Consider the following 72,089-nt stretch of genomic DNA (forward strand, 5'->3'; position numbering starts at 1 on the left):
CATAATTTGAATAATGCCATTCATGGAAATGTGCAAGGGTGATGAAATTTTAATGGAGCTTGGGATAACACAACTGCTCCTCAATTACAATAGCTTTCTGCAAGACTCTGAGGCCTCAATCGTAACAGAGCTTATTTCATTACTGTACTATCAATGTTTTTATTGGACTTACTTAATTACTATGGATATCTCTATTGTTGCAGAGTAAGAAAAATCTGCAAAGCCTCTTTTTCTCCTCACTAAGAGCCAGTTCTGCAAGCTCACCCTGTTTGCTCACACTGCACAGTGAGGGATGCTGTTGTCTTATACTGCTGTTTGTAAAACCTGGAAATAATTTCTGCCCTTGACAGTTACATGGATGAGCTTCATATTTAATAAGAAAAGTTTTTACACCATAAAAGTAGGGTTGTGCAAGTCAGGACCAAAACAGAGGGCACATAAAAAGAAGTTGCTCTCATTCGACACAAAAAGTTGCATTCTAATATCAATCAATGCAACAAATTACAGAACTAATTTATATTGAGATGGCCTCACCCATTTGTAGAACATTTTCAATGACCATCAACCATGTTTTAAATATGTCTTTGTATAGAAGTGAATGTCTTGCAGACCACGCCTACACTATCTTTTGCAGATGTGGGATTATGGTTGAATTACATAACAAAGTACTTTGAGCCAAGACATTTTATTGGTCTGAAACATTTTCCAGCAGTGCAGATGATACCCATAAAGCAGAACAAGCTGTACTTTATCACTGTCTCTTGTCGTAACCAGAGATGTAGTCAGTGATATTTCCTATTTGCTTTTGAGATGTTATGTGTGTGTGACACTCGTTGCCTTTCTCATTCACTGCAAGCTTGGAAGAAGTCCCTCAAAAAGACTGATGGACACAAACATGTTTATGGAGGCCACAATTATTATTATTATTAGATTCCAGCAGTTGTTTCAGATGTCCTTTTTGACTTTAACTCTCCAACCTTGCCTGTGGGTGTGGGCAGTGAAAGTGCAATGCGAAATGTTTGGTATCTAGCTCATACATACTTTAACCCCATCATCTGTCCAATCAGGGGACGCAGGCCACAAAGCTTCTCGTTTCCCTTTGCCCTCGCTTCCACAGAGATTACGACACCAATTAGACTGCTGTTTCCTGACATTCTTCCATCAAAGCTGCGAAGCTGTTGGTTTTATTTTACACATCAAAGGGTATTTTTCTTTTGTTTCTCCTTTCAAATCAACATCTACCCTGAGGATGTGTGAGTTTTTCTCTTTTCATTTTCTCTTTTCTACCCAGAGTCAAAATCTTCCCACAACCCAACCATAATGGAAATGGCAATGCAGACCAAAGACAACATGGAAAGCGTTCCCGTTCCCGGTAGCACTCCAGAGATATCAAATTGTTTATTGTCTTTCCGTCATCCTTCTTTCTTTTTCTTTTCTGTATCACTGCTTATTATTTCGAACAAAATGTGTCAGAAGGGGGGAACCTAAAGGCAGCACCTAGTAGTTTTATATGGGGAGCGCATTGCTACACAGCACCGTAGCCATGTATTGGCAGTGAAGGTTTAAAAATGTATGTTCCGTGTGCATTATGTATAATAATGTTTTAAATATCAGATCTTTTTCGCTCTTTGGAGACTTTTTGTTGTTTTGTTGTTTATTGGGAATGACTGATCTCTGCTGGATTTTGCATTAAAATACATGTAGAGAAAATAAGGAGGAGAGAGGAGAAAACAATCCAAGCTTGACACTAAATAAGTGCCCGATCATAAAATGGCTGTTATGAGAACAGCGACTCTGCAGACTTCCTGGCACAAAGACAATTAAACTGTGATCACAACTACAGCGCAATATATGCGAAAGACATCAAAACAACTCAGATACACATGATCTATTCATACTGTGTAATAAGAAGAGTTTCCACGAGACAGGGAACTGTAAAGCTCACCCAGCTATCCCTTCATGTGCTTTGGTCCTGCTTTTTTATTTGAAAGCAAACATGTCATCTTAAAAGGATGTACACAGTATTTGATTGATCTTCTTGTGTGTGTGTGGGTGTGTGGGAACATACACATACAGTATGTGTGTATGCTGTATTTCCTATATGTCCTCAGGAGGAAAAGAAAAATGAAATAAATCCCTCCGGAGGAACGTTTTGCTGGATCTCACATCTTTAAAGTATCAACCTGTGAGATTCATTTTTTTCCTGATTTGGGTGAAAACTCTGGGTGATAAATCATCTTTAACACATTTCCGTTGTTGCCAATTTCTGTGAAAGCCTTCACCTCTTTCAAATGCGAGCCTCCCCCAAATGTTGAAGGTAGAATAAACAGCTATGATATTTGTACCACGAATGAGATGACCAATTGCACCATATAAGCATAAAGGAAAGTCAAACTACTGTATTTGCTTTAGTTTAATAAGAATGTTTATGCCTTACAAAAAGCTATTTAACAACCTGCTGCTAAGCTTTGGCTAGCAGTGTTCTCATCTCCCCTGATCTCAGCAATGAAGTTGGTGAGTAAAATGCTTTCATAATCAGTAAGGATGACAGAACTACAAAAATAAGACCCATGTTGTAACAAAGAATAACTAATTTATGATGGAACAGCTTGAAAGTTAAAAATGCCAATAGCCTTTGAACCATAACATCTATTGGAAAACTTTAATCAAAAGGTACTTTGCAAACAGTATTGAAGCAATTACCCTCATTCCCAGAGTCCTGTTCAAAGTGCTTGATTATGCCATAGATGCATTTTTTTTTACATTGATTCTTCCCAAGAGAAATATAACAAAACAAAGGAGATCTCACTCCTTCCACTGATTTATCACTTTACAAAGGCAATGACTGCTTATCTGAAAGGGTTCTCTCCACATCAGTGCAGTCAGAAATCACCACAATTTAAATGAAATCACCACCTGTACTCTTGTAATTCATTTCCCTGGTGTATTCATTAAAGCCTCAATCTGTGGCTGTACCACCCCTCACGACTCCATCACATCAAGTTTACATGATTCTCATTTCAATAAAAGCCATACAGTTAAGTCCACATGGCTTCCAGCGCTACTTTGAATGTCCATCCATCCACCCCACCTTTTATACGAACATCATACTACTTGCTGCATCTGCAGTGAAAGTGAACTTATGTTACTGTCAGCTGAAACAAACAAGCAAATTCTGTTGATTTTCAGCAAAGAATAGTCACCACTTTTGCTTAAGCCCATAGTGAATCCCATTTTCAGCCCATCTTGGCAGCATCTGTTGGAGTGATCAAAACATGCCTCAGCCACACAGCAGCCAGCTTCATTCAATTTACCTAACATGGCTGTAAAGTAAAACTCTAGGTTAAATGAAGAGGCTGTGCAGGCTGTACCATCCATCCTTGACACCCAACTAGTAGAGGGTGTCACTGTTGACAGCTCCCATACTACATGACAGAATGATGAGCCAGTGGTGCAGAGGTGAAAAACTGAGCAGAGCGTGTGCTATGTTGCTATATGACCTCTGGGATGAAAATACTTCATCACATAGAACATGATTTCTTTCTTTCTGTGTCAGCTACATGCTTAAAATGTAAATGTAAGTACATGAAAAATGTGTATTCAGCTCACTCACTTTTATTTCAGTCAATCTGAAATGTAATTAGAATGCTGTCAATGCTTTAATGGTAATAAATTAAAAGATACAGTGGGACTATGTAATGTTTGCAAGTAGCTTTCTGTGGACAGAGAACCTCATGCTTCGGAATTTCAAGTGGCAATAGAGGTTTTCTGTATCTAGTCCCAGAAGGCTAATTAATCAGGCAACCGTCCACTATACATTAACAGATGCACACACCAGTGGATTCAAAGATCATTACAATCAGTGCACAGAATCTACACAGGATTAACACGCATGCACAAATTCTCCTGCTGAGACTGATTCTTAGGTCACAGGTTTGTAGACAAAACCTCATTGCCTTATGACTGTTAGTACTGGTACTGGTATAATCTAATAAAAAAATCCATCCAAACAACTGCTAACATTTACCCACTAGATTCCATCAGAAAGAGATCTGGCTTTTCTTCTCTTCCATCACAAACCTCGACCTTCCTCTTAATTTTCATAAAAGACCTGACCTTTATGGAAACAGCTTCAAAACTGAACCTCAATTTCAAAATATACATAATAATAGCAATCTTAAGGTCAAAAACGGATAATGTTTCAGCAGAAAAGCTGCAGTGAAGTTAAAATAAAACTCTTGGGGCATTTGTGATCTTGGGGGACAGGATTTTAGCTAATGGAAGTCAAAAGGTTAGAGAATGTTGTCCTGGATTTGAATACCAAATATTCAGCGGGGCTGGTTTACACTTTTTTTTAAAGTGTACATTATGAGGTATGTTAGAGCGGAGGGAACCTGCTCCAACAAACAAACAGAGTTAACATGTTATAATGAAATAACAAGCATATTTGGCAGCATATGCTAACAAATTAAGTAGAAGTTATGTATCTCTTGCACATTAAGCTCTTCATCATGTGATCTGCATTACTGCACCATGAATTATTCTTAAAACAATTAACAATAACAAGGAGGCCTCTGACAATACAGAATGATATAAGAGCAACTCACTGCAAAATAGATTTCTCACGTAATTAGTATGATCTTGGGTAGTCCAATCTTAATTTGTGAACATGAACAGGAAATTGCTTTCAAAGCAAAGCAGCCAAGGCTGTCTAATTAATGTCAGTGAGTAACAAATACTAGAGCTGAGGATTCAAGAATTACTCAGTGAGACATGGGAAGTACACAAAGTCGATTTCTTATGGGTGTCGGCACGTATATATCAAGATTTTGTATGTTGGCATTACAGTAATGCTTTTCATTGTATGGAAAGCCATATGTATGGAATGTGTAACATTTTCTCAATCTACCTGTATATTGACAACCTATTCTGTTAATTTTTTTTATGAGTTGTGAGATAAACATGGCTTGTTTCCATTCAATTTGTCACTCATCTAAATGTGTTTTAGGGTTAGGATTTGCAAGCACTACAGACATTCTTTAATACCAATTCTGATAAGTAAGAACAGACTTCCCAGCTACAGGGACCAGGGGTTTAAATGAGCTTCAGTTATCTTCCTTTAACTCTTTTTTATTAATGTTTGGACCTGCGGTATTAGTTGTTTACACACATATCTGAATACCTTCTGACTGTGTTATTATTCTGCTTCCTAGTGCTTTAGCAATTAATGAACAATGTATCTCTAAATCTATCAGATTTGAAATTCCTATTAAGTATTTTATGTAGCACCATATCAGAGAGACTTTTGAGCCAGTTTTGATCTTTTGAAAGGCAACAACATCTCACTCAAATTAAACCGATAAGATAAAGCAAATAATATCAATAATTAACTGAAATCTGGTGATTTGTCTACTTATCTATAAAAGTTTGATCATAGATCTAAAGCATTAAAAGGGCTGTTATATCTATGGTACCCAATTATAGATAAAAACAGATGAAATCATTTACAATGATGAAAACCTGCTGCACTGTTACACATTGTTGTCAATTACAGTTTTTGCTACAGCTCAACCAATCATATCTGTTAGTAGTATTCAGCTGGAAATACTTCTGCAGCTATCAGTTCTGAAAAAGGTGTGCTCGAGGGATTTTGAAGGGTTGAGTCCTGCTCAGCGCTGAGAGAGTCCCCCTTGTTAAGTAAATGGAAGGGTCCCGGGTCCCTCTCCCTAATGGTGTGGCGTCACTACTGGGAGCACAAAGCAGTACCCTGAATACCAATGGGAGGCTGCTTGGTCCTTGAAGGAACACAACCATCAGCAGACAAACACTGCCAATTAGCAGAGGGCCACTACTCATCAGCCATGTGTTCACATCTGATTAACAGAACACATTCACTGCATCAGGTCCAGGCAAACACAAAACCTTTCCCTTGGGCACTTGGTTTTCTCCTCATATCCTTATCTATGTCAATTAAAAAGGCTTTATTATGATGCTAACTGTGAGACCAGTCTGAGGAGTGTTGTGGAAAGGGGGGTGGGGGTGAGCAAACCGGTTACTGTATTGGGCCTTTGTTTCCTTCCATAGGAGATCTCTACCAAAGGCCTGAACAAAAATCATGCGCTTGGTTTGGCCTTCTTGAACACACTCTGAAGAGGCCAGGAACTGAGAATCGACCAGTTTTTAATGACTGCATACTTCTTTTTTGCTTGTCTTGAGTGGCTTGTGTAAAGTGTGTGGATGAATAAAAGTCTCTTGTGCTGTCCAAAGGTGTGGCATTGTACTGCTGGTGGCACAGCTGCCTCTCTTAGGAAACATCACCTGGCAAGCAGGTCAACACAGGATCCTTCTTTCAGAACATATTTCATGTCATTTAACATTGTTGCTAGTTTTCATTTACACCTTTTTGTAAGCGCAATTCAGTTTATGCTCCTGCTACTTTAGTTGTGTTTAACATCTTTTACTTTACGCTTTACTTACATTTTACAGTACATAATTATTCCAGTAATGCCTGTGATCTAACCAAGCTTTAGTTAATGAAAATCAACCATCATGGAAATTACATCTTAACTAAAAAGCATTCTATTTTTAAAAATATAATATATGCCTAATTCATACACCAGCTAATGCTATGAAATTGTCCTACCAGTTCCATGAAAATTATTTTCTTCAGTAGATGATCAGGATGCACAGGGTTTTCTGTCTCGACTGTCTGTTCGCTGCATATTAAAAACATGTATTGACTGTCCATGCAACCAAGAAGAATTTGGTGTTCCAGCACTTGGAGTGGTGGAGGGTGTGGCATCATTTACAGTTTAGCAATAATCACCCTGTCCAACCCTGATGTCCACTGAACATATATATTTACACATGCTATTTGTATTCACTGGACACCTGATGTTAGTAGGTGTTCTTGTTATCTCCATTCTACCCCCCATTGTGGTCAGATCAGATCAAATTTGTTAGGCGGCGCTGGCAACCTGTCCACAAGTATGACATGTTCTAGGTCGAGGGAAACTGTCCACAAAGCCATGGTTGGGTGTCATTTATCTTTAAATCACTTTTTGTTATGGAAAACCTGCTAGCTACTGCGACTATTCACTAACAGGAAGATATAACCTTTCAACTAGCTGGATGCAGTTTTGTCTTAAAAATGTGGTTACACTCACAATCCAATGACAATGCATTCTGCTTGCATTTACACCTGGCATTAACGTGTGATCTTCTTTCCTATCCAGATAGAATATCCAGATATAAACTGCATGTCAATGCCGGGTATAAATGGAGTTGACCACACACGTGTTTTTACTTATTCTGTCTAGTTAGACTTTCGGCAGAAATTCGGCAGAGCTGTGCTGGAATGATGTGAACCAATAAAAATGACAAAGACGTGACCTCTTCAACTTCTGTAAGTGTAACAAAACTAAAAGGAAGGTCAGATAGATGTCAGTCAAGCACCGTCTGTAAATGCCCACACTAATCAGTTGGACGATGGCTGTGTAGAGCCTTTATGTTATGCCTTTAATGGGAAACGGGTGACATGGTCAGTTACTATTGATAACCAACGTATAATAGATGTACTGACAAACAACCTTCATTTATCTATAATTTTTTAAATATAAAAACATATGTTTACCTGAATAAAAGACTGATTGAGCTTAATACAGCTTAATGGCGCTACAGAAAGTTTACAGAGCTAAATTTTGTTCTGAAGATTACATAGCTGTGGTTGCAGCTCAACACTTGATGAATACTCTCTGTTGTCTTTACAGTCACAGGAACCGTTTTGCAATATGTACCAAAGGTCTCAGCTGAAATAGGCTAAAGAGGATTCTACAGCCCTGTGTTCTTGAAGTTAATTACTAAATGATTTTAAAATGAAAAGAGCTGGCCACTTTTGAATTGTTTTGAAAAATCATGAGCAAGACTCAATATAAAGCTGTCAATGCTCTGTTTAGCTAAGACCTTGATCCTACTGGACTGCTACTGGCTCTTTTCAGCATTGGTTTAATAAATTAGCACTCTGCTCTTACATGCTCTGTGATTCTATAGTTGTTGCTTGTATACATTTGTTTCATATTATTTGACCAAAATGTTTTTCAAGATACAGTTTTTCTGTGTTGTCAAAAAAGGTTAAATACGTTTAATAAACATATTACAGCAAAACACTGACACATTTCATGTTAATAATTCTTCACATCTTCTTTGTGGCATAGTAAATTAATTCCAAAGCCATTTAACTGTGGTCATAATTATCCATTTGTGTGGAAGTGAGAGATGATGTTGTTGGAAGAGGGGGTGGGGGGGCAAGTCGTGTAGTTCATAAAGAGCAATTAGCCCAATCTGACTCTGGCTAATTACAGAAGAAGAATGATGACAATGGGTGGAAAGATATTAGATTGAATACATACATACTTATGTATGAAAATACATGTTGAAAACCAGACCGCAGTACTAAAGTATTTAATTAATATAATGGGATAAAAGATTAAGAGAAATGCATGTTGGGATATGATGTGTTTGTTTTTGTTATTCATCTAAAAAACATTACTAATAACTTCACATGTTTTTACAGAACACAAATCTGAACAAAACACATTTAACCTGTTTCTGCACTGACACTATGGTCTTTGTTTCCAATGGACTTTGTGAGTGCTTATATGGAAAACATCATAATAGTTTCTTGTGGAAAACTACCAGTAACTTGTAATTAACTAAGTCATACTTAAAGCTGGTATTCAATTATTTTGTAGGGCTGCAACTGGTTGACATCCAATATGATGTCGTGATTACAAAATGTGAATGCTTCTGATTAAAGAAGTGTCAAGTTTTGGTTACCTAATAAGTGGTGTCATCACCTTATTTACTTATAAATACTGTTTCTTGGGATCATCTGAAGGTACATACAGGCAGCACAATGGCAGGTGACATTCTGTCACATATCTTGTTTTTAATGATCCGGATGCCTGCAGCACAATGATGCAAATCTATCGTCACACAATGAGCTCTGTAGCTCACTTGACCCCATTGTTTTGTATTAAAAGGTGTTCCTACTGCATTGCACTAATCTGATTAAATGTGTTAAATATTGTTTGTACACTTTTCAAAGGTAGTGGCTTTATTGCAGGCGAAGCCAACAGAAGGCCTGGCATAAGAGTGCTGACAGGAATATTAAGTGAGGCAGTCTGAGCAATATAGAATATAAATGAGGTTATTTTACACTGCAGAGCTCTGCAAACCGACGCACAGACTTCTCTCTTTGTAATAAATCATTCCCATTCAGACAGCCTCTACTCTTAGGGCATTGTTTAATACTATCTGCAATAGAGGGGAGAAATAAATTGGTTTACATTGCAAAAAAAGGTGCTGTGGTTGGAATGCATGATATGATGATGAAAGATAGAATATACTTGACTTATTGATGATAATGAACTTGCAGATAGGAGAATGTTGCATGGAGGGTGTCATATGGGAGTAATATTAAGAGGCGGAACTGGAGAGAAATCCCAAGTAAGCAGTAAATGTAGCAGAGTAAGATTTTCTGAAATAGCATTTTAGTCTCTACCCACCCCTTTCAATAGAACAACATAAAAATGCAATTTATGTCTATACCCCAGCCCACAATACTGCTTGTGCCACGGTGAGATAAATATTTTGTCAGAGTTGCCGAGGGCTAAAGATGAAGTGACAATTACTCCCCACACTTCTTGCTTCTTTTCTTGTAGCAGAAACAACCGTCAGTGGATCACTTTTTCTCTGATTTGCAGATACAACAGCACTGCTGCCGTGTGATATACGTTGGCTTTTACACAAAGCGTTCTGGTTATTTTACTCAGATTGAGAGCTGTGATTGAGAGGAGTAAACCTTTTACTGTGGCTTGTCTGCAGCAAAGGACCAAGATCTACAATGAAGGGAGCGCAACAGGGGAAAGAAAACAGCATTTTTGCTCGACTGCCTGTGCTCATCAGAACACTGAGAACTCAGTGACACTGAGAATTATACCTTCACGTCAAATGTGTTGCAGCAATCCCAAAATGAGAGCAACGTGCCAAAGCTACTCCCAGTAGAATGGTTACATAAGTGAGACAGCTACTAAGCACAAAGATGTGAACACTTCAAAGGTGAATTTAAGAACTGTTCACTTTTATTGCATTACCCATATATGACAGTGGTTTGATGAATAGAGCTGTGTAGAATATCGTCTTACTTTCTCTACTGACGTGGTGTGGATGGCTGAACATGCATATTCTGGAATATGACATTTGAGACTACTTATCAAATGAAGGTGGCAAATTTGATTTTATCTACGTTATTACCAGCCTTTTTTTCCCAGGGCACACTACCCACTCTCTTGAGTTTAATGCAGGTGCTGTTTCTTGCTGCATTTTGACTGACAGAGAAGATGTGTAAGGCGATCAGTGGAGAGTGTGATACCTGTAATTTTTTTAGGCAATGAGATTCACACCATTCTATAGTGGGAAATGAAAGTTGGCTTCAAGTGGGCCTTTTTCCTTTGAATTGGAGCCAGAATCATTAGGATTTACAAAACTCAGGCATCAGGGTTTGGTGGCTCATTATTCTCCTGTTGTTGCCTCTTCCCATATCTGCTCATGCACAGTGTTGCCCTCCAACACCTCCATGTTCAAAGATAAGAAGGCACTGCGGTCCTCTCTGATTAGATACACCATCAGGATACTTGGTTAAAGATTGGACTATATTCAGCACTGTACCTGCTCAGTGGATGAAATATGATTTTGGAGGCTGGGGTGATTCTAGCTTGTTTTATTACATCATTATCTCTCCGGTGATCCTTAAACATTTATCATATAGGACCAAATAGTATAAAAAAAGGATAACACACTCCCTTGGGAACATCCCATACTATTGTTGAAAAGACTTAGGGAGTTGTACGCTATTATTGTGATGAATTGTTTCAACAAAATGTGGCATGGAAAACTGAAAATACACTTTATGTTGTTTGTCTTTTTTTTTACATAATTAGTAATACTGAAAATAAAATTCATTAAAAAATTCAGTCCTGTAAATACCTCATTGGTGTTTTTACTTAGCTACTAAAAATTGTTCAATATAGCACTTAAATGCTAACAGCCCCATGGGCTGTCAACCAGCTAGGAGTGCAAAGTTGTTAGTTATTATTCCCATGTGTGATTTGTGCACTCCCTATGTTACTCTGTATTGTGATTCAAGTCACTGAGTAATGTCTAAAGCGCTTTCCTGTATTAAGCAGTATATCAGGCAGGCGAAAAATACCAACTTTCTCTGAGTGTATGACTGCTATTTACGTTGTCTAAAATCTCTATGGACTGGTGACTGAATTTAAAACGTCTACAGTGCATGTGTGATTCTGTGATACATACATTGAAAAATAAAAGAGCAGATGCACAAAATACTAAGGAACAGAACAATGACATACTGTATTGTGAAATCTAATTCCCCACCATATGAAACAGCACATCTTTAAAATCTTCCTTTTGAGGGCTGTTTCTCTCAATTTAAAATTCCCTTATAATCAATATGAAATTGCTCCATTTCTCATGACAGGCAAAGCTCTGGTGCAATATATGGCTAGATCTTTTGCTAAGGGAGTAAAACCCCTAATTTAGTCTGCAATAAAGCGGCTTAGAGAAACTGATTCTTTCCAGAACATTAATCATAAAAATTTAATGGATATCAAATATTTAATACAGTAGAATGTACAACTTGTATTACTATGGCTTTCTCCAAATCGATCATGTAGAGGAAAATCCATAATTAAAATTATGCTAGCAAGGGCAAATCATTAAGATTTCTATTCGCCTTCATGCTTCAGGAAAATGAAATATACACCCTGCCAGTGATGTATAGGCTATTAGAGGCAGAAATAAATTATTACTGTCTCTTATAAAAATGAGAGCTTGATTATATTAGAAAAATAAAAGTATGTGATAATTCTTGTGTAACTGAATCTCAGATGCAGCCTCTGTTCTTTTGCAAATAGAGAAATAAAATTAAAAATGGTATAATGTCAAATGTCTCGACCAGTGGAATACGGTGTTCAATAGAACATTTATATCTCTAACCTTATTAACATTAACATTTTTATTGTTCATGTAGCAAGTTTCGGATGAAGGTGTAATTTATGTAATGTAATGTCAGGCAGAGCGGCATCCAGCAGCACACTGGAATGAGATATTATGTGAAAGAATGAATAGAAAGAATTCACACTATCATACAATAGGAGATAATAGACAGCAAACCATTTAATGGGTTTTTTTTGCTTTTATATCTCGTATATCGGAACTAGGTTATTTGACAAGGTGGTGGTTAATATTTTAATGTAGAGAAAAAAGACTCAATACAGTACATATAATCTAATATAACTAATCCTTGTTAGGTTCAAATAAGGAGAAGGCCCTTGGCTAATGATTTCCAACCAGGGATATACTACAGTTCTACCTTTTAGCTCAGCTCAAAGCAGCATTATGCAAGACTTGGTATTTTTTGCAATTTGTTTCAGTTTCAGAGCAATTCGCTGTCATAAAAACTGACCGATTACATTACTTAGGATCAAAAACAAGTAAATAGACAACTTTTGATAACAGCCAAACATCAAAGAAGTGCAACAACACAAGACATAGCTAATATCACTTGCTAGTCCAACAGCACGAGGGCCGGCTTGCCGTCTGTCTTACAGCCTTTTATTTCACAAGGCTCTCAACAATGACTAAAGGGCACTCCAGGAGTGCCGCACCGCTGCTGCAAAATTATGAGCGCCACCGCCACCATCATTAATATCAACGGACTACTATTGATTTTCACGTGCACACTATGCGAGCACTATAACACCCTACTGTTGACTAACTCCCTCTCCTCATTCTTCAAAGGACATCGGAAAGGTACTGTTCTAAGAGTAGCGTGACTCCTTTAAGGAATAGGGCAGGACGTAATGTGTGTGAGCAGCAAGTGTGTGGGAGAAAAGAAAAAAGAAAGGTCAACTGTGACAGAGAGAACGCTGTTTTGAGTTGTACCTACATTCCATGCTCTACTCCCAGCGAGTTGGAAGTATGTTACGTTAGGAATGCATTACTTTTTTGGGTAGGGACACCGGTTGGCACCCAGCAGAGATGATGAAGGGCAGATATTGTCATTACTCCATGATCACTTGATTGATTAACTGGTCTTTCTCACATCCTAACAGTTGGAAAAAACACAGCTGAACCTTTTAACATTAATTAATTCACCTGTGGAGATTTTAAGCAGTGACTGCAGTATAGGTCAAAAAGCCCACTGCCTCCATGATAGTAGATGGGAAAGACTTCCCAGAGACGGCTTCTGGCATTTTAGGTAGTTCTGATTAAAACTGAAGTTTGGTTTAAGTTCTAAATGGCGAATAGTGGAGCTTTATGTCAATGGCTTCAATCCGCAAAGAATATCCCAACTATTGAGAGAATACAATTTGCCCAATCAGTTAGGACTGGGAACTTAAAAGGGTTAGAAACCACTAATAGTACAGACATTGTGCCTGGGTTAAGGTGGTTGTCTGTTTTTTGTTTAATCCTTGAAATGCTAAAATTCTTACACGTGGTTTATATTCTGCTGCAACTCAGCTATACCATCTCTGATACGCCTGCCACCAAAATCACTTCTCATGAGTATATTTCATGTCTTAAGGTGTGTAGCAAGCAATTCTGGGCTCCCTAAGAGAATATTGCTTGGGCCCCTCCTTTTTAATTGGCCCCCTAATCCTGCTGGATTTTTGTGGATTCCCTGCAGCTCTGAACTGCCACCATGCGCCTTTCAGGAAACAAACACTTATGAACCCATTGCTGTATACAGTAACTCAAACTGTGACAGCCTGCTCAAATTTAACATTTGGGTGACAACAAGAGAGCCCGTTATTGCCAATGAGCAAAGGTGTTTGCACGCATATCAGAAGAGGACTGTTAGATGAGAAGGGAGTACAGTGAGCTTCTACACATCTTCCCCCTCTGGCACTATGATATGGACTGAGGCCATTCCCTTTTGGAGGAATTCCTCCATTCACCCACACATACCTCCCCCTCTATCTTAGCAGCTCTGGTTACTCTTTGATCTGCTTATGTTCTCTTGAAAGCCTGAAACACTTCAAACAGAAAGGGCCATGAGCTGAGCGTGACTTTCATACGAGCTATTTTTTTTCTTGCTATCTCATCGATTTGATAAAAGTGATCAATACTCTTAAATAATGTATCATATCTTGTTCCCCTGTTTTGGGATCTGAGCATCAGTTGCCTCTTAATGATTTGAGAGGAGAGGTGCTTTTCACTTTAATGAGTGTGGACAGTTCTCTCAGAACATATACTACAGCATTGAAGGTATGAATTATGGATTAGGACTACAAAGGGTTCATATAGAAAGCACCTGATCAGATTATCAGACATTTACCATTGGATGCATGTTTGCCCTGAACTCAGAGGAGGCCATAAGTCTTTCTATACCTAATGGCTTAGAAAGTACAATTACATTTCAAGATTCCCTCAAAATGAACACAGTGCCGTAAAAATACTTGTTACCCAGTGTAGGTGTATGCCCCTTTCACATACATATGCTCTATTTATGCAGAACTTTAAGCTTTGATATAATTTGAAAAGGGTGAGTTTTTTGTAAACAATTTCTGAAGTGAAGTTGGGCATGTTAATATGGGGCCTTATGCAGATTGACTAACTTCTCTAGCTAGCCTCAAGGAACTGTTTTTGTTACTTCTGTGTTTGTTTTATTTTCCCAGCCATGGATGTAGCCCCTTGGTCCCAGTCAAGTATTTTTGGCCACCCAATACCCATTCAGAGTATTTTAATGACTGATGAATGAATGATTAATAGTTTACACCGGTCCTTAACCCGATCCAATACTATATTTATCTTAATTACACACATACCCAGTGCAAACATGAGCTACAATCTGAAAAGGAGATAAGAAAGAATCATATTCATCCAGAAAGATTTTTTATGCTAAAGATGTAAAAAATAATTCTATACTTAATATACAGTAAAATAAAACAGTAAAAAAGGATATGTAATGTTGATCAATGTGTTTCTTACACTGAAATAACAGCTATACCTTGCTAAATTTGGCACACCATATTGTTCACAAGCCACTAAATAACGGAGGTCCTTAAACTTATCAGCTCAAATTACTGAAATAAACTCCTGAAATTTACATTAAGTGATCAGAAAGATAGAGGATTTTGGGACTATAAAAAACATTCAATCCACTCGCAACTAAACTATTTCAAAGTTTCAAAATTGACATTTTTCCAAGTACAAACACCAGCTTGTAGAGAGACAAATTTAATTTTGGTCTGCCATCAAGTTACTCACAGAATTAACATTAATTAGCAACTCCTGATATGACCTACTGCGGAGAAGTTTGTCATTTTAATTGTTGAAAGTGACGAACAACAATCCGCAAGCTGAATGTTTGCTACACTGCTCTTTGCTAACAAAAAAGAGAGAGGAGAGATACATAATGATAGAGCTTTGAGAATCTGCATATTTTCTCAATCTGGATGTCAGAACCCAGAGTCAGTCACACTGAAACACTCTAATTTACATTCGTATTTGCTGTGAAATGCTCATGCTGTAGGCTGTCCTGAAGGATTGCAGATTTGCAACAGATGGCTTGGAAGAGGTTAACATTTAAGGTTAAACCCAGTTCAATTCTGTAATATCTCCGTGACTCAAATTAGTGAGGGCACACCTACATAGATCTCTCAAAAGTCCCATCTCCTTTCATCGTATTTTACTTTTTTGACTATAACACACATGTACTTGCACAGAAAAAAGCTAACAAAACTTATTCCCACAGCAATAACAACAAGGCAGAATCACCTCAATAACCTCATCCACAACAGCTTGCATGTATTAGGGTCTAACAGCTGATCAGCTCCATTTACAGTCTTAAACTACAATTACACACAGTAGATCATCTGTGGTCAACCCAACTTAAACATGCAAAATTATCACCATAGTATAGAAAAAAGCTAAAAAAAAAAATCCAGTCTCAAACTAATTCATCTTAGAAGTCTGCATAATAACAATACATGTTAACACAATGTAAAAGAGGTAAAAAGAACTAGAGACAAAGTGCATACAACAATGTCAACCAAGTGCAGGTGATATGATGTTGTGCAGTGCAATAACCAAAGCCAAAGACAATCTTAATTACAATAACCTGGCCAGCAAGTCTATGCACATTTATCTGTTTAAGGAAATGTGTTTTTATTGCACAAAATCAAGTTAATGACCACTAAGCCTGATGACTATGTTGCTGAAATTAAATGAGTACAAAATAAGAAAATAACACAACAAAACAAATGCATCATTTTGTCGTGTGATGTTATTTTAATTATCAGTATTGCTCTGCTCCAACGTGAACACAAGAAAAATCCTTGTAATTAACAGATTACTGTTTATTGCATTTTCACGCTGCCCTCTCATTTGGAGAACTACTGTAGAATACCCCTCAACCATGAAAATATTATCTCTGCTATATTAACACAGATGGACACAGGCAGTCCGACACAGAGTAATGCTTACTGAGGTTTCTTTAAAGACCCCCTGAAGCGCAAATCAGAGCTGAGGTCATAAGCTGTGGTTGTGATAAAAAGGAAATATGAGAGTGAGCTGTGAGCCAAACTGTGGAAAGGTCCATCTCATAAGTGGCAAAGCAACAGCAGTATTTCTGGAGGTAGCAATAAAAACAAACACATTGATGAAATATAGTTGTATTTAAACACTTTTTATCAAAATATTACACTCATATACCACAATTACTGCCCCTTACTAAGATCAGGCTTGTGGCATGGCTTGTATGTAAACTTTTAGGGCAGATGGATGAGTATTATAATGACTTTTGACACATATAGTTCATTTTATCTTCTCTGCTGAGGTTGTGCGAAGGCATTCTGTGGCCACGGCTGTTTGAAAACTATTTGAATGCGAGTATTTTGAAGGCACGTCATATTTTGAAAGTGCTCTCTGTTCCGATGAGACACATTAACAATGAATTTCACAGAAACCCCCTTTTTTTACTATTCTTTTTCATCTCATATGTGCGTACTTTCCTTTTTTGCCTAATTCTTGCTTATTGAGAGAGAGACATAGGCGATTGATGCAGAGCTACAGCTGCATGCACCGTGCATAGCTCATAAGGGTTCGCCATAGTTTATTTTCTCTGCACACTACACCCAGATGTCTTGGATAGATGGTTGTATCACCACAGAAGCAAGTAGTATATTTAATAAGAAACTTGCTTGCACACCAGTGTCACTTTTACTGCAGGCTGATCCAGATTTACAGTAAGTCATCATGTTGCATTATAAATAGATTTTTGATCAAAGAAATAAACTGGGTGAAAAAGCTGTCTATGTTAGCCTACAAATTCAGCGAATTAAAAAAAAAAAAGTTTTAATTCTATACAGCTGTAGGAGCTGCAATGGTTAACTGGTTTTCCATGTATTTACATTAAGGGAAGTGGCAGATATTTCACTTAAGTGATATTTCAGCTGTTGTTTCCAGGTACTTCTGGGTATAAACAGAGTCATATACAATGGATGGAGTGTATAACACGTGTGTAAACTCTAATCATTCTAGTCCAAACCACACGTTTTAGACCACACGTCGTCATCCAACACCATGAAAATGTTGCCCTACATCTCCCTGACTTCCAGGAGATGTACAGGATAGTCATTTATCAAGGCATTCGGTATTTGACAAACAACCTATCTGTGGTCTCGATGAACATGGCGATTGAACATGACAAAGTGACGATGATGGAGTGCCGTCCTGTCTAACAAATGGAGAATTGTAGGAACTGTAATTATTTCAAATAGACAGACCTGCACCAGCGTGACATCAGCACAGGATGGCAACATTTGGATTCAACCGGAGTAGCGGGCCTTCACATATACTGGATTTCACAATGTATTGATCTCATGTCTGGCACCGTCAGTAAGTGTAAAGAGAGCTGTGTGAGGTGCACCAACCATCTGTCAGTCAGATGAACGTGATGATGACAGCAGATCACAAGTATACTGTATGTGTAAAAACCCTGTAACCAGAGTGTAAGAGATAAATAAGATTTTTTTATTAAGCTGCATATTTTTGGACAGATAATTCAGACAAGGCAATTTTATCATATTGCATTTGCATTTATTGTTTTCTCTGTGTATTCGCATTGCATTCTCATTAGAGTTGCAATACAAACCTACAATCTTTATTTGTTAACGTCAGTTATATCTGTTCTCGTAGTGGAATATAAATGGAAACTGGAAGCTTGAATGAATGAGAAGTGATTAAAAATAACAGAAAGGTTGCCAGTAGTTTCTTCAATCTATTGATTTAAAAAGTCATACGAAATACTCACTAAAATAGAGAGCCATTTAATCAGAATAAACACAGTGGACCATGTGGTATCGAAAATGTACATGTAATGTTGCGTTAAGGGGCTGCTAGGACAGCTCTCTCTGGCATTGATATTGATATTGATATAGTATTTATAATTTATGTCACATATCTGAGCCCTGAGGCTTAACAGTGACTGTAGATTAAAGCAATATTTATTAATCAAAAATTGGTTGTTAATTATTAATTTTACAAACAGCATGGAATAATTCAGCTGAAACTGTGTACACCGGTATGTTGTAAACTGATTGGCTCTTCAGTAAAGCAACAGTACTTGAGCCAAATGAGTACTAATTTATTGATGTGTTAGCCCTAAATAGCACTCTCCCAACCAAATATAAAAACATTCTTAACTGTACTTATTAGACATTAAATTAAACATTTAAGATATGGTGCCAACACTGCTTTTTAAAGCGCTTCTTAAATGTGTTTTAGAATGGCTAATGTACTTTTAGAAGGAAAATATGAACATGGAGTCCTGTTATAGCACCCTTTCATGATTTTTTAGCCTCCAGGCAATTCTTTCCTGAATATTGTTCAGTCAGATCAAATTAGTAGAGTGTGAAAGCAAACTCGGTTGTCTCTCAATCAGCCAGTTACCAGACCTCTTTTCCATGTGCCTTCCAGCAGTTAAAACAAGAGCAGAACCTTTTTTGGAACATTTCCCTTATGGGCACACAGCTGAAGTGCATCAGTCATTATGCTAAATGTAGAAAAAGTCAGATCTGTGTAGTGACTGCATCACCATAATTATCAACTTGCTCTCAGCCATCATCACCTAGAAAAACTGCTTCACAGTTATAGTAAAAGATTTTCACAGTATCACAATGTATTTTTAACGGATCATATAATACACAGTTGCAAAAATAATACAGGTAATATTTGGGGATACCAAGACACCTAATTCAGCTTAGAGGTCTATAGAGGGCTCTCAGAACTCATTGAAGTGGCATGTTTATCTAGTGCTCATTGTGAAGAATAGTGCTGAGGTGTAACGGTGTCCAGAGAACAGCTGGGAGCTCCACGATGCAGCTGCAGTGCTTTACAGATTCACCCTGCATTCTTAAATCATTCATAAATGTTTACCCAGTACTATATACAGCCAATGTGCTCTGGCATCGCCGTTTACATGCCTAAAATTCTCCGAGTCAGATCAGAGCTCATAATGCGTGTCCATACTTCAATGCTACATTAATAATGAAAAGCTACAAACAGGAGGTTAAGGACCTTCTGATGCATGGGCAACAAACTGGCTCCAGTACTGAGTGCTTCATAAAGATTGCCCCCCCCCGCATCCCCATCTGTTTGGCCTCTTGCACAACCTTTAGACGTGGCAACAAACATCTCGGGTGCCGGAATCATCAACAGAGATTCTGCAATGATCACTCATAGGTGACATGCCTAATAGTGCCTTCAGTCTACCACTTTAACCTGACGTGTTCAATAAATTCCCATACAGGTACTGATGATATATCTGATATCAGAATAACCCCAATGTGTGCATCGTATTTTGGTAGCTTCAAGTACACTCGCACTGTACAGACTGCAGGAAAAAGACTTAAGACAAATGGAATAAGCTACCTGCAGTCTTTCAGGACGGCTTTCCCTAGTGACCAGATTTCATCGCCTTAAAAGGAGCCATTAACTCCTAGTGACAGAGAAATGAATTCCCTCTGTGGTGAGAACAGCTTCTCATCGGCAATCATTAGTTTAGCTCTCCATAATCACCCCTTTGTGCTGTGCGTTCATCAGTAGGCCTGCTCTGCTGGTGCTAACAGAGACTGAGGCCACTATCATCAAGGGCAGGATGTGAAAATTGCTCCATAAAACAAAAGTAATACCCAATAAAATAGGAAAGCAACTGGCACTTACGACATAAAACTGAAAGATTGCCATGGAAGTACATGGTAAACACGTTGTTATTCCTCAGATGTAATCCAAATTGCAACCTTGTGGTGCTGCTCTACCTTAAGACTTAGAGGTCTCATCTGTATATTAAGATGAGGAATGGGGTTGAAATCCTATTCAATAAAGCACATTTTCCTGTTAAGGGTTCATGATAGCAGTAGGAGAATAATTCAAAAAGGATGCTAAGATTAGAGAAAGAGCCATGTGGTGTTTGTGGCTTTAAAGGTTCTGCGGGAACAGGAACAATCTGTCTTCATTGAAGCTCTGACTTGATGAGGCAACCTGAAAGGTAATTAAGTTTGATATGTTGCCTGTGCTCCTCAGCCCACGCTTTGAGAGAGTAACAAGCTCCAACAGCAAAAAGCAATGTTAAAGTTATGGCCTGTCATTTTATATTTTCTGCCCCTTATGAATCCTCACTATCCCATGTACTAACTTATAAATTCTATCTGAACCAGAAGTAATCTAACATTAAGGCTTCTTTACACTCCCAAGTTGACTACTGATGAATGCTGAAATGTTTTTTAATCTAGGAAGGCGTACAACAAATATAAACAAATCTTTGTATAAAAAGACATGAATCACTGAGCACTGTGATTCATTATGATTTGTGAACAGCATTTATATCAGCATTAATATTGTGCTGGTCAGAATATGAGAAAATGTTTATTTTTTCTTCCTATAAGTTATGTTTAAGTATAGATTGTCTTATATTCAAGGAGTCTCAAGGACATTTTCACGACAGTGCACGGAGATTCTGAGTAAATACTTAGCTACGTACTCCCCTGACACTCATTTAAAGATGAGTGACACAGTACGCATGTTAGAGCTTGATTGAAACTGTATGTAGAGGCTAATACCAAAAGTAAGATTTGAGTAAAACAGTTCTCAAGTTTTTTGATGAGAATCCTTTAAATTACAAATTAATTAATTACATATATATTTTACACATAGAACTGGTGTAAATAATAAAATTAATGATGGCTAAATTGCATTTAGCTGCTTCAGTTTCCGATGTTAATGAATGTTAATTCACTGTCACACTTGCTTACTGGGACACTTGAGAAGAACACAGGCATCGTTAATGTTATTAGTAACATATGTGCTTTTCATTCTTTCCTAATGCGGCCTTCTAATGGGGTTGTGTTTACCATGTTCCTGAGAAGAGACCTTATGAACTCTTGTGTTATTCACAACCTATGAAGTGGAATTTTTTTTGAAAGCTCTAAGTTCACAAGTTCAATTATATGACTTCTCATGTCTGACTACGAGCACTGGTTTCACAAAATTAATATATTCAGATATTTAAAACAAACAGTGCACATATCAAATATACAAAACTTACAAATGTCTCTAATTTATATTTTAAAAATGAAATATACAGCATATCACACAAAGAATACACAGTGAAGATCAGTAGTGTAATATAAAAATGCAACTGGAACATGCAAATGCATGACTTACATGCCCTCACAGCAGTATGCTTCGAATATAAACAACAACAGTATGGGCATACAGTAACCTTTAAGCTGCTTTATCATTATAGACAGCACAGCTTAATGGTAAAACAAGGACAGAAAAAATCTATCAAGCAGCCACCAGACCTTCTGCTGAGGCTATAATCATAAATCTCACACAAAACAAGTAACTTGACTACAACAAATGTGAAGTGGGAAATTCCAAATTGCTTCAGTGTCCTAACAGGCCCCTATCTCAGATCACAACAGCTTCAGTATCCAGACAAACAAGGAACTGTGCTCTGCATTTAAACAGTAAAACCTCCATAAGCCGCCAGTAAAGCCACAAGCAGTGAAGAAGAAGGAGACCAAAGAGAGTGGGTTTGACTTACAGAATTTGAGGATGAGGGCCGCATTTTCTTGTCCTTCGGGAAGGCAAAGTGGTCCATTCATGTCATGGAATTCCTCAATGTAATTTTCAACTCCTATGAGCTTTAGCTACATTTTCACACAAAGGCACAGAAGCATATAGCTAACAGTTGCTGGAAAGCTAGTTAACCTTAAAATAAACGTGTTGTTTTCACTGTCTGGCAGCAGCAGGCCACACATCTGAATGGATAATGCTGACTTACTTTCTTATTAAAGCATGCCAACTTCACCTGGCTTCCCTTCAGTTGCCTTGATATGACTGCCAGAGAAGCATGTACCTGCAGTATAGGAGGCTGCACCCAATGGCTGCACCGTAGGGCTGCTAACCTGTTCCAAAAACATTTACCAATAGTTGCAAGCTAGAGGTGCGCTGTTTCACTAATTTGAATAGAATAAATTAAAACTGGTAAAGAGACGGACATAACAGCAACGGATGTCTATCTAGAGACATTAGATCTACACTGGACCCACCCCATCAAACTTCATAGCAGGCCCTGTCTATATGTACATGCATCAGGCGCTGTGCATAGGGCACCACCAAAACAACATTATCATTAATAATCACAATGTTACACACATGGCGCAACGCCTAGTGTGTAACATTTGGCCACATTTGGCCGTCATTTATTATTTATTATTTATTCTTTGTCTTTTCCTTTGCGGGACAAACAGCATTGCACACACACACACACACACACACAGACAGAGAGAGAGAGAGAGAGAGAGAGAGAGAGAGAGAGAGAGAGAGAGAGAGAGAGCAGACACACACAGACAGCAAGGAGGTCAGGTGGAGTTTAGGCTGCTAGAGTTGAGGACACTCAAGTACAAAGTAGAACAAATAGAGAAGCAATATTTCACCTGCTTTGTCTGCAGTTGTTGTTACAACCACTCCGCACTTGTTAATCTAGAATAAAGCTGTCCGTAGTTTAAGTGTTTATTTTAGTTTGTCACAAATCTGAGAGGACAGGAGGAACGACTGATACTGACCGATGTCTGTGTTTTTTATTTCAGAAATATGATTTATTTTACTGACATTTTGTTTCCAGGGTATGTTATTTAGTTATATAAATAAATTCTAATCCAGTTCAGGATTTTTCTTTTACTATTGTCCGAGTATAATGTGAAAACTACAATCAACAAGAAGATATATGTTATATGAACATATATTTTAATACATAAATGCAGGTTATATTTTAAACTGCATCTAAATTAAGTTTGCAGGAGACTGTAGTAGACTATTCCATGAAAGGGAATGATACATTCTTAGAAATTTGGCTTTGGCTGTGAGCAGATAGTTTAAATACATGAAAGATATTGCAATGGGACAAACACTATATCTACACATGTCAAAATATTCATTATAAATTCATTAAAATGTCATGTCAGCAGAGTGCAAAATGAAATGCGTAATTATACAGTTGGATTCATTCTGCTTGTCTTTATCAGTTGTTTCTCTATAAAGAGAATCTGTTAATCTAAAAATCTCCAATAATAACAAAGGGCATGGGCTTAATACAAAACTCCATGAATGTACAGTTTCTTGTACACATCAGTAGGTCATCAGTAACTTACCCAGTTAAATGTACTTGTGCCATTTATTTGTTAGACTATAATGATTTTGGTTTGCCTCTAAAACATCCTGTTTTTTAAGTGCTTTGAATGAAATGGAATAGCATTGTGTTGTGTGTGTGTGACATGAGTGATGCTGTATTAAAGTCGGGGCCTCAATCTATTCAAGAGCCTTTCGCTGCACTATCTTCACAATTGAGTTAGCTCGGTGCAATTGCTGTCTATTCAATGGCTGAGGAATTGAGTTTCAAGCCTGAAGCGCTGCCAAAATCATGGAATGAGAAAAGAGAGAGAGAGAGAGAGAGAGAGAGAGAAGGGGAGAAAATACTGAAAAGTAAATGAGTGTATCTTCATCCTCCTGTGCCCGCATTGCAATGAGTGCACATATACTTATTTTAAATGTGACACTTGAGAAAGTTTTTGACAACCATGTCAAAACCCAGAGGTTCTTCATCTGTCCAGCACTGGTTAACAGTCATTAAGTCCCAGCATCATAACCAAAGGCTTATACAGCCCATCCCTCCTCTATATGCAAAGCAGTGATTACTGAACAGGTTATAAATTGTGTTATTTTCTCCATCTCACCAAGAACTGCTCATTCGTGGAAAGGTGATTTGAGCAGCCCACAATTACATAGCTTGAGAGAGAAAATTGCGCACTTGACTCTGCCAGGGTCCAATTGGTTCCAACTTCTAGATGATGGGCAATCAAGGCTGTATTTATTTGGTCATGTTTGGGTCCAGGAGTTGATTGAATTTTGGTACCAATCCCTATCACTATTTTGTACTTGATTGTGTATGCAAAGTATTTTGATGAGTACTTGTGTTGTTTATTTGCCTTACTCAGAACATGCCAAGCATCCCTACTGTATGGCACTGCTCCCCTCTGTGGCTCACGCTTGTCATTGTTCTGTCGCTTTGATCAGCCTGAGTCAATCTTCTTTGCTTTTGCTGCCAGCCATCACAGATTGGCTAGACTATGTGACACAGAGCCAAATTCAGAGCCTGCCTCTCCTTCAGAAGCAAATACACTCAGAAATGACCCTAAATTTGGTTGTGTTGTCATTATGTCTGGAATGACGACCATATGGGTCCATATGGCAGTGCTTGTCTGAAGCACCATATGTTATCAGTGCAAGCAGGCTGTAGTACTCATTTGAATAATATTGGTATCCCAAACCAAGCCTTATGTTGCGGAATTCCATCACGCCGCTTAGAAAAAAAGGCCTCTTCATTCCTGTGGAATTAGAGGAAGTAACCGAGCTTAAGGATTTCATGATTAGGCCTGATTTGAATAAGAATCAATCTTGCTAAACATTAACCGTTCTCCATTTAGTTAATTTTGTATTTCAAAACAGCCATATGTGGCATACTTCAGCTGATTGGTTTATGGCATGGATTTGTAGCCGAATATGCAGCATGCATTCAGACAAAGAATGTAATAAAACATTCCACCATATGCCACTATAGAATACATCAAAAACAGCAGCTCCCCTCAGTTGCTTTCACATTGTTTATTTGACTGAGTGGACACACAAGTTCTGTTTAAACAGTACAAGTTGATGAAAATTGCTTGCAGATCTGGCTTCTCCTCAGCTGTACCCCACCCTTCCTATCCTGTCTCTGCCCACTGGGGTTAAGGATAGCTACCAGCAGCTTCACAGCCCCCCATCAGAAAACAAGACTCCATCTTAAAGCAAAACACTGGGATGCTTTCAACTCCCTCCAGGCAATAAAGGGACACAGAGTGCATTTTATATAGAGGTTGCAAGGTTGCACTTCATTACAGTGTGGACAGGTAGACATGCCAATGGTGTGTCTGCAGTTTATTTGCCTGTGCAGAGCCTCTGGGATGGTAATAATAAAAAAGGAATGTATGCAGGATGTTTGATTCAAAGCTTGTAAGATTCTGTTTTTACACAGAGGGGCAATGTACTTTGATAAAACATTTCCCCCATAGGTGTTGTAAGTTACTCCAGGCTTGGGCTAAGTCATGGTACATGAAGCAGGGAATCCACATGTATGGTATCACACTGCATCAGAAGGAAGTTACCATATACAGTACATGCAATGGTCATTTTATTAGTGTCATTTTATTACCAGTGGCTCTAGGGATGACAATGTTGATCTGTCAGTGATCCCGACTTTTCATCTGTAGCACCATCATCAGGTCAAAATTTCTGTTCCAAAACAAAAACAAATCCCATCAGCCTCAGCTGCACTTTACATTTAGTGCTAATTAGCAAATGCTAGCATATGTTAACACACAAAACCAAACATTGTTTCATAGTAAAGTTATACCTGCTAAACATGAGCATATTAGCATTGTGAGCTGACATTAGCATTTGGCTAAAAGCACTGCTGTGCTTAACTACAGCCTCACAGAGCTGCTTGCATGTCTGTAGACTCTGAGCATGCATTCAGAACATGAGGCAAATTATATAGGTGGCTCGAATGCATGCAAAGTAAATGAAAAGGCTGAACTGGGCGTGAATCCACCTGAGGTGGCGTGAATTGAGGCAAAGACGTGACAGTGTGCGAAAAGGTTTAAACTTGACCAAAAAATGTATGCTTATCCCAGGAATCTGAATCTGCTTCATAACCTTAAAGAACACCTTTAGTCTCATTATTTTGTAAAATACTTCTGGCACTGACACACTTTTTTTCAGAGACTGCATTCAATCTTCTGCAGAAAATACAGACTTTGTTTTTTATAATTGTACAATCCTGAACAAAGCACATGAGGAATTGTCTTCCTGCCAACAAAGTGATGCTGAGGCTTATCTGAAACAGACAACATAAACAATTCAGCCTGAATAAATCCACCTTTTGTCTACAAACTTTGCCTTTGAAAAAATGTCATTGGTTTTTCTGACAAAGTTGTCACAGGTCAAGTTGTATTTCTTATGGGTACTGAGACAGACTCTCACTAGAGGTGAAATTAAAGGGCAAACCAGCAGAGCATTAAAGAAGAGCTGTGAAAACCAAACTTGGTGTATTGCTTTACAGCTGTCATGTGAGGGGACATACGGTATACTCTCAGCCTCCTTCAAAGGGGCTGCCACAGGTAAATAATTCAGAAAGCATGGCCAGATATACATTGCTGGGAGTTTTGCTCTATCTGACTCTCTCTGTATTTTTTGTTCCTGCCATGCCTCAAATAATATATGAAGGGGGGGGGGGTGTACCACTCCTCTGTGGAGAATTGGATTTTTCTGTCTCCTAACAGAATTTGTAAACAGGGCTGCAGAGTTTGATGAGGTCTTGTTGAGGTAAGTCCAGAGGCCTTGAGGTAAAATGGGAGAGAATGAGAACATGGAAGCAGCACAACAGTGACTTTTCTTCCTCTCACAGGGTGGAAATGACTGAATGGAAGTGTTTTTTGTTGAGACCTTGGTTCAATAATGATAGGTCTCGCTCAGTTATGATACAAACTGCAATGAGTTTCAATCTTGTCACCATTTTTCACACTTGATTCTTTTTTTTTTTTTAGAATCAGCAGCTGTGGTTTTCTCCATTCACATTTTCTTTTGAAATAGAATTCTTTAATAAAATCTTCAAGAACTGGAGTTTATAAAAAAAAATGTATGTAGCCTTCTGGGCTTTTGTAAGTGTGATAGATCAACAATGGTCTTAACCCAAGACCAGTTTCCCCAGTATATCATGTCATATCATATGAGTATATTTTTTAACCATAACAATATATGTAGCGATAACTAATTAGCTTGGCAAGCAGCATGGCTAAAGAGATCAATAGGATCTCCAACAAGTACTGGGTGTATTGTCATGAAATGTGGTACATTTCCCCGCCAGATGAATTGTTACAACTAAAGGTTATTGCATTACTTTAATATAATTCCTTAAGTCTTTACATGAATAACATCTGGATTACCACTATTTTACTACCAGTCCAGGGATATCAGAAGTATATTTTTAACACAACTAAATGATAAGATCTGACCTGAGAAAACACAACAGACATTGAAGCACTTTTCAAAATGGCATCATGGTTGTTAAACAGCAGAGAAAGCTGCTGGGTCTATATGTACAAGTAGGTTGAAAACACAAAACAAATCCCATCCAGGAGATCATGATTGCAGCCAACAGAAGAAAAAAGCCAGCCCAGGGTGACCTCTGTATGCAACAACTCTCCTGTTCCATTAAACCAAAAACACTTGAAACTACTCTGCTGAATCAAAATTGAATTTTCTCCACTCTCATACTCTCCATATCAGCAACAATGCATTATCCTGGCAAGGTCAGCTGTGTCATGTAGCTCAGGCCAGCTACGATTTACTTCACACTACCTTTATTTTGGCAGAGCTGATTGGGTGATTGCAGTGACTGTTAAACACTAAATGCTATTAAACTCTTGTTAGTGGGAACTCTGCTTGTCCATCACTTTTTCCATTCCATTTGCTGGATATTTAGCTGAATATACAGTTTTGCTCAGCTAAATTTAAAGCCTGATTGGTTTCAAAAACAAAAATAGTGCAATATATTTTCACAGTCTGCTTAAGAAGTGTGTTCTGCTGTTGATCACCTTCTATTCATCTGGGTAAAGTGACATTACACCAACATGGTGGCGGGTAATGATGGTTGTAAAGGCATCAAAATTAAATTAAATTTGTAGTTGACATCAAGTGAAGGAATTGTATTTCCACTTTTCAGGAACAAAAATGTATGACATGAAATGACAAGGCATTTTTAGTCATTTGATCTGTGGGTCCATAGTGAAATTTTCTGGATGGGTGTATATATTCATGGTGCACAGAGAATGCATTGTAATACCTGCTGCTTCACAGGCTCATGTTTGAGAAGCATCAACTGTTCTGCTGTTTAAGTGCCACAGAATAATAATGAAAAAACCTCAACATTCAGTTTATTGTCAAAAAGAGGACATCAACTTAAGTCTATTGCTACTCCTAAAGTCCTCAATGTCATTAGCCTAAATGTTTCCTTGGTATTGCCCAGACATAAACATTACACAAATCCTGTACTTACAATTGCTCAAACCCAGCATAATGAAAATATTTCACAGTAAAACATTTTACCACATAATGGTTCACATAGTTGCAGTTTTTGTAATTACATGACTGCATAATTTATGCAAATCTCATGTATCAATATCTAATTTGTGGCTCAATTCAACAACATAAAATATGCAGTCCTAATATCATTGTACTTTGATGTGAAGTAATTTTAAAAGACACTTAAGGGAAATCCTTCTTAAATAAATAATGACAAAATAAACAGAATGATAAATGGCAGAATAATGGATTCCCCTGTGTGTGGGGGGAAGGAGGGTCCTTGTCATGCTTGACCATGTGTTGACTGTGTGTCTTTAATTAGGGGAGGGTGGATTTAACCGATAATGGCCAGAGTGGGGAAAGACATTGGTGTCATTAGAATAATCAGAGCTCTAAATGAGGTTTTGATGCAGTGTGTCCGACAGGTGTAGTTGCAAGATAGGGGAGGGAAAGGTTCCTCCAGCATGCTCCAGCTGTGTTTACACTCTTTGTTCAGAACAAAGGGGCCTTGTCATATCCACCATGATTGATGCGGCTGCAGAAGAATAGTTAGAGCATATTTACATGAAATACCGGTGGGAGGACCAACACGAGCAGACCGTTTTTGTGTCGCCATTATTTGTCCTGCACACTCCGCGGCAGAGTGCTTGCCAAGCCGGCACGCTGCAACACAACAGACCACCTTTAACAGTTCCCTATGTGATGAAATCAGTTTACATTTCTGGGAATGATTCACTACGTTGCCCGGCCTCCCGGACACTGCTCCCAACGTATCCTTTGCTATCACACGTCATCTCCAAGCAACCTCTCAGCTCCGCCTCGGGGAGATCATACTGCTCAAAACATCTCAGCACAAGACATCTCCCCCTCATGTTTGTGTCATCCTTGTCATCATTTTGAATTGCTAATGACAAATGATGTTCCGAGGAGAAATCATATCATCGTACTTGACAATGAAGAGCATTAAAAAAAGGCAATAACAGCACTCTTGACTGATCATTCTGGAGATCTCATCTGCAGCTCCTTTTAAAACATAAAGCAGCTCTGTTCTATTCTAAGGGCTTCGGATGAGCCCAGTGAGTTTGGGCTGATTTGAAGAACAATGAAGTGGATGTGCTGTTCTATAGACTGAATAATGAGGTTGTGTGCTTCAGAGAGCACCCCCCCTCCTCCCTCTTTCTCACAAAGACACCATCCCCCATCCTCCCCTCCTCTTTGATGGAGCTGATATATGCATAAGCAACACTTTCATGGGGTGCCAAGTATTTCTGGGTTAGGAGCTTTGTGCCCTATCTATGTCTAATGCTGCGATTACTTTTATTATTTCCACCTGAAATGAAAGTAGCATGAAACCTATTGGTTTAAAATTAGTTTGCTATAATTACTGGTGAAATAGCCTCTGAGCTGTTTCTGTTTTAGTCTACCTGATTTGTGTGCTTTTAGTATGTTGCCACACTCTGTGTTGATCACTCAGGCATTGTCCAAAAAAAAAATGTTAACCTTTCTGGTACAACAGAGGTACACTAGCCCATGGCTTCTGACTGAGAAAGGGCATTCTTTCTGTTTTAATGGTTGCCAAACCACATAGGGAATATGATTCATGTAGAGCGAGCATAGTTATTGCAGAATGTTGTCTCTCTCCAGCCCTGAAATACCACGGCCTTGACTAGATTCCCATGGCTATAATTAGATACTGTGGTTCTGAACCCAAGGTGAATCAATGTCTTAAACATCTCGTTCTCCTGCTGGATACCAAAAGCTTCATTTTTTTCCCCCTTCACTTCATTTGGTCTGGATCAAAAATGAGCACCGCAAAATAGTCCTGCTGTGTTATTGTTGTGCAGCGCTTGGAGGCTCGCTGAATGCGGTTTTGTGTTCTTCACTTGTCGTACCACAACAGAGTTCACCATATGCAGAAGAAGTCTGCCTTTGTGGCAGGCCAAGGTCGAGCCCTGAGGGGTTACTACACTCTTAATCAAACTAATGACCGGCCAATAATGTGGACAGTTTTGTGCAGATCTGTTTGTGCCAGTATCAATAAACTAGTGGGTTTAGTGTTGAACCTCAGCCAAATGTTATTGTTCATTGTACATCCATTGTGGTGTGTTTTAAAAGCGAGGTCAATGTCAAAGCCTCATTGCTCACAAATGAAAATATCTCCTTGCATTCATGCCTCAGTGCTTATGAATACGTACAAGTATAAGCCAAATGAATCTAAACAGATATATCCCAAGAGGATGTTTGTGTTCTGTTGCTAGCATTTCCTTTAACACGCACTCTTTGTATTTGTTTACAAGCTGACATGTTTCAGTGGTATGAGTTTAATATTTCTTAAACACAACAGTGATTGTGTATGATTTGTATTTCCAGTGCCGCTGTTTCGGGTGCAGCGCTGCTCTGTGTGTGTGAGTAAAAAAATCATTGTGTATGAATAGCATACTTATTCAACTGCCTGGAGATTTAAAAGGGGATTACAAGGTTTCTCTCCAGAGATGAATTTGCTCCATTTAAACAAAACTCAAGCTCAAATCCAGGAGGTAGGCTTGCATAGTGTTGATCAGCTGTTTAAGGTGCAGTTTATGGAGGCTTAAAACTCTTTAATTGACGCTTTCTCCCAGAGTTGAATAGTGGGTCTCTAGAGTCATCAGTATGCATTAAATCTCATCTCTCTCTGTGAATATTAGCCTTTCTATAGAAGGCAGTGAGAACAAAAAAAGATGCAGGTCCCTATTCACAAATACTGTGATTTAGAAATAAGAGAAAAGGGATTATTCTTCTACAAAAGCTTTTTCGCTCCTGCTATAATTACTTACAGTATGTTTGTGAAATTGAAGTGATTTCACAAGTTATGATTAAAACATATACTTTAGTTTCTGTAACACATTTCTTTGTATTAGGAGGATGTATCCTCTATAAATTAAACATTTGAAATAGCCTTGCCAATTTCTTTTTTGCCCCTGTATGCACATGAATACTGTATAAGCGTGTTTTACTTGAAGAGCACAGAGAGAATGAATCTGTGATTAATAGAAGAATAATGGATGTGTAATAGAAATTACATTTTGAACATTCATAATCTGCTTCCCTCTCTTTGTTCAAATACAAATGCTCCAGGCTCCAATTTTCATTTTCACTTTGAATAATGAGACGGTAAATTGAAGTGCATGGCAGGCTAAGAGAGGGAGGACTTTCAAGTTCAGCTGAAATGTATTCTGACCTTGGTTTCTTTTTTTGTCAAAAAGTCATCTGATGCAATCAAAGAGTGATTCAAATGTAAATCAGAAATGTGGTATGATCAAAGTTAAATTGCCATTTGACTTCTGTAAGCCGTTGCATCTCTGTCATTGGTAAGTGATATGCGCAGTACATACTGCTGTTGGCAAGATAAGGGAAATATACATGTGATCCATCATCTTGTGCACATAATAATCAGGTCTTTTTCTCCTCCTGCTCACTGCTGATGCTCGGAGATGATGACTTTGTGCTGTATCTTTAAAGGGGAGAGAATCTCCACCCTTGGCTTTGTATGTGACCCATCAGGTGGACTATTGCATGTCACATGTGATGGAGGTTTTCAGAACTAATGTGGAAAAAGGGAGCTGAAGCCTATATTGAATATAAATAGAGGAATCAATTTGAATGGAGGAATCAAGATCTGTGATGACACGATGGACACCATCCTTGACATATACACTAATGCCCTCGCCCTTTAGAGTCCAATCATATCGTATAAGTAATTCTATTTTATTATTTCATTTCCGAGGTGCTTGCCGTGAATATTTTTGACACTGAATATTATCTGGAACAGTATTGAAGGGGAATTCCACTATTCCACAAGACATTTGCATAACCCTCAGCCCCTCTGCTCTTGGAGCTCACAACTGTAGCAAGGTTTAATTTAATCTTTTGTATAAGCACACACACACACACACACACACACACACACACACACACACACACACACACACACACACACACACACAGTTCCCTTGAATTTCTCTTTAGTTATTTAAAGCTTCTGTAAGTGGCTTGCTTTAAAACACAAGGATGTGTACAATACTACAGAACTAAAGGGAACATGCAAGTTGTGAGAGAAAGAAGATATGAATTTCTGGTGTGACAATATGTTGATTCTTCTGCACTTTCATTTGTAATTTATACACTGGAGTTAGTTAGTTAGTTAGTTAGGTTTGTCCACTAATCAGAACGTTGCTGGTTCTATTCCTGGCTCCTCCCACTGTATGTCGAAGGGTCCCAAATTGCTCCTGATGCTGTGGCATTGATGTATGCCTGGGTAAATGTGTCATGTGATGTAGTGTAAAGCACTTTGAGTGGTCCATAAAGGCAGTGCATTCCATTTACAATTTATGAGAAAATTAAAATAATTGATCCTAAGGAAGTCTGAGATAACATATTTGTTGTTGCTATGGGGGACTGTACCTGTGCATTCAAGCTACCATGACTGTGCATACAAGTCACAAAATATGCTAAAATTGGCAGGGTAGTGCGGCAGTATATGCTGCACATACATGCCAAACACCTCAAATCTGCAGATGACCTGTATCTCCACACAGAACTCTATTATAAGTGCTGTGAACCAGCTGTGATGGTGTTTCTATTCCCAGCAGTAATGGTGTTTCACAAACTTAATTTAGGCAGTGAAATGGTATTATCTACAGGAGTTATTATATATACAACACATAATTTAACTATCTCCCATGGTTGCACTGAGTAATTTTATTTTGATTCTTTTGTGATATAAATTGCCTCTACCGACATATTCATACTTTATTGTGGGATGTATTTTTCAGATAGACTAAATCAAGCAACAAAAGAGCTTTCGGCTACAGAACATTGGATTTACTGATCTGGTAATAGGTACCATAAATTCTGACTTACATGCAGCAGTGACAAATGGTACATCAGATATGAAATTTCCTTTGGGACTTTCGTCCTTTGCTAGAAGTGGTTTCTACATGAAACAAGTATTTATCCTACTAAGTGAAAAGGTAGGGTGACAGTGGAGATATATACAGCAGTGCATTCTTTATTACAAATCATATTATTAAAGTTTGAGGCATAATGTGGGTAGATCTCCTTGTGGAAAATGTTTGTGATGGGATGGTAAAATAACAGTTCAGAAGAGTGTGTCTGGAACATGACAACAAAGCTGCCAAGGGAGCAAAATTGCATATTGAATTTAGAACTTTATCTCTTACTCGTACAACACAGATACATTAGCTCGATATCAATGAGATGGACTTACTAAAGAAAACAAAGCAGTTATCTCATGACTCCTATTAAAGAACCAGTGTATAGTATTTAGTGGCATCTAGTGGCTGCAAATCTAGAGCAAATGTTTGGTTTGTCCCTTCTGGGCTACTGTAGAAACGTGATTTCAACATCGTGGCCTCCACGGAAGGCGACCCACTGCCACTGTAGATAAAAAAATGGCTCATTCTAAGTTAACAAAAACACAACTATTCTTATTTTCAGGTGAAAAATGGACAGAAACATGGACTTGACTGGCTAAGTGGCTAAAGCTGCTTCAGGAAAAATCCAGATTCACATGTTCCTTCTACTTTTACTGTTGCTACCACAACTACATGTAGAAAAAGAAAGAAAACCACGACACCATTCTATAAAAATGTAGGATCAGAATGTTATTTCATTCTATAACTTACAACATATTTGGTTGTATTTTACAAGTGTATGTTTTGCCTTTAACATTACAGAGCAGGACAGAGCTCCTAGTTAGCCTAAACTCCCACACAAAGTGGTAAACACTGGGCGTAACCTGTAATCTCACAAACTAGTTAATGATGTGATTTTTAGCATTGGAAGTAATGGTTACTATTGTGGCTTTGATGGTGTGTTTTGGAAAGGATAAAAGAACATACTGCACCCTCTAAAACTTTTTCCAGTGTAAATTCAGAGTTTGGCAGGTTAGACAGTAGACACCCATGTGCACCGCATGTTTCATTGATGAAATGCTCTCTGTCACTGACCCAGTTCTGTTGTAGCCTGTAATGCTAAAACCAATCCTTACTCTACCATAACTGTAATCCTTCCTGCTACATTTGCTCATCCCTTTTCCATATTTGCAGTGTTCAAAACAGTGTTGCTCTGTGTTCCAAAGCAAATCTTATCTAAAATAAGGCTCTGTACTTTCAGGCTGGTGAGTCAGGAGGAGCAAGTTGACCTATATCCCTGCATCAGATTTGCATCATTGTGGGAGGGGTAATAGTACATTTAGCATGCCTCCTGACAGCCAAAAATATGTCTGTTTCTGACAGGACAGGAAATGCTGTTTTTTTTACTCACTGTATTTATCTTTTTGTTGCATTTATTGTCTTCTCACAGACAGACAGCCAGGGCCAAATCAACTGACAAACGATGCATATTCTCCAGTTATGCCAAACATTTCACCATCTTAGTGTTTCTCTGCAGGAGGACAGTTGATGCAACCCAACCTGAAAGTGTTTTCTGAGATTTTAAAGAGTTGCATTTAAGTATGTTTGGCCTCAGAAGCTCCTGAAGCAACATGGGAAATGTGTTAGCAACAAACTCACTTCACTATTACCGTCTTCATAATGTTATTCCACTTTTTTATGAGACTGTTGACCTGACAGAGCCTTGGTGGAAAATGTGAAGCCTCCAGGGTGAGATTGCCTTGCATAAGCACATTTCCCATTATAACAGCACTGAAGGGCAAGTGGAATTTGAACACATCTCCTGTCCATATACAATACAACTACTTCTGGAAAATATAGAAATATGCACAACAAGAACGCTCAGTAAGATATCAAAACAGGTCTGCACGCATAAACAGCAACACAAACAAGGAATATAAAATCAACCGTATGCTAAATAACTGTATGATCACTATATCTGCATCTCATTTTAAAAGGAAGGTTCTCTCTCCCTCTCTCTCTCTCTCTCTCTCGCTCTCCTTCCATTCCCTCATGGTTAATTGAACAGAATAGTTTAGTGTGCAATTAATTATGATGTGCTGAGATGATGTATGGACCTGACAGGGCATTGTAGGTAATAATAGGAGAGATTTATTTACTGGCTCTGCGTAGGCTCCTCTCACCCCTGCAAAATTAATACATTTTCTCTGATTCAAATTATGGAAGAAAATAGGAAGGAAATTGTGTCAGACGCATACATATACAATACACTCGGGAACACACTCACACTCAAAGGCAAACAAATGGATGGATATGCACACACATACACACACACACACTCTCTCTCACAGGGAATCAATGTTGTTCTTGTAGGAAAATTGTAAATGTAAAACGGCAGAAATGAATCATGCTAATGGCATGGCTGACAGTTGTGTTCAATATTATGATTTCAAACCACCAAAAGATTGATTACATAACCTCTTCTTTATTTACTCGGTGGAAGAAAATATATTGCCCCGCAGTCCTGTGGGATAAACAGAAAGTTAGGAAAAATAACACAGTTGTGATCTGAGCTGAGCAGGAACGAGATGCATCAAAGCTGCTATATGTGGTTTCGGGAAGCAAAAAGTACTCGTAAGAACTTATTCATACTTTAATCAAGCCACATATTACCAAAAAATAAGCTTTTGAACAAAGTAAAACCTTGACGACTAAATGTACTGTAGATGTGGCGGGGAGTTTGGACCACCACAGTTTAAAAGACTGGCCTCAAATATCTCCCAAGGATGCTGTTTTACTCACTGAAAATGTTATTTATTCAGCACTACATCTTCTTTTAGAAACTTTTTTGACATTTCAAATGTTCACAGCCCTTTGCTATAGCTTTGCACACTGGCAGTTTCAAATGCCAGTGACCATTGTTTACATTGCGTAGACAGAAATATACCATGATGTCAGTAAAAGTACATGTTTTCTAAAACAGCCAGCCGTGAGTTGATTTATGTCAAGCGACACTAACAGTAGGATGAGTCGGTATAGGTCCTGCTGTTTCTGCATTGGGCTTATATGGTTTGATTGCATTGCATTGCATTTGCATGGCAACACAAATTGGCAGAATGGGATGAGACAGGTGAGTTTTCCATTAAAGCAACTTACCCAATGCAGCTTTAAGATAATCTTCCCTGTCTGGACACCAGACAAGGGGTGTAACTTTGACTAAGACCAACAACAGGTGCATTTCTGCAGTGTGCTTTCCCACACTCACTAATACACAGTATGCGCTCACTTTTTGTCCATCTGCAGACAATAATGATCATCATGATCCTAAAGCACCTGGACATATAAATGTGTGCAGATGTTTCTGAAACATAAGTTTATAAGTATAAATGAGAGAAACAGCACTTACATGTGTGGGCGTGGAGTTTATTATGTGTAGAGGCCAAGGCGTGTACAGTTTCATACAGCTGCAAGGTTTGGCGTTGAGCAAAGCACTCTTTGCTTGATCGATTGTCTTTCACTAAAGCACTGACTGCTACTGCATTCTGTAACTCTGCCTCACTATAGTTAAACTTGATTCATGTATTTTCTTCACAAATGCTCCTAGAACGGAAGAGCTATTGGGTAAAAGTTGTGCACAGCACAAAGCGACATTGATTGCTTTCTATTCGGCCATCCAATTCTTTCATTCTTCCCTACAAGCGCTCTCTGGTGTCTCTCCATCTCTGTTTAAAAAGCACCTTGCTTCTTGGCGTCGGTGTTCCATTTAGCAACATGTGGGCACTCTGCCAGCTGCTTTCATTGTTACATAAATGAAACAAATCCCTGCTGTGTAAGAAATGATGTGGACATGGAAAAGGATGATATTACTTCTCCATCAGGAGTTGGTCCGAAAACCAGGAAGCTTGTAAAGGCTGGTATGTTTGGACCATAAGGAGGCTATTCTCAAAGAGTGGGGCAAAGGGAGGAAATTAAATCTAGATGCCACTGGAGCCTAATAAGAGTTTCCTAATTTCTCACAATGGAAACTAAGCAGCAAAAGGATTATATAATACTAATGCAACAGTAAACATCCATTTATGAGAACAGTTTACAACAGTTTTCCATGGGGATTTGTCTGCAATATAATCCAAACATCACACAATATGTAAACAGATGTGCCTGAAATTGAAAACGCTTGGCTGACAAGTGTTTTTGATCCACTCCAGTGATTGAGGTCACCACTATAGCTTATATGAGCTTCTCTGTTTATATTATGACTTTTACCTTATACAATTACATTTACTGTACTTTAGGATTGTGGGGTAAACATATATATATATGTGTGTGTGTGTGTGTGTGTGTGTGTGTATGTGTATATATGTGCCAGCATGCATACATAGACAGCCTGAGGCATAAGCTTACCTGTACCAGGGGCCCCCAAACTACTAAAATCTTTCTGGCATACTCTGCTCCCAAACAGAATATTGACATAATTTACACATATTTTGGAGAAATATTATGTTTTGCTACTGTTTCTGTATTTGCTTTTTATTATTTATTTGTAACTTTGTCCGCACATTGCTGGCTCCCTGCAGTGGTGAGATGTCTGCAGCATAAAACTACCAGTGTTGTTCAAAAACAGCTATACATTTTAATCCAATCCACTTATCTTACTAACAAGTATTGTCTGTATAACCAAAGACTTATTAGTTATTTATCTGTGCCATAGAGCTCTTTAGTTGTTCAAAACCAATTAAAACACATAAATTAGCCATTCATCTGAGGTTGTGTTTCTGGCCACCTGATGAATGCAAGTCCAATATTCACTCTCCTTTTAGCTCTGTTTTTGGTCTACACTAATTTCTGAGGAAAATATCTGGCATTCTAGCTATGTTCACGAGCAAGCCTTTGTCTGTCTATCTGGTGATGGACAGGTAACATGCAGTGGGTTTTTCACTGAAAACTGCTGCCTGCTGCTGGAAATAAGGTTGATGAGAACTGTGAGAATGAACCAAAACCGTAAAGTTGCGGGCCAGGAATCCAAAATAATGAGGTCAACGACATTATCCAGCTCTGGAGAGCTGAGAGGAACTGCAGAGTTGCTGTGGGTTCATCACTATGAATAAGCCCTTTCACATACAAGTAATCATGGGATCCATGGTTAATATGAAAATATTGATTATAGCTGCTTTAAAGAATCATTGCAGAAAATACAACTCCCAACACAGTGTGGTACAACTGGGATTATGTTTGGTGCTGACACATTAAAATATAAACATAGTGTGAAATGTGTTGCTTCCACTATGTGGCTGTGTGTTGAATTGATTGATACTGTCAACCATGATCAGTTTGACCAGACAAGAGAACATCCAGTACCAGGTTTGTGTGTTTTACAGTTTTCGACCAGGCAGATATACTTTACAGACATTCATTATGCCAGTTTGAAGTTTTATCAGGTTAAATTATTTTCTTCCAGTTATTTTGTTGATATGTTGTTGTTGATGATGTATACATTTGCACATTGCAAGTTTTCAAACCGTTTATTGTGTAATAATAATAATAAAATGATTGAATGTATAACTAATAATTCCACTATGACTGCTGTAGTGACCACACAATGCCACCCTTGTGTGTCTGTAAAATGGGTCTATGTGTGTTTATTGGTGGGGTCTTGGTCTGGCCTTGCATGCATGTGTTCTTGAAAAGACACTTCACACCAGTAGCTGTTTATTCATTTCCATGGTGTAAGTGAGTCAGTGGAAAGCAGATTAAATTCTACACAACACCAGTGACAACTTATAAGTGTTGGACTCACTCCATCCATTCTAAATGCATAAAACATCAGACTGTTGACTTGCCGTGAACGCTGCATTGTGAGGAGTAGATTAGGGTGAGGCTCCTTGCCATGTCTTTAAGTAAGCTTATTCTGAACTGAAGCAGGCACCAATCATCAGGTACAGTGTACTGTTACAGGCTAGTTTGTATGCAGTCAAAGATTCTCTCTTCTTGCCACAGGCATCTCTGTATCATTCTTCATTTAAGAAGTGCTTTGAAGAGTCCAGTGGAGTGTAGTGAGAGATACGAGTGAAAACAGCTGCCTGTCATAGTGGATGTTTACTCATTTTGAGTGGGCTTTGAATAACCCTTTTAAAGTGCTATTTATAATCAAATTCATTACATGCAGCTCGGAATGAACCCAAACCTTTTATAAAAGTTGTTTTTCTATTCTTGTATTAACCAAAGTCTGAACTTTTGGACCGTCCTTTTTGAAAACAATGCCTCTTTAATATATTTCTGTTTTGCAAGCTGTAATGCATTCACATTGCAAAAAAAATAGGTGCATTGTTTCAATTATATGTTATTATTCATTATTGTGTTTAATACAGTGCCAACATAAACTGAAAGCTGCTTCAATCAATATTTTAATGTCCACAAAGGATCGACTGACTATGTGTAATGTGAAAAGGGTCTCTCGTAGTGACAAAACTACATATACTTATCACCTGACTCTCCGTTTTAGTGTCTTTTAGCTTATTGTTTTGGTGTTATGGCCCTCAACTTTATGGTTTTAGTTTACTGTCACCACTCTTACAAACCTTGAACACTTGCAGCAGGAAGCAGTTTTCAGTGACTGTACGGGCCCAACATGGAATGACAAAATGTGCGAATATCTGGTGAACAAAGGAGAGCATTTAGCACCTAAAGAGCCAGATATTTCTCTCAGGAGTTAGTGGATATAAAGGAAAGAAGAAAGAAGAGTAAATATTCATCTTATATTTGTCAAGTGGCCATTACTCCAAATGAATGCTACTGTTGGTTTGGTCTGTCTAAGTAGGTATAGATTTGCTGGTTCACTGTAACAACTTAGCCAAGTTTGTTTTGCTGCCCTAAATGAATAAATGAGTGCGGCTTTAAATACAGTTTTGACACAATTCTTTCAAAGATACTCAATTCAACTTAAACAATAAAGTTCAGATCGAAAAATGTGATTAATTACTGCAAAAGCTGTATTTGCGTTGTAACTCAGTGGTTCAAAAAATGCGATAGCTATTGTTTCGCTCATCTCAACTGGAAATATCAGATAATTATCAATCCTTAAATGAAGCAGTGAGTGACTTGGTCCTACGAGCTCCATGAAACAGCATCTCTGCCTTGCTTTGTTCAGCATGGTGCTTGCCATTAGAACTTGCAGCAAGACTATTGCCATTTTTAGGCATTTCGGTCCTGATTCTGAACTCAATTTCCTTGCAGTTTCATGGAAGATTAATGAGCTAGTGCTTTGTGTGGCCTCCTGATATCCCCTCTGCAATGGAACTTAACAACCAATCACAAGCATAAAAGGTGACTCAGACCCAGTCGTCAGGCGGAATTGATACACTCTTTGGCTGGACTTTCCATTTCCCACTGACAGAGATTAGACTAATTGTGAATCAAACCAAATGATTAACTTGAACACATTTTGAAAGGTTCTAAGGCATTTCAATTAACATGCAGGATACCAATGAATGGAAAGAGTTTAATGAGATCCAATTGTACTATTTGCCAAAGAAATATCATTAGTTGATTTATGTGTGTTTATGATGAATGTTTTATTCTTATTAAATGGGTCCTGCTCATTATTAATCAAACACAAATGGAATACTGATACAGCACTGTGGTTAATGAATCTGCTTATTAAACGAAGCCCGTGCTGTTAACATTCCCAGCCTACAATTTAATTATCTTTTTTCAGCCTCACTCTAATTATCTTTGATATTTTTCATCTTCACGAGGTCTGATGGCTATCTCATCTTAAAGGCACATAGCCAAGACTTTTATTATGCCTTCTGAGATCAAAAAAGAGACTTGTCTGAGTATAGTGTTTTTCTGTCATATGAGACAGAAAGATCAAAAGCAGCACTGAAGAATACTCTCATCATGATGTTCTATTTGACTTCAATCTCTTTTTGTGCTGTGGAATCACACACTGTGACTCAGGGGTAGAGGGGGGTGGGCACAAGCTTAATAATACTGGCCAGACCACATTATGTATATATGCAGCCTTGAATGCACGTGCACATATGCATAAACATGCACAGACACAAGCATTCAAAAACACACACTGGCCTGAGCTCTGAGGACAGCTTTTAATGCATTTCATGCTTATTTTCCATCCGGTTGGCCAATGATCTCTCTCTTTAAAAGCCAAAGCTAAGTGCAGGCACCATTTAACTTGCAGAGGGGAAAAAAATCTGCTACACTCTGTGAATGGTAAATGAAATAACTGTCATCATAAAACCAAAATGTTTTACAGTCTTCACTAGAGTAAAAAAAAAAAGTCCTACGAATACATAAGCAGGATTTAATCAAACATGGCTGCCAAAGGCCACACACTGAAACACAGACTGAGGAACAAATGACATTTAACACAGCTGGAGTGTGCTGTGCAGTGTTTTTTGGTTGGTTCCTATAAATCCTTACATACTGTAAATCTATGTGAACTACTGAGTAATCAGCAGAATGGCTTTAATGACACCATAATGATATCTGTGATTGGGACAGTAATTAGGTTGTGAAAAGAGAACAGAGACGAATGGAAAGACAACTCCACAGTAAGGACACGCATTCGGGAGATCAAAGAGAAGTAGACGCGCTCCGAGTGATTTAGATACAGTTGTCACAGACAGCTGCTGGCATAATCACGCTGCCATATTCGGCAGTTGATGGGCTCTGATGAGCAGCCCGAGCTTAGCCAAATCATTATTAGATCCCCATTGTGATAAATGTTATTTATTGCTGTCAAGCGGCATTAATGTTTAATTCAGAGGTGGAAAATGAGCAGGGTAGAGCCGCATGGTTCGGCCCATTCACGGTCAGTTTGTGACAAAGGGAATGACAGAACACCGGCCAGATAAACTTCATCACCCAGGAAAATAAAGAGTGTGTGTGTGTGTGTGTGTGTGTGTGTGTGTGTGTGTGTGTGTGTGTGTGTGTGTGTGTGTGTGTGTGTGTGTGTTGTGTGTGTGTGTGTTGGGGGAGGAAGAGAGAGAGAAAAAGAGGAGGGGGGGGGTTAATGGCTCTAATTTGCATGTGTTTTAAAAGGGTAATGAAGTAATATGATGTTTATCTTTTCTGAAGAGTTTAATTTCTGCTGGCAGGGACCCAGAGCACACCGTGACACAATATAATGAACGGCAACGTGAATATGGGCCAAGGTACGTAATGGTAGCAGATGTGCAAGGGTCCAAGGGTAGAGAGAGAGAGAGAGAGGGGGGTATGTAGCTTCTGTTGTGATGGGCAGTGGATTGATGTGTGTGTCCACTGGGGGGGGGGGGGTCATGCTCAATGATTTATTCATTAAGTTCACTAACCAGAAGCCTGTGTTTGTTTGTTGACCCTCAGCAGTAAGATAGAAAGACACTTAAACCTCCGCTGATCATCCCATCATCTCTTCACTGATAGAACCATAATGTGTGTGTATCCGCAGTGGTATTACACGAGACATCTCGTAATAAACTGATCATCACTTTGTGCGCATATATTTCATTTGATGATTAATGCAGTAAAACAAACAAGCAAAGAAAAAAAAAGTCTTTCCCTCCATAGCAACTTGAGTATTCTGAAAGTGGAGGCTGGAGGAGAAATACTGCGGAGAAATTGCCATGCCCAAGAGGTTCTGGTTCCTGAAATAAGATGATGATGTAAAAGGGGTCAGCTGCTAATCTTTATTCCCAAAGTAAAGCGCTCATTCATTATGTAACAGTTTGCATTTGTATTCAGGCCACAGACCCAGTGTGCAGAAACATTCAGAGCCACTCATAAAAAAAACGTCAATTTATTCTTACTTCTACTGTCCTTTCTTTTCTCTCGCTCTAATCTAATGACAAGCTACTACTAATAATAGAAAAAGCCCAGCGTGAGGAAATCTTTATTACATGTTGCTTAACAAAGAAATACAGAAAAGAAAATGAGCTTCAGAAAGGTATTATATCAATAATGAAATCCCTTTGTTCAGATGTACCATCAAATATTTGCTTTAATAATGAGTTGGATACGTGTGTTTTAATATTCTAGCATGAAGAGACTCTTCTTTAGGGTTAAAATTAATTTAAAATGGAAATCAATAAGGGCTGTTAGGAAAAGGAAGTACCTTGGTAATTATAATTTTTTTGCTATTACACTTCTTTTAGAAGCACTAACCTTAAAATTCTGCAGTGCAATGTCAAAACAGAAGGGCTATCATGTTTAGCTCTAGAAAAAAAGAGAACCCCAATGAAACTCTGACTGTCTATAAACACAGTCTCATATTTATTTGCTTATCTAAGTTTTGAGTACATGCTGCATTTGCTCTGTCTTGTAAACATAAGAATGAACTTTTGTCATTTACTTATCATCTTTCAAAACAGTAGCTTTTTTTTTTATCTACAAACATTACCCATGTAAAATAATCCTTTAACAATATGAAAATACATAGAACCCTCGTGTATCATAGCACAAGCAAAAACTCAGGGAATTGTTTTGTGATTTTAAAAATAAAAAAAGAGAAAATATGTTCAGTGCAAACAAACCCAGTACTGGGTTTTCTATCTCTCAAGAGAGGGCTCCATAGTTACCACAATTACGGATCTCTCCTTTAATTGACTGGGCTGGGGAGTATATCCCAGATAGCTGGTGCCAGTATCCATAGAGAGAAACAGTATGAATGAGTATGAATGATAATCACTTAGACCAGATTGGAATGGCACTGAGCCAACCTGCATGTGCAGTTAACCATCTCTTTACAGAAGGATAACATCAGCGCTGGAAGAAGCTGAAGGGGTCCATAGACAGCCCCCTTTCTATTTTCATCCCGGCTTGATAAAGGTGCCTGACATCATCTAAACAGCGAAGCCTATTTGTAACCAGGTTACCAGCTATCTTTCATCTGTAATTGAGAGCATGCAGCTCGAGTCAGAAGTGTATCAACAATATAAAATGTTGTTAGCCTTCCATCAAGCAGCCTCTGAAGGGAATTAATAGCTATCATCTGAGAGGGAAAAAAGGGCCTCAGACAGACTGGAATGGGGGTTGTAGTGACAGTGAAAGATGTTCCCCTGGAGTTATTGTTATTACTGCATAAGAGAGAGAAAGAGAGACACTATGTATGGGCACATACATGCTCATACAATAGCTTCCTTGCTTGTGGTTGCATAAAGATGTGCATACATTAGCATACAACAAAATGCAAACATCTGTCCCTCAACTAACTCCTGGTTGATCATTCAGCAGCCATACATTACAAATAAACTTTGAACTTGTGTGACTGTCCCACACATAACCCTGGATACCCTTTACCCCCCGCCACGCCCTCCCTCAATGCCATCTTCCCTCGTTCCCAATGCAGCTTGACACAACATCTCCAAGCTGACCTTGAAGAGCGATTTCTTGACATGTACTTGTACATGTGAGAGGAGACACTCCCTGCCCCCGCCAGCTCCCCAGCCCTGTATTTGCTCTGACCCAGGGATGGATTGTGGGACTGTGGTGAAGGAGTGTTTGAGGAGAGCCTTTGACCTGCACCTGATCCCTGTGTAAGACCATTTGATTAACACTGGGCAGTCCATCAATGTTGCTGTGGGGGAGGGGAAGAAGGTGCGTTGTGTCTATTGAATGTTTACATAGCCACTTACTGTATGTGTTCAGAAAGTTTCATGATGCTGGTTCCTTTCAAATTATTAATATTAATTAATAATTTAATCTTTTGTATAAGCACACACACACACACACACACACACACATAACCTATGAGATACTTAATTTGTGGTCATGCACACACACATTCTCTCTAAGTGTTGAGCTCACCCATCAACATGCAGCTTTTAAATTGAGCGAGTGTAAGCAGGGTGGATTTGATTTAGTATTATGATAATGATAGCCCTGTTTATGCCTGCTTGATGTGCACTTTGCAGCTCATATTGACATAGGTGTTATGATCTAAGATGAGCCTTTTTTCAGCATGAATAAACACAACATGTAGTCCCTGTTTGCGCTGTGGTGCAATATTATGAAATATTTTTCCAATTTCATTTCATTTTACTTTCTTTTCACAGAGAGGGTGAAATGAGAACCTGCCACATCAGTGCAAGTGCATTGTAAAGCTAAACAAATGGATTAGAATGTACAAAATGTTTACACGGAAGACAGGCGAGTCTGTGTGCCGCAGGCAGTCAGCAGTTTGTTATAATGGGAATTTCAGTCTTGTCTTGTTTGCCTTGGAGCTGAACAACTCCGGTGCTCTGCTTGTGTGTGCTCTAATTACAGACAAGATTAGAGCGGGCAAATTAAACTGCTACCAGCCACTGTTTGTAATTGCCACAAGCAAATGTTTGTAATTATGAACAGATTGCTTTACTATCGATAATTAAAACAACAACACAACTTATTTAATGACTATCGGGAGATGGCACTCTGAAATTGACAAAGCAGAGCAGAGAAAATCATTTTCACCCTGACTCTCTTGCCTTTTCTCTCTGCCCTTGCTCTTTTGTTGTCTTACGCCTATTTCCCAATGCTCCCTCACTGTAGATCAAATGCGTTTGACTGGATTTGCTCCAGTTAAAACAAAGACAGTAAAGTCTGTGTTGATAGCATTGCTGTCACAGCGCTTGCTTTCCCCTTTAGCAGTGATTGTCCATTGTCTATGTGGTAACTGATATACTAAGCAGTTGGTATTATTAGTTGTGCAACCATGATTATAATCCCCCACCTGTTTTCAGTTTTGATACTGACATGCAATATCAAGCTAAAGCAACTGACCCTGTCGCTCCGCTGGCTAATGAGCTGCTTTATGAGGCCACTGCCAGCAAGCTACACACTAACACTCTCAACGCTGCTGCAGATAAACCACTATTTTCCTCCAACTTGTACTGTTTCTTTCTACCACTACTACAACTGATACTCTGCTAGCGCTACTACTACTATACATTTGCATACTATGCTACTACCACTACTACTGTTTCAGTGCACCTATAGTACTAATACTCCTTCTAAAATAGGGAAAATAAGAAGTTGTAGAACTTCTTACTTTCACGATCAGTTAATGAAATTATGGTTTAATGGATTTTGAATTTAATGTCATACAACTGTGAAAAATTGCTCATAAAAAGTTTCGAATGCCCAAGGTGAAGCCTCCAAACTGCTCATTATGCAATTTACAATTATATTAAACACAAAGAAGTAGCAAATCCTCACAATGGACCATTAAGCCCCATCTGCGTTAGTTACTGTTGCTACGCCTTTCTGTTCTCTCACAGCACAGCGCAGTTTACAGTGATGATGGTGGCAGATTTACCACTTCAAATTCTTAGTAGTTTTTTAAACAATTGGTTTCCTTATGTCAGGACGAGGCAGATAAAAACAGGCTCCTCCTTTCCAGCCGGCTGAAGTGTTGCTGGCAGGTTTTATCCGTTGTAGATAGCAAAGTAATTCAAGTGGAGCTATTATGCTCATTTCCAGCTTTATATTCTTAGCGTGGTTTGGCCTTTCATTCATTCAACAGTACTGTTTTGAAAGCCTGAAAACTGAACACCCAACGTTTGAAGCTGGGTTCCAGAGTGCAATCTTCTGGAAATGCCACCCTTACTGTCGCTGCGTAAACTGGAAATACGCATTTGCTGAGAAAACGGTGATGACACGGCCCCACCCCAACTTATTTCAACACTCCACTAGAGTAGCATTGCATGATTCACTCTTCAAAAACATCCCTATTTATCTTATACTGGCCCTTCATGCAGCACTTCACTTAATCTGTCTGAAACAAGCGGTCTCTCCAAGCCCCGCCTCCTCCCTAAAAGCCCACTATCCTCTGATTGGCCAACTTTACGGAAGCCTGCTGAGGGGCTGCACCCAGAGCTTGTAAACACATCGCTCTGTCCTTTCACCTGTGCTCTCGACAGCATGACAGCTTCAGTAACTTAGCTTGGACAAGCAATATGGGGCACTGAATTTGATAAATGTACTGTTTATCAGACCACAAATGAGACAAGCAACACAGGAGCAAGATGCTGCCAGAGTGGAGTGTTTCTGTGGACCAGGGCCTCACTGATTACTTTGATTACTATTAGTGATATGCACTTGAGGGGTACATGCATTAATAAATTACATTATTGCAGTGTAATTCAGCTTCTAGTACTACTACTACTATTAAAAGTAACCCTCTGCAACTACTACTAATACTCTTATTCTGGGTATGTTTTATTAGAAGAATATTATAGTATAGTGTTTGAAGTGAGGGTAACCAAGATTAACATGTGACGCACACAAACCCATACTTTAGATACCAATTATATATTTTGTGTGATATGCAACCATGATTTGAATGAATATGTAATATTCCAGTTCTTAAAACTGTTATTTGAATTGGGTCAAATAATATTAATTAACCTGTGTTCTGAATATGAAACTGCTACACCCAGGCAGTCTTTCATTTCCCATTTAAAGTCTGTGCTGTGTGTCTGGGACAAAGTCAACATGTGATGCCACTGTTTGTCTTTAATGTATAATATATACTTAAACCACTTAGGGAATAAAGTGACTCTGATTCAGAGGGACCCATTTCCCACCTTTAAGGCCAATCCTCCCATCACATCCCATTACCCCCTGTATTCATTATCCTCATTGTTATTCCTTGGGTGTGTTTGATTTTTATGTTCTAATAAGCTGGTCTTGATACGATAACAGATGGTGTTTCATTTTGTCATGGACCTGTAGCAAAAGTGCCAGGAGTTGTGATGTGTTTGATTTTATTAGAGATGAGATTTAGCACATACATGCTACATTACTGCAACAGAACTCCCATTTCTCATCTGCAGGAGAAAATGAAACTGTGATGAAATGTAATATAGTCCCCCTCAGGCAGAACTGGAGGGACTGGGAATTGCACCACAATAAATCTAATGGATATTACTGCACTCAGTTCACCCTCTCTCTCTCTCTCTCTTTTTTTACTCACAATTTCTCTCCCACTCCCCCTTTTACCTTCTCTTCTCTTTTTATTCTCTCTAGCAGTGCAAGCATGCACAGATTACACACACATATACACAGTCTGGCATATAGAAATTTACATTCGCTTGAAGAGCCTGTCCTTGCTTTCACAAAAATTCACTTTATATTTACCATCAGATCCATTTTAGATCGTCCTAATGGATTTCAATTACCAGGTCTAAACTTGAAAGCTAATGAAGTAGATGCCTTTCTCTGCCCCTCGCTGCATCCTAAAAAGCATGACAATTCCGAGAACAGAGGGTTATATATACAATTCATTATTAAAGCATTATATGAAGAAACGGCTGGAGCCGTGGAAACATATTATTACAAAATGCCCTCCACCATCAAATGCAACAGAACGGCTGATAATTGTGTTCATTACTACAACAACAAAACATCAAAAGCAATAAATGATAGCAGAATCTATTTTCACACTACTGCTTTGGTTACTGTTCTTGTCTCTTTTAAACACTAAACTCCACAAAAACACTGTAGTTCCACAACAGACTTTTAAAAATTATATTAGATGTTTTTTTTTATTGAACACATTTCACACTTTCAGGTTTTATTGCCTGAACAAAGGCCACCATGGTATGTTTTAACCAAAAGAAGAAAGGCTCAGTAGCTAACAAAATGACTCATGAGTTTCAGTTTCTACAGTTAAGGTCTGGTTAAATTTAGGCAACTAAGAGTACTTGTACTGTTTTCCGCTAAGTGGGTGACACTAAAATTATATTACACAGTATATATTACGCAGTGAACATTCGGTTGACCACAGTCTACATTATCAACCAACATTTAGACATATATTTTTATAAATTTCAAGTCTTGTTTTCATTGTAAATGTATTAAAGCTGCACTGATCAATATGTTTGTATACACAATGGGTCCAATTACTATTTGTAATTTTAAAGGGGTCAATGAATATAGATGAACCTACAGAGAATTATAACCTGACTCAGATTTCCCTCAGCTCTATGCAGCATTTAAGAATCGTTTTGGTCCTGTCCTGTCCCTCAGTCTCACAACTCATCAACAACACCCACATTAGGCAGATGTTTCCAGTGAAAAAGCTCTGATAAACCTATTGTACACTACCTGCCCAACACCAAAACAAGACAGACAGTTCTGTTGTGATCCTGTTTAACAAACCATCCGTTGTCATCTGGCATCCATGTTTGCATTGCTAACATTGAATAAAATCAATAAATGCAAGTTTGAAATTAAAAGAACTGCAAGCAAATACTAGGTACAAGTAAACTGAGAAGTCTCTGCCTTGCCAGAGATGACCTAGATCTAATTGGAAATGGCCTAGATCACTCTAATTAGGCACCTGTAGATGACTGTATGTTTTGTACATTTGGTCTGCCAGATCTTTTTTCCATCTGATCTTCCCAGGTTCTAGATGTTACTTTAAACCACGGTGTTCAAACACACTTCAAATACCTTGGACATTTCTCTGTAAGGCAGTCATTAATTTTTAGAGTAATAACAGCTTGCAAAGGCCTAAATCTTTGTATTGAAGGACCAATAATTGGCAAGCTCTCACATCTAAATGAGACTCTTAATTATTGCTTCATTGAATTCAGGTTCACTGGAGAGGTCAATCAGTTAAAACTATTAAGTTAGAAACTAATCAACAGTGATCATTTTGAGGCAAATATATAGTATGGTGCATAATTAGACTGCGTTTGAATGAAAACAGATGATATCAACAAATGTAGTTAATTAATAAATGTTCCACATAAATTACATTGCGTCAGTTTAGACCTAACATACTAATATACAAGTTATTGAAGAGAGAATATTAAATAGATTGGTTTTACATCTGATGTTGGTCATACTGTATGTCTGGCACTGACCTATCTGTGTAGCATCTGATGTACTGTTGTCTTTGTACCATACAGTACATGTCAGTATTATGTACAGTGTTAATCAAGTTGTCAATATGTCTCTGCAGCAATGTCACCTAGACACATTGTTGTATATAGTGCACTTGGCCATTAAAGGGATTCTGATTAGCATTGCAATAGGGAGTCCTTGCCAGGATCAAGTAGCTCTGCTGTCAAACATTGTAGGATACACAGAACCAGACGGAGGTCACAGCTTGCTGTTATTACTCGTGTTATCCTGCTTCTATAAGTATGGTTATAAAAAGGCTTTTAAACATAATGTGAAAACATAAGGGGAGCTTGGAACTATGCATTTGGCTAACATTATTATTTATTTTATGCACATTTTGTTTGTAAACTAAGCATCTTGACATACATTTTTTTGCCATTTGCCTGTGTTCTCGGATTCAAAGGTCAAAGTTTGTGTCTCAGTTTATCAAACAAGTGCAAGAACAAAACAAGAATATATGCTAAATATCTTGTGTGAATATAAAGAATCCAGAAGGTGGGATCTCTGTTTTCTTAACAGATGGTGTAACACCTACACTGCAGCAGTCAATTGCTCTTTTGTTCTCTCGAGTATTTATAGCTAGCTCACCCAACCTTGCCAGCTTTTCACTGCCATGTGCAAAGAAAACTGTGTTCAGTCAGTTTAAATTGTGAGTTGGTGCAACAACTATTCCTTGATGGTTGCAAGCAATTTAATGAGCAGCAGACTCTTAATTGTAGTTTTAAATTGTAGTAAAAGCGTGTTCTGTAGTTTCTAATCCTAATAAAGGATGTCATTATTGTTTGTTAGGAAAGAACATTCTCCCTCTATTTTTGTGTTATGTAATTGCATTGTTATTTATCTCTCTATTCTTATTTTCACTCGTGTGGGTTTTCCTAGTACTTTTACCTTTTAAGGTGTTTGTATTTTCTTATTGTATGTCTGTACTTCATTTTTATGAAGACTAGAGAGACATTCATACAAGTGCTTAAATAATCCTTAAATAAACAATAAAAAAATTATCTTTTCAGCCAGGCACATCTCAAATCATTTAAACAGTTGACATTGCCATATAATGATAGTCACTCACCAAACCATCCTATTGCAATTAGGAAAACGATACTTTTGTTTTATACAGCACCACAAATACCCTGTCAACAGCAGATGATGCACCTTTTAATATAGCTCCAGGTTTGTGGAAATAAGGTCCATCATGCGTTTCACAAGAAAAGATAGTTTCATAGTTTTAAACCGAAAAACAACAACAACAACAACACATGCTAACAATATAATGAATCGGTCCAATAAAATGTGTGCATTGTATCCTTTTCCAAAAGAGTATGTGATCAAAGCATGAATTTTTTGGAGTTTACTAACATCAAGATACATAATTTGTAGGGATTTAGTTCAAACTTCAATAAACAGCCATTTGTAGCTGTCAACATGTTATTTTCTTCAAAGCCTTTGTGGCTGCAATTGACAGCTGCTAACTGCTATAGGACTACTATGAAAATCTAAATCTACTGTTAAAACATCTTAGTTGTGTAAAGTGGTCAAAGAAATACCTGTAAGTTAATTATATTTCCTATGAATATCATTATCTTTTTGCAAACTTTGTTCTTCCAAAGGTAGTTCATGACCATTCACCAACCCCATAAGAAACTAACAAGGAGAGGAACTACTGACAAGGAGAGATTGTTAGGGTGAATAGATCAATGCCTGTCTTGCTTTGGACAAGTTCAGAGGAGAACAAAAAGTGTACGGTGGTGCTGTTGTATAATTGTAGTTGTATACTGATGGTCAATACATCAGTCTCTGTTATTAGAGATGAAGCAGAATGTTACAGCGAAATAATGAAGTGAAAATATTTCTAATTTACTGTCTAAACAGTAAACGGTGAGCGAGGCCACACTTTGCATCATGCCTATGTTGCCACAGCAACAGCATTTGACAGGTCCTTGTCAAAAACAAGTGTTCAATATCTCCCTCGGAGTTGAAGGGTCTGTTGCTTTGATCGCTGAGCACACACAGGGTCAATAGTTAAAATTCACTTGAAACCAAGAGAAAATGTTTGGATTTAAAAAAGCTCAGGGAACCCTGTGGGCATCAACAATGCTGCCTGCTTAACAGTTCCATCTCGTGCCAACCTGTCCATCCTGTGTCTTCCTCGTAGCCATTTGTTTCCTTTTTCAAAGGATCCACAGTGCACTTACTGAGATGCTGCAGAGTGTGCTCATTTGCATTTAACAAGAGATCAAGAGTAAGTGGCAGACACCTCTTGAAATCCATCTAATTTGCTCCATAAAACTATTGCAACCGTGTAATACATCCCATATTTCCATTGTAATATGATGAGCTGTCTAAGATTGCTACATGAGCTTATTCAGTACATTTCATTTCACATAATCAGTGAAATCATTTGATTATTGATCTCTTTGATGAATGTGCATCAGAGGAGGAATAAATTAAGTAGCTGCCCAATAAATTACCTTTTCCAGCAGTTAACTTTAAAGACATTTTCAATCAAAGTCTAATGTCGTTTGTGGCATGATGAGGCAGTGTCTGAAAGGCAATTCAGATCAATAGCTGTTACACTCCATGTTAAGGCACTATAGCCTCCACAATCTCCAATACAGTATAATGATTGTTTACTTTCTTTTACTGTAATTTATTCATTTGCTGATAAAACTATTGTCTTTCTATTACATATTGGATATTGGCCAAGCATGTCATCTTCTCCAGATATTATTAAGGCTCCTACCTACCTAACAAAGCTTCAGATAAATATAAAAGTAAAACCTGTTGATTGTTATTTATTGATTCAATTATCAGCTGTGTCTCCTGTAAATCTGCATTTAAAGGTAGCAATCAATCACAGGACTCCCCCTACCACTGAACTAATTAAGATGGTCTCTTGCCTACTGCAAAAAAAAATAATAATTTCAGTGGTCATTTGTTATTGGCTATTATAAAATTAGTGCTGGTATAAAGATATGAAAAACTATTGGTATACTCCAAATATACACCAAAATGTGTGTGTATTGGCAGAGAAATTATTTGGCCTTCATTAGATGTCTAATTTCTTACACATTTTCACATCACTTAGAGTCTTAGACCCTTGGTTGAGAGCACCGGGATCTGTCCAAGTGGGGAGTCCCATCTGCAGCTGATATTAGAGCACGGCTACCAACCTGTCAGTACCGCTGACAGCTGCAGCAGTAATTAGCCTAAAAGTCTGCATTAAATTTGTAGATACATTATTATCATCAAGCTAAAACAGCAGGCTTGATGTGCTTGTCTTATCCGCAACTCAAAATGTATTGCATTAAGTGTTAAGTATCATATTATGTGAATTTCCAACAAGTCAGTGAACGGAAATCATTAAGTGTATGCATCAGTGAGTATTATAGGCATAACAGGCAGCAAGTGCATAACAACATTTAAAAAATCAGCGGCTCTAAACAATAATTTTACTATGACAGTCTATCAGATGACTATGTGAAAGGTGTTGTTAGCAGTGAAGAACCCACCAGGAATTATCAACAGACTCTGCAGTTTCCCTTAGTTTGACTATTGTATCTTTCAGGTCATTGTGTTGGTTTTCCAGCCAGTAACTTAATTCTTTTGTCCCAACTCTTACTGCTCTCATAGCATCATTTTCAGTCAGAGCAGTACAGATACCTGTTCAGCACCAAATGGTATACAAAGTTAGCTGGTAAGCATCATTTCTAAAGGGTCAGACATTTCTTGCAGAGGTTGATGGACACCAGAAACAGAATTAATATTGGACCTATATTCTTAAGGTTGGCAGAAAACGACAAGTTAACCCTATCCATTTTGTGTTTATAGCTTATCTCCACTGCCTCTAAGTGGCCAAAATAAATGTTGTTTTGCAGCCTTAAGTCAGCTCAACTCGGCAGGTGACTTGACTACTATTAGCATTAGCATTAGCTAGGCAGGTCACAGTGTAACAAGATCTAATGTAAGTAACCAATAAATACACCAGAGCAAATGGCAACTGGTATACTGGTAAATCCTACACACTGCACCCTTAAATCAGGTCTGTTCAAATAAATCAGGTTTTTTGATACGGTATATTGGAATTATTGGGAAATGTTACAAACTTAATGATATGATATGATATAACTTAAATATATGAATGATGATTACATATATAAATATTATAGCTGACTGTGTAAGTGTGTGTATTTTTGCTGTGTACTCCTATTTTGTTGTAAAAGTTTGCTTAAAAGACCAGTGTGTAGGATTTAGTGGCATCTAGCGGTTAAGGTTGCTAACTGCAACTAACTGAACTGAACACCGGTGTCAGCAAGGTGACCCACGGCGTCTGTAGATAAAAACGACTCATTCTAAGGTAACAAAAACACAACAATTCCTGTATTCAGGTGACCATACACTAATGAAAACATACCTACAAACATAACTAAAAACATGAATATTATATTCCATTTCTGCCAATAGAACGTCCTAAATGTTACACACCTTTAAAGTGGCAGAGCGTGTGCATCTATATAACTTTTGTCTTTAGAGAAGGGGACAGGTAAGGTTATTCTACCCATTTAGTTACAATGTATACTTTGTGTGATTTATTTGCTTTGGAATAAATTTAAATAACATAATTACAGTTATGTTAGAAAGTAGTAGTTAAAAAATGTATTACTACAAATAAGATAAGGAAAGATGAGGAAAAAATATATATGTGAAATATTTTCTGTGGGTCAAACTCAGACCCTTCATTGTATCTGGGGATAGTCCGTTTCCTCTGGGATACACACATTCTGGGCTGGACACTCACATCCAGATGGCTGGTTCTTACAGCCATCTGTGGCTGTATGAACCAACTATAAAAAACAAAACCAGTTTATGATCACTGACCCTGTGCCTAACACGCAGTACCTTTGAACAAATTATATTACCATATTTAAATTATATTTTTGCACAGTTGGTATAAAAGGCACCCACTGGTTCAATGTGAATTCTCAGAGATTGTGCGAAACACAGCACAATGTTATAGTCGACCAATGTTTTGCTATAATGTAGAGGCAGTTCTGAATCTTCACCCCAAATAAAGAATATTCAATAACCTCCTTGATTTATTTCTCAATGCCAAGAACAATAAAAACACATTTAAATCTGAAAAACAGCTCAAGAGGCAATCCAAACAGTGGTGCATTAGCATGAATATCAAACAATCTTCAGTTTCGATGAAACAACAGAAAAACAATCAACCTTTTTTTTCATTCCTCCAGTGATTATGGAGAAACTGCTCACTATTCACTGGAGTTAAGAACAGAGTCAACCAGCAGCTGATTTCTGCCTATGTCAAATGCAAATCTTTTCTTTTGTATGCAATAATAATAACTCAATCTCGTAAATGTTCATGAATCCTTACAGAATATAAAAACATTGCCATTAAAACAAACACCCACTGGGGTTAGTTAAAAATTGCTTAAACGCACATTATTCGACAGCAGGGATGATCACATACTAGTTTCCAGAATTCACATGGTTTGACAAGTGTGAGTGTGCTTGTGTGTGTGCCTGTGTGCCTGTGTGTGTGTGCTCGTGTGTGGGGGGTGGGGTAGTAAAGGGGGGTTAATCACCCTTGTGAAAAAAGGAAAACCTACAAACAAAAGCGTTCAAAGGCCCTTTCATATGTTTTCCATTGAATTTTGGTGAATATTCTGTCACCGTGCTTTTGAAGTGATTGCTGAGCATACAGTTCAGAGAAACGCTCATTTGGGCCACTGCCTCCCCAGTCTTTGTTGTCATCTTCATTGTGCTTTGCTGACCCTATGCTTTTCCAAAGAGCAACATCCCACACCTCCGATTAATGCCTCATTAGGCCTGATACTAGCTGTGAGCAGGGGCGGCGAGCACGTCTCACGTCTATTTAGGCACAACTCCCACACCCAAACTTTCACCATGGAGGAGAAATTATTAAGAAGCCCCAAACCTGGGTACTGTTTAACTCCCCTTTTCTCACACCCTCCACTTTGTAGCAGGGCCAGAGTGCACCTTTGGGTCTTTTATTTGTTGAGGCTTATCCCCAATCTTTTCATTTGATTGACAATTCTATACTGCTTTCAATCACATCAGCCTCCATGAAAAAGCAAATTTGACTCCTACGTGACCAGTAAATGTGAGGTTTAACTTTGTCTATTATTCCATGGTCATTGCCATGCATAAAATCTAATGTTGTAAACTCCACTGAATAAGAAAATCTTCCATTGTGCTGAATATTTTAGATAAGATACTAGAGTTCACTGCTTTTTAAAAAAAATAAAAACAAAATCTGTCATTTATTTTTCATTAAATAACAGGATTTTGTTGTCAGAAATTGTTGTCCAAATTAGGTGAATTTCCTGTTTTCGGAATAAATGAACGATAAAGTGTTGCTTTTATGGATTCAGAAAATTCTCCTCCTTGTAATGTTAAATAAATCATTTAAAACCCCAAGAGCATTGTCTGATATACGCATTATAACAAAGCTGAATTCAGGGCTGCTTTTCTTGGCTCATGAAAAGTTGACATTTTGGAGATATGTGGTTTTTACAACACAGCAGCGAGGGAAAAAAAATCAGAAAGATACAAAAATCTAGATGAACAGCGTTTAAAGGTACTCTTTACCTTCTAAAGCATCATTATCTGTTCAGTGAAAGAAGATCCCAGTATCTGGTTAAAATTTGTGTGAACCAATCGGCTTCTTCGAAACATATAAAGACTGTATGATAATTGGTTAAAATATTGTATAACACATTACCTAGATGTTAGCCTACACTGGAGTTTTCAATGCTTGTGGCCTCACACATACTAGTGTGCTATATTCAACAACATATTCAGTGTAGATATCCCTTTTTAATTGTAAAAGTCAATTTTTTATTAATTCTCCCTTCCTGTGCACTTTGCTCTTTGGTCATTTATCATTACCCTTCCATTTCGAAGGACACTGTCTTGTGTATTTTTATGCTGTTTGACTGTGTGTATCAGTTTCATTTTTTAATATACCAGAATAGAGTTCTCATTTATTCATCTCCCATGCTCCTCTGCTGAAGAGTGAATAGCTCCGAGACACGGCTCTACTAAGAAAATATCCCTTCCTCACTTTTCAGATGATCTATGAGAAGTCTCATTTAATGGTATTACAAGTTAGTACAGCCCAATTTGTGCTTGATCTCTGGGGAAAGCAAAGTATGAAGGTTGTACTTATGTCTGTTGAAGGTGTACAAGCATGTGCAACAAAGAATAATAAGAGTGCCAGTGCAAAACTGTCAATATGATAAAAACAAAACATCTCCATTTGTGTTATTACTGTGGATGTAACTGCACACTACACTTTAGTGTTATTTTCAGAAAATTGCACTGTGGGTTTGGATGCAGACCCCGTTACGTTAACACAGCAGAAGAGTAGACCAAATAAAATCGGCAATGAACTGACAGCAACTCAGATTTATACACTGCTCGATACCATATATTATCTCTGCTGATGTATATTGATTGGCCCGTGACAGGTGATTGGTTGGAGCAGCCATGTTGTTGTATTGAGAGATGGCTGGCCTCAGCTTATGCAGCCGTCCTCTGGAGGTCCATCTGCAGCTCAGAAACACACTAACTATCTGCTCTCCACATGTTCAAGGATGGGAGCACAGCTTCGACCAGTAATAATCAGTGCTGCTGTTGCTTGGAAGCATGATTGGCAATATGTTGTTATAAACTTGAAAAAGCACTGCCAAGAAGGGGTGATATTTAAGCAATGAAGCTTTAGCACCAAAAATCGGGTACGTTTTACAGTTTCATAACTGCTATTGTCATGGAAACAAGTAACAACAGAGTGGATGGACATCACCGCCAACTTTTACAAATTTGTGACTCCTGTTAACAAGCTAAAGGCTGGATTGATTATTAACTACAGGAGGAAGCGTGCATTTGTATTGTATAGAGCTCATTGTTCATCAAAAAAGAACATGTAACCAATTTCCTGATTACTCAACTGTTCTGCAATGCTGCTCTCTTTCACTCAATGTTATGAGCAATAACGGTAAAAAAGATAGTGACAATGAACCTTAACAAGTGTTATAAAGCAATGTACAACATCCAACAACCTCTGCACAAGCTTAACATCCAACACAGTGCTATTCTCTGGGGAAATACTTGAGCAGTGCCAATCAACAGCAACTCTGGAGCATGTTAGAAAAGATTACAGAAGTCAAATGGCCTTTTCTCCCATTGTGACTGTTAAACCGATCTTGACAGCCAGTCATAGGCGTTGAATCCACGCTGCCTTCACTGCCCACCAAATGTTTAAACTAAAGGCAGGAAAATCTTTGAGGTGCTCGTCTGAGAGTAGGGGCCCTGAATTTCCCCTAATCCCACACCCCCCTCCTATTCATAAGAATCATAAAAGCCATGCCTCAGTACTGCACTGCATTATCTCCTTCTTTTTTTTAGCCGTGCTGGTCATTTGTCGTGTGATTAGCGATGAAAAAACGAGCCAAATGTGAATTAAAGAGAAATAACAGCGTGGTGAATGACCTGGATGTCGGTCAGAGGGAAGAAGAGGGGGCCGGGTCTGTTCCAGGCAACCATGCTCACCAGGACCCAGACAATGGCCCCCATCGGCCCTGATGCGGCTTGACAAGTGAATGACATGCTGAATGGTTGCCATGGGAACAAATGTGTTGAATTTTATGCATGCATATTCTGTTTTGATTTTTCCCCCTCCCCGCCTCGTTCCTTTTTTCATGGCTGAGAAGATTTGACTAATGGTGTGCTGACTCTAAACAGTGAGCTGGATGGGGCTGCACAGGGAGCCCCTTTTTCCACAGCTCCACCGGACATTGTAGCCCAGCTTAATGTTAACGCCTCGGAGAGTATTAGCTTAGCGCAGCTAGAGCTCGGGAGGAGATGAGTCTGTGTGAATAGACAGCAGTGCATTAGCTCCAAGAGGAAGGGGATTTCCAATGCTAATGATCTAATGACAAATTCTCCAGCCCACTTTGTTGGACCTCATACCCTGTGGATTGCTGTGGATTTTTGCCACAAATAGCTGGGATACTGCATGCACCATAAACAGCACTGTTGGGACTTTGTTATACATTCCATTTATATACAGTATCTTGCTGTTCGACACATCTGACAGTGCAGGTGTTAACTCTTCAGCACACACTTTAAGTTTGTGATAAAGTGGTAGGATCATCTTTTTCAACACTGTATTTAATACAAAGCAGGTAGCTACTTCTGTGGTGTTTTTACACTGGATTTCCCAGAGCTCAGCTGTCAGTGAAACAGTGTATTGTGTAGAGTGCAGTGAAATCTTTCTTTTTGGGTTTCATTTTGAAGGGGTTTCTGTAGGTGATGCTCAACTCTTTTAGTGTTCTGCCAGCATAAATGTCACTACTCGTGCTAACTACCCAGTTCTTCTTCTGCTGTGTTTGCATAAAGCATAAAAACACATTACTTCCGAACCACCAGACTTTTTCCTCATAAAATGTACCACTGAACACTGTGCGTACACAAGAGTGAATGTACAAACTTTAAAAAATAAGGCTGGTATTATTCTATACTTTTGTTATTGTCAACTAATGCCATGAAAACTAGTCTGTATTTGTCGATCTCTTTCTGACCTCCCTACTCCATCTGTAGCACTTAGCCCAGAGCTCATTGGTTTCTGATATTTTAAAATGAGTCCTGAACATATACTTTCAAAACAGGCAAAAATAACTAAAACAAGGGTGTCGCTCATTGATATGGTTTGACAGAATAAGACGTTGAAGGAAATAAATCAGGCTTTGGATATACAGACAATATTTATAGATACATATAGAACCAATTCATTGTTAGTTTTGATCTTTTCATAGGATTTGTTGACAATAAGAAAAATGTCAAATATTACCAGACTGATGCTTTACTGAACTGCACATACGGTTAAATCACTAATGTGTTAAGGTTTTAGTAATACTGCATGGCAAGACACAGCTGACCTCCTCATATTTTATGTTAAAGATTATTACAACCAATGTAAACTGGTTCTACTACAGTAAAAGTGAGCAGAAATGTGTGTTTTTCGAAACCAGGTCCACCTCTGTGTTGAAAATGATAGCTCCTCTGTAATCTTGTGCACAAGTGTTGAAAGCCCAGAGTGTGAATGCTGGTTAATATGTAATGTATTGTGCAGTCTGTTATCAGGAGTCAGATAACCTATCTTAATGCCGTGATATTTTTAGCCTCCGAGTTTGGTTTGTTTCCAGTTTGCATTTCAGCGCAAGGACAGAGCTAAGTTTTGGGAATTAGACGTTGTATAGTGTTCAGAGAAAAGCATGGATCTCCTGCCTGCACTGACTGCAGGTTAACTCATCCTGAGAACAGATTATATGCTCTGTCTGCCCTCACAAAACCCCATTGATGAGAGGGGAGAATCATCACAATCTTCAACAATACTTCGATCAGACTAGGTGTCTGACACAATGAAACTGAGCACGTGAGGAAAATAGCCCCGCAATGAAACTGACATCGGAAATATTTTTTCCCCCTCCACCAATTTATCATTTTCACTCCTGGATAATAGAAAGCAATCTTCCAACCCATGATTACACTTCTCAAGAAACCATATTCCATGTAAGGTGAAACATGCTCTGTGGACAGGATGAATATCTAAAGTGCCAATCATGGAGCGTATACACTCAAAAGCCAATAATGCAAAAGAATACATGACAGTGCATCCTCTATCTTCACTGAGAAGAGAATAAATGTTCTGTATCAGCAGCAAGAGTACACATATCACAACATAGCAGTGACCTGTGTAAAATACATTTCTGTTGTTGCAGTGCACACACCGCACCACATTATGTTCAGCCCACTTCACAGATAAAGCTACGACAGGATCATTTTAGTATGCTTCTGGAGCTAAACCTACATATGTTTACATAATACATGTGAGACTTTAAATCTAAGTAGATCATGTGAAAAATACTTCAATCTCTAAATTGCTATTAAATTTAAATTTTTTTTTACTGACAATACTGTAACATTAGGGTGTGTAACCATTAATGTCTTTTAGATATTGACCACTGGACATCGGGCAGCAACTTCATTTTCCAGTAGGGCAGACCAATTGATTGTTTTTTTAATGCAATTGCAAATTCAAGAGTGCAATTCATAGCAAGACACAATTTGAACAATAGTGTCTTAACAGGGTGCAGAGCTGTTGCAGGATCATTAGTGGTTGCCATTCAGATACTATTGTCAGTCAGGTCTATAACTGGCCAACATGTGTTATCAGTAAATATACACTTTTGAATGTCATGATTGTTTTTTAAATATACTGAATTATGTGTAGAATTCCATGAAGTAATGTTATAATCTTTCAAGGTTAATAATGATATCCCAAACCATTGTTTCTTCCTGCTGTTGAAATTTAACTGCTGCATATTTTGGTATATTTCAGCAATCAAGGACTATTTATAATTTAATTCATTACAGATGTGGTGTGTTTATACATACAAGGAGGGAGATAGAGGGAAGGAGAGATAGAGAGAAATATGGAGGGAGGGGGAGGAGGAGGAGGAGGAGGAGGAGGAGGAGAGAACACGCCACTGAATGTCCCAAGCCATTAGAACAAGGGATATTTCTGGTTGACTGAGCAATTCATTCTCGACATGTCACATTGAATTTCTTCCATTATAAAACACTGCTGCCTTCTCCACTCCAAAGGCAGATTGCCTGCACCTATTTCACCCAGTGAAATATTGCTTCTCCCCTCAAACAATCTTTTTCATCCCAAAGTTGTGAAAAAAATGTTGAAACAGTGATTAGTCTACGTTCACAGAGCACAGGATATTCTTTGGGGTTTCCGTTTTTTGCCGGCTGCACAAGCTCATACTTTATGATTCAACATGCTGTTTTCAAATCTGAGTCTTTTATGCACTTATGGATATAATGTGTGTGCATCATCATCAATTCTGATGTGACCCCATGTTCACTGTTGCGTGGTCCCTGCTTTTGCTGTCCCATTTTAGGTGTTATTGATGTGATATTAGACATCCCAGACACAACAAGAATCAATTTGTTACTGTCAGCCTATATGGGTCTTTGGTGCTGAAGTCACAGTTTTACACTAAATCTATCTGGTGACACATGATGTAAAGAGAAGGACGGAGTGTTTTGGCTGAGCCAGTTGTATGATCTCTCATCCTCAGCTGCATCTTGTGCTTAGCTCCAGCACTTCACAAAGCCCTGATACGGGAAGCCTGACTTTGCTCTATGTGCCTCCGACAGTTCTGACAGACCAGCAACAGAGATTGATGTTGCCCAGATAGAAAATAGAGGAAGAATGGCAATTATGTCAGGCTAGGAGAAACATGTGTCTGTGCGCTGCAATACAAAAGGCTTTTGCTGCATTGTTATCGTTCTCAATAACCCAAGGTGTGTTTGGGAGTAAATGGATTGTCTGTAGAGAGCATTTCATCCTTTCTACCCCTCTTCTCTTCTTTTCTCTTTGCTTTTCTTCTCTTCTGTTCTCTTATCTTCTCTTATCTTCTGTTCTTTCTTCTCTTGTCTTTTGTCTTGCAGGCAATGCCACTTTTCTATTGCTTTTTCAGTGCCTTTTATTTCACATGTAGAGAATTACACTTCTTGATTCAGTTCCATGCATCCAAGAAGGGAAAATACTGATACAGACTATACGTTACATAAGCTCTATTATTCATATACACATGTTTTTCTTCAGTCCAGCTCATGTCAATATATGTACTCTTGCTATTTGAACTGAACTGAAGTGAACTGAATATCATGAATATGCCAGGCACATACTGCTCTTTCATAATCAGTCACTTACAACATATGCAGGCCTTATGGTCCACACGCTCCATATAGAAAATTATCTTAAAGCTATCATTATTGCAAATCCAAATTCCACCACTCAAGAACGCATATTGGATGAGCTCCAGGTTGTAGCCCATAACCACTCTCCTTAAGTCCTATTTCACATTCCTATGAAAGGTACAGCATTATAAGAAACTTCTCCACTATATACTGTATACTGATTTCATTTACCAGCACTGTGCAGCTATTCATGCTTCAGAAAACACAACCATTTATGAAGAATTTAACGACACAGTCCAGTGCTTGTCCAATCGAATAGAGTTGGAAGGGATGAGGGAGTTTGTCAGGGCCCTGGTGAGTCTACACTAATGGAAATGACAGTTTTGGAGAGAGACAGTAGAAGGGTCATGGCTCGGATCCAGCCACCCCTCTGTTTCTCTCCTGTCCAAACTGGCTGCCTTCCTGAGTCTCGTCTCACACAACTTAATACCGCGCTCTACTGAAAAACACTGCATTTGTCCTGACATAATTACACTGTGGAAATCAATTACACTGGAAAAATATCAGTGGTGGAAATCATTAAACTGGGTGTCACCAGGCACCATCAGCAATTAGTTTTGACTAGTTAACTGACTGACTGTTCATGCTTATTCAAATGACGGTCTGAAGTTGCGTGGTGCTTGCTTTAGTTTACATTAGCAAATGGCTTACTTTGAAAGGTTGCATGACATGTCATTTATTTGATGGCAATATATTCCTTTTTCTCTCTGCAAGGCAGAGGAAGCAAGACGCTCTGAGAATGGAGCATGGAGGATTTGGATTGAAATTAACTGCTTGCTACAAATCAAAGATGTGTCACTCAACTACGGACAGCGCCTAGTTAATTTATGAGCACAGAGATGAGCCTCTTTCTCTTCCAGACTCATCTATATCAGCAAATGGCACATTTATATTCAGCAGAATATGAGGTTACATTTTGTTTTACACCTGTGTTGACATTTAATTCAAAAGACAACGGCCAAGAGGGCAAGGCTATTCTCAGACCCATTTTAATGTATTTCAACATTCAGCCATCATAAAAATGAGCCACGATTTTATTGTGATAATGGAAAAGTAGACTGGAAAAGTGGATTTGGAATTGGTTTGCACATAATATCTTGTGCTATAAAAATGAGATTTGCAGCCATAGGGGAAAACAAATCAAGATCCTTTCTTCAGTTATTGGACCATGGAAGAGAAAATGCAGTTATTTTAATGTAGCTGGAAAATGATGCTGTGTTCATAGTGCCTATGCACTGTGTCCATCTTGGTGCTCAGAGTATGAGGTGATTGTCTGGTAACAAACATGCATCTATAAAAAAAACATTTTGAAGGAATTAAGAAAATAATACATGCCAATTCAGGCAAATCTCTCTCAACTTGCAAATTAAATAAAAAAACTAAGCTGTGAAATCAAAAGAAATAGGAAAAATGCACCAAAAATGTTTCATAAGTTTACTTGAGATAAAAAACAATGTGTGTGCATACCCAAATTAACTAGTATCTTCATACTCAAACAGACTAGTAGATTGAAGTAGCCTGCAGGTTCAAGCCTGTAGTACTTCTATTTGTATGCAACGGGCAATATGTAGATTTAGATTTGTGTCTCAAGGCAAGCAACCCTCAAGCAGCACAGTATTTCATTTCATGCTGAGCATTCAGTTGCAGCACGACATAAATATTCATGAGGATTCCTCCAAACCCATGATATAAACATAAAAATATGGCCTGTGACAGGCATTAGAGAATGGTCACATTGGATCAAATAGAATAACCTCTCTTTGATGCTGCAGAAGTATCAGCATTATCACTGTGATTGGAGGACATACTGTATGCGAAACAGAATAAGACTTGTTAAAACACTTCTCGCTCTAGTCTTCGTTCAGAATGAGTTTGCCATTAGCAAGGTAGAGTTCAAATGGGCTGGAATGATTAGAGCTATCTGTGGTAACCCAACCAAACCAACAATGATCCGACATCAATATCACTTGGCTGGGGTTGTCAAACTTTCGTAAAAGACAAGTTAATGCATTTTGTATTTCTGAAAATGAAGGCCACAATTCCCATAACACCCTTCGCTCTATTCAAGTGGCCACAATCATTGTCACAAACTAAAGCTGATGGGGATGTGTCTTAGGTGCAGCAACTAACAGTGAACCACCAATAAATTAGCAGTTACTTGGGGAATTTTATTAGTTCAGCAAATATTTAGTCATAAACCAAAGTGCAAATTAAATATATGACCTGATGATGGTGCTAGATGAAAAGGGATCAGTAAAGTTATTAAAATTCATCCTGAGGGAGACCTGAATGTGTTTTCTAAATTTTATGTCAATCCATCTAATAGACATATCACTTAAAGGACCAGTGTGTAGGGTTTAGTGGCATCTAGTGGTGAAGTTGCAGATTGCAACCATTTGAATACAGCTCAGTAATTATTGCAAATGCAGAAATTGGTTGTAGAAAAAAATGTGTTATTGAGCACATTCCCGGATTTTGCAGGGTCTTCTCTATTCTGGCAGGGCTGGTAGACTAATTACCTTTGTTGTCATCCTTCCTCTCTTTCCTTACTGCTTCCTGACACCATTCTACTGTCCGCTATCAAAGCCAAAAATGGCCAAAAAATGACTGGAAAAAAATGTATTCACATTGCAGAAATCACTTCCTTTGATGCTGTTAATGATCCCAGTCACAGTCATAATGTCCCAAAATCAGCTAATGGTACAGTAGCATCACAAAAGTAAGTGTAAAGGAAATATGCAAGGTAGAGAATATTGATATGTATGTTTGTATTATATCTTACTCAAAGAAATAAAAGAATCAATAAGAATAGCATCAGAATCACACTGCATGCATTAACATACCTGCCATTTTTTATTCACTCCCTGCCTTCATGGTGTTTTGACACTCACACAGTGCTGAGAATAGGTTATAATCTGTATTTTCTTTGTGTGATAAGGTGACAATTACCTAACACTGTAATTTACATGTGAAGCAAAACAAAGACCTGCTTTTTCTCTGTTAAGACTACGACACAAAAATGAAGTTTGCCCTGACATGTTACAGAATAACAGATTGCATTCTACAAATAAGAGACCAGAACTATTAATCATCCAGCACTGGGCGTTTATTACAAAAAACTCATTACACTGGACCATTTAGAATATGTGCTGCACTATGGGGCACATTTATAATATTTTTCATGAGCAAACCTTTCTGGAGTAACAGATATTCTGTCAAAACGCACAGTAGTTAATATTTTTGTGGCATAATCTCTGCACTGAAGCAAATATTTAAAAAGAGAGCAACAACACATGGAGGTTTGAACGCATGTGTTTTCATTTAAGCCATGAAATGAGGGTTCGGGTCATTTTACCATTTAAAACAACTAAGTCATTACATCTAAATCTGTATCATACTCTACACTGACATAATAATGAATACTTTTATCTTAACTGCAAATTTAAATGGTCAGTTCACCTAAATGACAAATAAATACAGAATACATATATTTTCCCTCTTACCCCTAATGGTATTTCAATTTACCAAAGTCTTGAGATCTCTGCCTCTGAGATGTGACCTGCAACCCCACAATAGGATTAAAGGGAATTTGAAAGCGACATTTGGAAAACTTGGCTCAACTTTCAGTAGAAAATAGTTTGAAATGAAATCTGCTGACAGTGAGGTAGATGCAAATTCAGGAAGCTCATCTATGTGCTGAATTTGCTCAGCATGAAGAAGCCATTTAGTCCTTTATGCAGCGTTAAATCCGCAAGTCAGTAACTTGAGTGAAGCACAGACTTTATCCTGTGCAGATTTGCCACACAAAATATAGACAAGGTGCCCGAGTCACTGTGAGTAGTAGCTGGTTTATTTCATTTACAAGGAAGTAAATAGATGCATTTTTGTCATCCATGTCAATGTGTTCACTGTGTAGTTTTCAGAATTAGTCTTCTAATTAAGTAATAATTTGCAATTAATGTAGTGTAATGAAAGAGCGCATGATGTGTGATTCCGATTTATGCATTTACTTACTTTCTATTAGGATGAGCTTTACTTATTAATTGAGCCAGTGTGCCAGGATGGGTTCTTGTTTTGATGTTGTTCTTTTTTCCCCTCTTACTCAGTGTGGTTGTGGATACATTTAAAGAAATTAAACATAAAACTCAAAAAACCTGAGGAAATCTAAAATTATTAAAAGAAAACTGAAGCATATAATGTAATTACTTCCCGGATTTAAGAGGATGTCAATCAAGGGCGTATCTTGGAATCGTTTAATGGGATATTGAAATATCCTCTTCCAGCATGTGGCATGGAAGGCAAGTGCTAATTAGTATGAATGACGAGTGCTAAGATGACTAATGCTGCTGAGGACAGATTTTAATTGAGAATAATATAATGAAGTGTCAGTATGCAGTCCTTGCTCCTTACTGGTCCACACAGGCCTAAGACTTGTAATAAAATAGCCAGTGGTATGTCTAGCAACAAAAAGGTATTTATTTATTTGTTCCTTAATGCACTGGTGTCATTCACTGTTGCTTCATTCAGGACACAAGCAGATCATTTAATTTTGTGTGCAACTCTTGAGGAGGACATTTTATTTACTAACTTAATTGTCCTTGATTATTGGTACGTTTCAATTGAACACACAATATGAATATTAATTAATATCCAACATAAACTCTACATTTAATATTTTGCAGATGACATTTGGTGCAGTATATCTATCAGCAGTCTCTGAATAACAACACTATGTCTGTGACATCAAAACAACCAGTAGCTTAGGGCATTAATTGCATTACACATGTTCATTTGAGAATATATGAGGCACAGCTACGATTCAACAGTAAGAACTTTACTGCAAATCCAGTAAGAATAAAATGAAGCCTTGTTTACCTTTAATGTCTAATCTCCCTCATTATTACTGCGAAGTGTAATACAGGCAATGGGGCCCAAGGGCTCAACATAAAACCTAAAACACAGAGGTTGGAAGGACGGAGTAAGAGTGAGATTGGGGCTAAAACCACTGTAGAATGACATATTATAATATGCTACCAGCTGTTAGTAAGCAGTGGTCTATTTACACAACCAGCAGACATGGATCAACATCAGCATTTATTTAAAGTTCTGGTTCTGACCACCGGATGAATGTAGATTCAATGTTCACTCCCCTTTTAGCTCTGTTTTGCTCTCAACCAACTCTAAATGCTCCACTGTGTTTACTAGCTATAAGCTAACTTTATCTGTAAGCCATTTGGTGCTAGGTAGGTAGCATATAATGGGTTAATCACAGCGCTTTCACTGAAAACATCCTGCTATAGTGTTAATGAAAGTGGACTCAGGGAAGCTGGAGGTGGTAGAACCAAAACAATCAGCTAAAAGATGCTAAAACAGACATGAGCAGCAGAGTCATCTTTCACTTTACACATGTAATGTTATACATTATTAATAAATCATTTATTAGTGCAGTTTTAAATCCTGGTTCATATAACATATGCATACTGTGTACCCTTCGGCCAGCAGAATAGCCTTGATCAGCCTTTGTGTCATTCCTGTGGACTTATCAAGAATATCACTCAGCTTGCCACCATCTAAAATGTAACAGTTTTATAAGTGAATGTCCTCGGCCATAAAAAAAACTTTCTCATAGCTACATGGTGTATTAGACTGAGACCTTATCTTGGAGCAATTCTCTCCTTATAAATAGCAGAGCTCCTCTTCATGATCATGTTGTAGCTATTATCATTACTTAAGAAACCTATCCAAGAGGGCAACAGAAGGATAAAGATGATGTGTAATGACTTAAGGCCTAAAACACATTCTCTACAGAGAGACATGTTCTCTGAGCTACTAAACAGATTATCACTGCTGAAACACCATTGATTAGGTTTTATTGCTTTTTTTCCCTTTCAGCCTTACAGCCTTTTAAGATTTTTAATAAAATGTGGATAGTAACTGAAGAGCATAATTATTATCATATTTTATATGGGACATATATTGTATTCAGCACAGTGATGGAAGTTGTAAGCAAGTTGTGTAATGGCTTGCTGTGAGGTTTGGAGTGTGTTATCCCCTCATGTTTTCAGTGTCTCGCTGCAGGCCACTGTCTATCTCTGAGACGGTGTCAGACTTAAATTTGTCAGTGATGAGTGTGGGTGTGCTTGTGTGTGTGTTTTAAGTCTCAGTGGAGTGGCACTTCACTAACACTCAGAAATGGCCACGCAGTCTTGCAACTATGTCCATTTTGACTCTTCTATTGGCATGTATGATGTTTGTCTGAGAAGAGAACACTTGCTCTGAATTCAGTAACATTTTTCTCCGCCTTGGTGGTGTCATGTGTCTTGAAAGAAAAGCAATAACTATTGATACCCTTCACAAGGAGTAGATGGGAGCTATGTTTTTCTATGGAACAAAACATTGTAGAGGTAGTTAATTAACCCTTTTACATGGTTGACTGAGTAACAATAATAAGCACAGTTGCAAGGCCACTGCAAGTCAAGGTGAAGTTAAAACTCCTATTGTTATGTGTGTTTTCTGATCAACCAAAACACAAAGTAAAAGTGATTGTGACAAAAACAGATGTGGAGCCAGTTCAGTGTCATTGTTAGTATTTGTCAACACTATTAATTCATAGACAGCATATTAAATTGCATTATTACTTTTAAATAAGTGGTTGTGCATGCTGTTTTAATTGTTTCTTAACTACAAGGAGTTTCTGGTTTCACTGGTTGTGAAACAATCTCAATTTAATACTGATGTCTCTATATGACCTATATTAGCAAAGAAGACCATAAGTGAGAAGATTGGCTATTTCTATGTAGTTATTAATGCCGGCCACAGGCTCAGATTCAATCATATTCTCATTAAAATCAACAAAACGAGGCTGTGGAAACAGTTTTTTTGCTTTATTTGCTACTTTAAATTAATTTTACTTTTGCTTTATTCTAGGGATACGTTGGCTATGGAAGATAAAATACTACACAGTAACCCACCATTCATACTAATCTGTACTTATATGTTTGTTGTTGTTTTTTGTTCATGTCAAGCTACTAAGTAAATGCATGTCACTGTCTCATTAAGTATCTGCCCGTAAATTAAACCCCACATTTAGCTGTAGCATGCATATTTTCTCCATGGGTGATGGTGAAAGTAATCTTTATAGCTCTGAACATAACAAGTACCTGAGCATCAACTGATCAAACATGATTTAAAATGACAAGAGTGAGATGGCATATGCTCCACTTACAACACATGTACAAAATCGTCTTCAGTGGCCCTTCAGTGACAAAGACTGCAGTTTTTTGTGAGGGTATTGTACATTGACAGCATCAGACACTTAATATGAAGGGGATTGTACAGTAAATAAAGATTATTAGGTTAATTAATTATTTTGCATTTATTATTTCTTTGTACCTCCATATAATTACTCTGCAATTGAATCTGAGCAGGAGCCAGCAGAAGATAATTTGTTTTCACGTTACCAAATGGTTCCAGTGTTGCCAGGCTGAGAGGAAATGACATATGGTAGAAAAGCATAATTCATCTGGCTGAGACACTGATACCCAACCATCAGAAAAGAAATTAATTCCGTTCCCTGGCTGCACAGCCAAACAACATTAAAAACAGGAATAAATAACAACAGCAACCGATGTACACACACCACACTTGTGTCATATTGAAAACCAAACATCCAATAACCAGGCTGAATTGGGAATATAAAGGAGCTTGCCTATCTGATATATGTGGTGTGTGGGAGACTGCGTGGGGTTTTTATGTGTCTGTATGTGCAAGAGTGAAGGAGATTTGATTGGGTGGGCGTATCAGTGTGCGTAGTATGTAAAGGCATTGCTTCGTTATGCATGCAAGAGCCACTATCAAACAGGAACATGACGAAAAATGGCTTGCATATGCATCAATGTGTTTATAATTACAAAGTAGATTTCTTGGCGACTATCACGGATTGTTGACCATCTCTAAGCAAGCACTGGAGAGCATTCAAATGAGGATTATCTCCTACAGCACAGCACAGCAGAGTATAGTACTGTATGTCATTGATTAAGCTTGCGTATATTACATGCCAACACACATCCCACTTGCGCAGTGTTTTCTTCTGTCTCATCTCAAGTGCTTAAATGCATCATCATCTTGGAGAGACAAACATTCAATGTAGTAAATACTTTACGTTATTCTTTAGAGTGAAACAACAATTAATTAGTGAATGTATGATGTTTAGTTCACAGTTGTCTGGCGAACTTCGTAAAATAAATGACAGAGTTAAAGGGTGGCCTTAAAAGCAGACTGAAAAAGGACCAAATAAGAAGTACAAGGACAAAGTACTCTTAATTGAACATACTTTAGCTGCAGGTATTGTATTTTTAATACCAGTAACATTAAAAAAAAGCACATCAGGATACAAACAGAATTGTGAAACAGGTCCATTCAATCGGTCTGATCCTACACTAAAATTGGCACCCAACAGGCCAAGCCTATTTACACATAAATACATCAAATCGTTCGGGTGGGTGACGGTCACCAATATTGTTTAACACATTCAACTCAGGCTTAAAATCAATAATTGTTAATGCAAAAAGTCTTTGAGACATG

This window comes from Dicentrarchus labrax, unplaced genomic scaffold (genome assembly GCF_905237075.1).
Source record: "Dicentrarchus labrax unplaced genomic scaffold, dlabrax2021, whole genome shotgun sequence".
NCBI lineage: Eukaryota > Metazoa > Chordata > Actinopteri > Moronidae > Dicentrarchus > Dicentrarchus labrax.